We start from the raw sequence: 70,041 nt of genomic DNA on the forward strand, positions 1-70,041 counted from the left end.
TCTCTCTCTGTCTCTCTCTCTCTCTGTCTTTCATGAATAAATAAATAAAATCTTTCTAAAAATACTTAAGTATTCTCTAATACCTTGAGATCTCAAAACATTTTTTATATTGTTTCATTTGCTTTCTGTTCTTTTTCCTTCTGCTTGTCTGTTTGGTGTTGCCAAATGATCTCTGTTCCTTCAAGATATCATCTGGTTACTTCCTGGGTGAAGCTTTCACAATAGCCAGAACCTAATATGCCATAATTTTCACAACCAGGTCACATCTGGTCCCACCTTTATTTTTGATATCCTCTCATGAATCCTTTCTCCTATTCTTCTGCCCTAGAATGGGCACCTGTGCTGCCCTCTCTTCATTCATAACCAACCTGTGAGTTCTCTTCCCTTCCTTTGCTCAAAGCCACTACACTTTACAGTGTTTAGGGAATTGCACATTGTTACTGATGACATTTTTCATATCTAGGTACCACTTCTAGCAACACACAAGTGGAACATGATGACTCATTTGCTGTCCTGAAATGATAATTTCAGATACAGATTTGACTCTTTGCTCAAAATATTTTTACCTAATTTTTATATGAGCTTTGGACAAGTGATGAGAAGTAGCATGACACTTTCAACTTCTGTTAAGAATGACTTAAATTTTTCCTGCTCCTGTGGCTTTAGAGAGTTTAGTCCATGGGAAAGAATCCTCATGGGAACAGTCAATTTATATAAATTATACCAGATTTGTTTGCTTTTCTTATTTTTTTATTATGTTCTTTTGAATGCATGTCCTATTTCCTTGAGACTGAAAGAAGAGATTGGCTATTCATTGTTTTCATTTTCAAGAATTGGGTGAACAGCAACTTCCTGTAGCTATGGTGGATGCTCTGACGGTGATAAGAGGAAACCAGAAGAGTCAGAAGATGCTCTAGAAGTAGAATAATAATGCATGGAGACTAGTGAACTTTGCTCACTTGTTCTATATGGCAAATACATACTGAGCCCAAGTGCCAAATCCTACATCCCATTCAGACTTCACTACTCTCTACAATTTGTTGGTGGTTACAGAATGAAAATTCTGGACTCCACAGTTTCCAAGACAGAATTTAAATATTCTCTTGAGGCCCCACTGGGAGTGATTTTCCAGAGGAACTTTTACATAGACCAATTCTTCACATTAGCATTTCTCTACAGAAGGCCACACGGTCAACTCCTGAACTCAGAACCCTAACTTCCTAGCTGACATCAAGGTTCATGATTTTCTCTGTCATTTAACTTCTAAACAACACACAGCATGCTCTGTTAAGCTGTCTTCAACATTGCTGGTGACAATACTCTCCAAAATTACAGAAAGAAAGGGAGAAGGTTTCTAACACAGGATATTCTGTTTAAGTGGATGTGCCATGAAGCCCAAATAGAGATGTTTTCCATGGCAAATAGTTTAACTGCTTTCCTGGACAGTGTAGCTAATCTGTCCTGATCATTTGTCAGAAAATACATCAGTATAAGATGTGAAGAACAAGAGAAGATCCTTCTTAAGGTAAAATGAAGATATTGCCTATGTGGAGAAGATCATGCCTACTTAGAAAACAACCGCTTAGAAGCTATGGGTGCTACTGGATTTTAAGCTCTGGGAGGTGGGGCGGGGGGGGGGGGACCATGTATGGCTCTGGGCCATTGTGGGCTGCCATGGTGAAGACTAGACTGGGCCAGAGCAGAATGCCCATAAACATTTGTCAAATCAGTGAACAGCATTATGGTAACTTTCTGAAATGTATCCTAAACTCTAATGACATTCTTTTGCCCCTGCAGTGGCCAGCAAGCTCCCCCAGAAGTCTAAATAAAGCCTGGCAATGCAACTGTAAGTGGCCAGCCATTTCACTTCTGAAAGTTTCCATGGCAGCATGTATATATTATTTCTCATTTTCCCCAACTTCAATAGAAGGACAATCATGGCTATCTCTTAATATCAATTGAATAAATGATGTGTGATGGAAAGTTTACATGAAACAACATGCAAATCACCTCGCACAAAGTAGGCCCACAAATGGTTAATTTCTTTATTGAAAGCAGGCTGTTACCATATATATTTTAAAGGAACAAGTTTCAAGGATGAGGAAAGCAGTTTTGACACAGAAATCTGGAAACATTTGGTTGGGTTGTACAAAGTTGCAACAGCGTGTCTCTCTCAACCTACTAATGAAAGCAAGCCCACAAACTTGGAAATATCAGGTTTCTGAACCCATCAGGGAGTGGAGGATACAAAAGAATGTAAGGATTGTCCTTCTCCGCGGGAGAATTTAAAAAATAGTGAAAGGGATTATAGGGGAAAGAGAAAATGAGTGAGAAAAATTAGAGAGGGTGACAAAAAATTAGAGACTCCTAACTCTGGGAAACAAACAAGGGGTAATGGAAGAGAAAGTGGGCAGGGGGATGGGGTAACTGGATGACAGGCACTAAGGGGGGGCAATTGACAGGATGAGCACTGGGTGTTACACTATATGTTGGCAAACCGAAACTCCAATTAAAAAAACAAAAACAAAATCAACAACAACAACAACAAAAAAAAACCCCAAACCAAACCAAAACAAGAATGTAAGGAAACTGAATTCCACAAAGAGGCCTTCGGAGAAGAAAAGAGGCCTCTGATTGCCTTTATCCCTGGCAGATGGACAGAGGGGCAAAGGAAGACAAACCTATGAAGACCCAAAGACCCGATTAGGAAACACTAGAAGAAACTCTAAGGGATCTTTAAGGTTTGTCAGTAGGCCTGCCTGACCCAAGCTGAGAATTCCATGCAGCCCAAACCACTACCGATCGTCTCTGCTGGGGAGAGTAAGCAAAAAGGGGCTGAGAGAAAAGGCCAGAAAGTGGAAATACCCTTGGAGGCACCCCCAAAGGCAAAGGGCAAAGCCTTTTAAAGTCAGGGAGCCTGCAGGACAGCTCAGGGCAAACCAATCCAAGGCTCTCTATAGTATACTTCCAGGAACCAGGCCTGAGAGCCGAGAGAAATCTCTCTAAGGCTCTCTGGAAGGAGAGAGATCTCCCAGACAAGAAAAGTAGCCGAGGGAAGCCTGGAGAGCAAAGAGGATGCCCAGGAGCCCAACAGCTGACACTCCGGCCCTTCAGAAGGGTTTGGAAAACCAAGGAGAGGCAGTAAAGCACAAAGAGAAAAGGGACGCCAGAGAGAGAGAGAGAGAAAAAAAAATCTGGTTTTCAATTCACCTTCCGCTGAATCTTTCCTAGAGGACAAAGCAAATGCAGATAAGCGCTAGTTCCTACAGAGGACGCTGGCTCAGAGAAATGTGCTCAAGATAAGAAATATGATCCTTTAGCTCTTATTTTTAAATTCAAAACCGAATTTATAAATTGCATAATGCAAAACAAATACATAAATAGTTGATCAGCCTCGTCGATAGAGCTCTTTTTTCTCCAACAGAAAAAAAGAAGAGAAAACGTGTCTTTCCAGTGTGACTCAGATACACGTTTGTATAAAGTGCAGCTGGGGGGTGGTCAGTCAGAACAGACCCGAGAGGGCTGCAGCGTCCCACCGAGACAAGACACGGCCCCCACGCCGAACGCGCCCTGGTCCCGCCTCTCCGGTGGCGGATGTGGGGAGTCTCAGTGCCCCGGGGCGGGACGGCTCCGACGCTCCCACGGTCCCCGCCCCCGCCGACGCCGGCCCCGCACTCGGGCTCTACCTCGCGTCCCGCCAGCCGCACTTTGGCTCCAGACCCGGATGCCAAGGATTGCGGGTGCGGGAGCGCGGGACCTACCGCGGCCGCGCGGCGAGGGGGTGCGGATCCCCAGGGTCTGGGCGGCGCTGAGGTCCCCGAACGGTCCCCGGGAGCGGGGGCTCTGCGCGGCGGCCTCTCCGGGCGGGGGACGCTCCAGTTCGGCGGCTAGCTCTCGGTTTCTGTCGTCGGTGTGGGAAGGACTGAGTTTGTCCAGGAAGGAGCCAGGTTCAGCTGTGTCGGCCGCAGGAAGGCTCTTTTCCCTTTCCCTAACCTTCCGCGCAGTAAGACGCCGGCGGAACTCGGCTGGGTGTGACTTTAAAAGACTTAAGTCAAGGAGCTGCGCCCGAGTGGCCGGTTAGCTCAGTTGGTTAGAGCGTGGTGCTAATAACGCCAAGGTCGCGGGTTCGATCCCCGTACGGGCCACGTGTTTGTTTTTCCTTTCCTGTCCGGTACGTCCTACAGTCTGCCTTACCCCCAGGGACTGGGCATCTGCCGAGCAGGGGTGTTTGGGAGCTTCGGATATTTGAACAAAGGAGTGGCGTCCGCGAGCGCAGAGGGGGAGGTACTGCCTCTCGGGAGGGGCCGGAGGGGCGCTCGGAGCGTGCTTGGGGCGACGTGCTGACGCCGTGCAGGATACCGGGAGCGGGCGGCCCTCGCCTTCGTCCCCGCGTCGGGGGAACCGTCCCCACTAGCCCCGGGTATCCGTGCGGCGCCCTGCTCGAGCTCTGCAGTCTTGTGGACGCGGCGCGGGGGTGGGGGTGGGGGAGAGTGGGCGGAGCCTCGGGCCGCCCCGGGTCCTAGCGCACGTCCCGCCCTCCTCGGGACCCTCCCCGCCCTCTGCCACCTGCTGCCCCATGGCCCTCGCACTGCCCCGCGGGCTGCCAACCTGCTCTGCTCTCCCTCTTGTTCCAGAGCCACGAGAGTGACATTAAGCACACGGGTGGAATAATAATGTAATAAGAAGTGTATCAGGCGTGCTGGGGACGTAGGCGATGCTCAGGGAATCCAAGACAGTGGGGCTGCGTCTGGGGGAGTCGGTGCTGCATCGTTCACGTCAAGAACAGTGAGTGACAAGATCGAAGTTAACGTCTGAAAAACCTGTTTAAAATATTAATAAAGGATACCTACTTCTCAATGGTAAATACCATGACTACAGGTTCGAAGTACAAGGACTGGCCAAGGCCTTTGCTGACTTGGAGGATGAAGGGGCAGCGGCCACGGGACGCGGACCGCCTGGACACTGAGCTCACCATGCGCTGGCAGCCTGCCAGGACACGGCCATCTCCGCCCCGCACCAGCCCCATGAGCCCACCCCCACCCCCGGTTTTGTTTTTTCTTGGATAAGGTAAAACCTCAATAACTAAATGGGTGCTCCCCCCACCTGTCCGCTTTTCAGCACTAGTCCCTTATGTCACTTCTCACCACGGTCTCCCCTATGTTACTCCTATTCCTAATTCACCTGTATGCTCCTGGATTTTCTTTAGGCATGGACACGTACATATGAAAATAAATGTTCTCTTCCTAGTTAAGTGAAATGTCACATTTACACACTATTCTGCAGCCTGCTTTTTTCAATTCATGTACCTTGGAGATGTCTCTCCATCAGCATATACCGAGCTGTCGAACAGCATACTTACTATTATATACTGTACAGAAACAGCCTATTTTCGATTGGGTTGGTCCAATCAGAAGTTGCATCTGAACTTTTAAATTCCTCTTACTCCTGACTCAGGAAGTCTACAAGTAGGGCTGGAGAGAGGGTAGAAAGAGGACACCTGTAATTATATGTTGTAATTAAAACACTTTCTGTGTGAAACCATTTGATCTTTCAGGTGATACTAAAGTAGGAGCTCCAAAGCATACTGTCAATCAAAGGAAATTCTATATAGATATGTTCAAAGATGATTTTCAGAAAAAGGTAAAGCTATGATTCAGATATACAAATGAGCATGTTGTGAGGCAATAAGATATTTCCAATCATTTTAGTTCACAAAAGCAAAGTCCGGTAAATGGTTATGGCTCGGGGCACAGATTAAGAGGAGAGAGAGAGAGCTTTTTTGTAGATCTAGACGAGAGAGCTGAACAGCATCAGCAGTATTCCAGATATACACCACGGTCATTCCTCACCAGGCCTCTGTAATTACTTGCTCCACCAGATCTTGAGCTAACAGTTGTAAGGGTATGGAAATTATTTTGTTTATATAGGGAAAAGTGCCCTTCTCCTATCTCCCTGTTCTTTGCAGGTTTCCTTGGATATCTAGAGACTTTGAGTCCTTCCTGGAATCTTCAGAATGGAGATGCATATCTCTGTGGATTAAGTTCAGTCTTAAGTTTTTAAGGTGGGCCAAATAACCTCTAGCTATGTAAACACGTACCTCCAGAATTAGGCCAGGAGTCTCCCAGGAGATTTATGGGATACTCACAGGGTGCAGCCCCTTGCAGATTTAGAGAAGTCAATATTCTTTCTTCAGCTTTGCTATATAAACAATGAGTGAGAGTTCCTCATAGTTTTGTCGTCACTTTTGTGTTACCTTATATACATGTAAATATGCTAGTTCTTCATAAAGTGTGTTCTCTCTCTTCTATTGATAAGGTAGCATCTTTCTTCTGGCAGAGGTGTTTTATTTCCCCAACACAGTTTCATGAACCCATGCGCTTCTTGAGCAGAATTCTGGAAATACAGACTCAGTAGAATGGTTATGGTCTTAAAGTTGTTGAAGTTATGCCATTTGGAGTCTGCGACCAAGTGTATCCAGTGCTGTAGTCTCTTCCTGTAAAGCTTTGAGACAGTCTTTCTTTGTGGAAGATGAAGCTGATTGCAGGTGCTTTCCCAACAAAATGAAAAAAAAAAATATATATATATATACACATATGTATGTATGTATATATATATGACAAGATTTTAAATGGTTGTAATTGATTTATTACTTATAATTTCCAAAGGTGAAAGGGCTGCTGAGAATTCATAACAAGAATCCCACCACTAACAAGGAATTTTGGTTGTTTCTGTGGCATGCAAAAGAAGCTAACAAAGCCAATCCAAAATAAGTTTTAGGCAAAATAGCCACAGACATAATGACCTATCATATTTTTGAAGAAGATAGAAAACACTGCATCTAATTTAGAGAAGTGGATGAATATAATTTCAACAGAGAAAAAATCTCAAAATGAACATATGATAATCCTGAGACATCAAATACCATAAATATACAAGACACCTAGTAAGAATATGCCAAGAGTATGTCAACAATATGAAGCAAAGAGACTTGGCAAGTCTGGAGTAAGTCCTACATATTTATATATTAATAAGGCTTATCAATAATCAATAAATGATGCAAATCCTCTACTAAAATTCAGTAGCCCAGAAGATGCTAGATTCAAATTAAAAAAGTAAAGTTGCGACCAAGTTAACATTAAAAAAAAATAGCTGGAATTATGACTAATTATACTCTACCCTGTTGTCTACTATCAGGCAAAACAACACTGGACTTTATACATTGAGAGAAACATGTCATGGACAGTAAAAGCATTGATAAATCTCCAGGAATGTACCATCCAGTGTACAATTTCTGAAATACTTATGTTAACATTTTAGCCATGCATAATTTGACTCAGAGAAGACTAAATCTTTCTCCTCCTCTTCCTCTTCTTCCTCTACCTCCTTCTTCTCCTTTTGGCATCCCTTCTGATTTTCAAGTCTTTCTGTACAACTTGCCAACAGTAACATATCAAATAGCCCTGGTTTTTGCAGGGCGAGAGAACAAATCTTTAAGATTTTCCAGGTGCCTTCTGCCAAGTCTCGAAGACAATCATAGGTGAAAAAGGTACCTTGAAAGTTTTATTGTACATTTAGGATTTGCTTTGGGGAAGGCAAAAATTAAAAGCTGTTAGGACACTTGAACACAAGAGAGGAATCAGATCATGGCTGCTGGAGAAAATACTTGACTACTTGTTCCAAAGTTACAATAAAACATTTAAAAATAAGCATAGAAGGTAATGTGATCATAAAGAACTGTAGCTCAGTGAAAAGCCTTTGTTTTCTTCAAAAATTAAAGACAGCACAGTCAGCATAAACTATAAAAGGTCATTCTGCTAAAATACAGAATATTTGATGTCCAAGAAGATTACACAAGGGGAAACCAAAAGGAAACCTATCCTATTACAGGTGAAAGCAATAAGCAGTAAATCAAACAAGCAAACACATCAAAATTAAGCAAACTTCCTACATTTTAATATACTTCATGGCTTTTGAAACTCAGGTATTATAAATGAAGATAAATAAACTTAATTTTCAAATTTGGCCTTCATTATGCTCTTCCACGTTGCAGAAAAATTTGACACTGACTGGCTCCAGGAGTCAGCAATAAGTCATCACTATAGTCTCCAGTAGGAACTAATTTCCTACTAGTGCCAGGCTGTTATCAACATAGATTGTGTTTAACTTTGTTATCTTCAAATGAATGAACAAGAATTGTAAAAATCTGTGTTGGAATTGTTTGTAATGGAACAAACATTTGATTTTGTAACTGAGGTACCTAAACCTCTGAGACACAGTTTAGCGAGTTGTTTACCGGGTTTCTCAACAGCAGCTTTCCATTATAGAGGCTCAGAGGTACCAGACGTCTGACTGTTCTCCCAGGTGAACCAACTGGCCCATTGAAGCACCAAAGCAAGGAACAGGAGGCTCTTGATGTACTCATCAGTTTGAGAAATATTCCGCCAGTTCCAGAATATAAGTAAATGGATAAGCAAACAACCCATTGAAAAATATATTTCAGGATTTGACATCTAAATCTGTTTAAAACCCAAGGCAACTTCTTACAAACTACCAGATATCGTTATTTTCAAAAATTGTTTTCCTTTTATTTGAAGCCTTTTCATTTATTTTGATCTGCCTGTCTTGTTTTCTTGGGTTTGTTTTAATCATTATCTTTCTAAGAAGATTTTATGTCAGCCTACTATTAAAAAAAATCTTCATTAAATCTACTATCTCGCAAACCTTAAAATGTTGGCATCATATGTTCTGTCTCGTGTTCTGTGGTTTCTCCCAACTCTCTCCCTCCTTCTCTTCCTAATTTGGCAGAAGAAATAGGAGAGAGGGTTCAGCCTCCCTATCCATCAACCAGGCTGTGAGGGTGGCCTGGGGAAGGGAATAACAGGGAAGCCTCCCTCTGATCTTTGTGAGTTTGGAGCTACCAACAGTGTTATGCTGGCGGGTCTGGCTCCTGATCTGTGTGCTCCACTTCAGACAAGGGATTGGCAGGTACCTGAGAGCATATCTGTTCCTCCCTGACGTTTTGGTAAGTAGAGGGCAGGAGTAACACTTTAATATATGATCTATGAGTCTAAAGGCATTATCAACTTCCCTGGATTTAGTTTTTGCAAAGAGAGAACACTGCAGTATTTAAGTTACGTGAGGCTTGTACCTGAGGGAAGAGGAAAGATGATTTCCCGTCTGCTTTTCTGAGATCTTAACTGAGACTCCCGTAATGAAAGATTAAGAAGAGAAAAACAAACCGAGATTTGGCAACATGCTTACCTTGGGTATAGGTGGGAGCCCCCGGGGAAAGATGAATAATTGTCCAGGTGGCTCAAAATTCCAGCTCATATACCACCTTTCACAAAGGACAATAAATCTGTAGTGAAATGATGGAACCAAGAAAGGCAGAGTCAGGCCAAGGGAGGAGATAAAAACTAAAGTTTGTTATTTCCTTTCCAGGCTGATAGGGCCTAAAGTTGTCTCTGGAGATTAGCCTTTGTCTTTCTCAGGAGAGAGGGAAGAAGGGACCTCTTTGTAAACTTCTATCCTGCTTCCAGGCAGGTAGGGGGAGGACAGAGAGCTTTTGGGGAAATCTCTTTTCTCACTTGGTTTCAGCTCACAATAATCCTTAAGCCAAAGCGGCACATTTTGGGGTGGTATCACCTGTTACCCTTCACCACCATCTTCGTTCACATTCCTTTGGAAGTTGGGAGTCACAGAACTGCTATGAATCCAAGGAAAATGAAATCAGGTTTACTGTGGAGTGTCAATGGGATTTCAGGCATGGTGCAGGACAGTTTAAAGACAGGGACTCTCAAGGAACTCCAGTCGTGACCTCTGGAATCTCTTTCCATAAAACCAAAAGGCCCATTGTGTAGGCCAGTGCTATACGTACGTTTTAGCTTCTGAACTACAGTATCACTTCAGATTCAGAAAGGTGGTTGTCCGTTTGTGATTTATTTTTTCCAAATGTTACTGAGCTTCAATCTTGCCCCTTGCACTCAGTGGCTTGTCTGATGCACAGAGGTGACAGTTCTTAGGGTTGACCTAAACCAGAATGGTGAGAGTGTAAGTCTTTCCCCCACCCCATGCTCTCTTACTTGTTCTCATAAAATATGAGTCTGACTCAAACCAGATGCCATGGCTTGTGAATTCGTCTTACACTGACAACCAAACTCCCTCATTTAGCTGAAAATGTTGGCTGTCACACTTTCAGAGATCACACACTGAACTTCCAAGACAAAATGTGAGATGCTGCTTCCTATCACCTACTGCAAGATAACTGTCACTGTGTTCCTAACCTCCTCTTACCTATCATCAGCAAACCCATTGCTGTGATCAACTATGGAAATGTTACTCATTTTCCCTTCATCCCAGTCTCTCATCATGTGATGCAATCATTTAGCAAGAGACTTCTCAGTTGGAATAACAACTGAACACAGTATTTACTTGCCATATAAACTCTTCAAGGCATCTCCAACATATTCCATGGTAACCACACTGTTGAAAATGAAAAGGAAACAAAGAAGGCCCCGCTGGGATTCGAACCCAGGATCTCCTGTTTACTAGACAGGCGCTTTGACCAGCTAAGCCACAGAGCCCTTTTTTGTGTGTATGTTCAGTTATATCATATTTATACCATTTTCTGTGAAATGTAGCAATTCGTCAGCAATTTACTCAATTTTTTGACAAAGAAAAGATATCTCTGTTTCTGAGCTTTTACTAAAACGGTTACTTCAACATTTAAAACATGCATTCTTCAATATAAAGTTTTAAAAATTTCAAATTAAAAAAATTAAATACCTATTTCATGGAGAATGTCACCATCTAGAGGAAATATTGGATATTGCAACACCATTTATTTATTTATTTATTTATTTATTTATTTATTTATTTCTCCTTTAATTCATTTATTTTGTCCTCAAATGTTGAGTCACTAATTTATGTTAGGTACTTTTCGAAGATAGAACAGTGCTTTGTGAGTGGTGAGGGCATATGCATTCATTGGGCATCCACAAAGGGCAGGGTTCTGGTGGGGTGACACTTCCTTGGACAGATCTTCTGTGTACCTCCTTTCCTCTGGACATCTTGGGACTCTTGCCGGCCAGTCTAGCCTGTGTATAACCTCTTTGTCCTTTCGTACAACACCTTATAGTTTATGCATTCCCTTTGTCCTCAGGTCCTGCTGCCATTCTTCTCCTTATATAAGCTAATTTGTTTATCATACATCATTTCGATATGCATCTTTTTGTAAAGTTGACATTCTGTGCACAAATATAAATTTACATAAATGGTATATTATATATTTTTTATGTCTTTTGAAAACATTATGACTTTAAGATCCATCAAAATTGTCCTGTGTATACCTAAATCACTGCTTCTAACTGCTCTATAAAATCCCATGGTGGGCACTCATGATACATTTCCTTTCTTCTGTCCCAATGACGGATTCACAAATTCCAAATAACACCACCTTTTCATCTACCCCTGCTATGTACTTGTTTGAGAATTTCATTGGGGTATAGGAACAGAAAGGCTAACTGATCCCACTTTATTCTCCAGTCCACACCCCACCAGCTGTATGTGCCCCTTTACCCTTGTCCATGCTCAACATTATTGATTTAGCTTTCTAATTTGTAATCTAACCTTTTACTGTAGAGTAATGAATCTCATGTTTTTATTTGCATTTATGTTTTCTAAAGATTTTGAGCATCTGTTTATATGTCTGTTAGCCATTGGCATTGCATCTTACGGCATTGACTCTTTTCTTATAATTTGCCTATGTTGTTATTGAGGTTGATATGTCTTCCATGTTGATACACAGGGGGCTATGTTGTGTATTGTGGTTATTGGGCTACTGTGAATTTTAGATCTTGCAATATCATCTCCCATTGTGTTACCTGTCTGTTGACTTGTCAGTGGAGGAACTTAATGACAGATCTTTGATTTTGTTAAGGATTTATCTTCCCTCCCACCTCATGGTTTGTACTTTTGAGGTTGTTTAAAGGGTCTTTCTCTGTTACTAAGTTAAAAAATGTCCTCTGTAAAAAAACAAAAGATGTGTAGATTTTCTTTTTCACATTTGAGATGTTGATCATCTAGTACACTAGGTAAGTGTATTGGTTTTTTATATGACAGTCTGTTGGAAATATGTTTTTTGGTTCTCAAAGCGTTGGTTTGGTGAGGGTCTCCAAGATGTGTGGTTGGTCATGTAATGTCCTACCCTTCCTTTATCTTAACTTCTTCACATTTTCAGGCAATTATGTATTTAATAAAATCATGCATTTTTTCCTGTTAGAATATCTATCTGTAAGGTCAGGGAGAATCCAGTTATTTCCTAATACCCAGTACAAGTCATAGCATGGAAAGAATGTATTTTAATTTAAAAATTACTTGAATTATATTTTATGAATTTCCCATTGGATAACCTTCCAAGGATTTGTTTTTTGTTTTTGTAAGCCTGAGCTGATGTTTCATGGACCTATAAAGTCAATTCTAGGCTTCCCAAACTGTGAACAAGTATTTTGGTTCTTACAAGAAAATGATATGAGAATACAAATTCTAAGTTGCTGTGATAGATGAGTGGGCAAGGTTCTGAACTTAAAGTTTGCATGAGTCCAGTCATTGCTTGTGGCAAATAATCTTATCTTCTAATATGTCCTTTTCAATATAAACTGGAAACCTCTGTTGTTGGTTCCAGAAAATCTATGAATTTCTATTTTGTCTTCAGGCAATTTGATAATCTTTCTGTCTCCTGTAATCCTGCACTTTACCACCAGAACTTGGGGGAAAAAATCCTATTAGGTAGTGTTTACTAGGTGCACAATTAGATGTTTCTACCCTGGTCTTAGCCCACCATGGATTTGGCATAACCGCCCAAGTCCATCAGTTTCTAAGGCTACTGTAATGTTATCCTAAGCAAAGATGTAAACCGAAAAGGTCTCAGGTAACACAAAGGAACATGTGGCCCATGAACAACCTCCTGAGCTTTGTGGCTCTCAGCAGTGACTTGACTTTCAAAAGTCTCCCAGCTCTTCTCCAAAGCTCTAGAGACCAGATCACAGAGTTCGAAGGAGACCCAGACCCATGTTGTGTCACAGTCAGGAAGAAACAGAGAGAAATTGTGTAAGGGAGATAAAATTTCTCTCCTACATGTTTAGGGTTTCTGGCCAGGCCTAAGAATTAAACTGACATAAAATAGATCAATATGAGAAAAACACACACATTTCATTAAGTGATTTTTACATGGACATGGAGGCCCTCAGGAGAAAAACAAAGGCTCAGACCAGCAGTTAGAGCCCATTACTTACATAGTAGGCTGTGCCAAAATCCTGAAAAGGTGACAAGACAAAGGGATTGGGTTAGGACAGTGAATTGTGGTCAAGGGTCCAGGAAGATAAGGGTTAGTTTCAGCAGGGTTTCTGTACAGATTTCTCCTGGCCTGGAAGCCCTGGCTCTGGTGATAAGAAGGCTTCCTTCCTCCTGGGACCGGGAGGGGGCACCTTTGCCACGGGTATTGTACCTCCTGCTTCGGGGAAGAAAAAGGAAGATGAAGAGTGCTCTTCTTTCTACCTATTGTTTTTCAAGTGCCTTTAACTCAATATAAGCAGTATGCCAGAGCTGCGCATTTTGGGATGGCATGCTCTGAACCCCGATCGTTGAAAACATGTATTCGTGTCCCTCCTTAATGCATACATATCCTAAGCTTAACTAGTGAGCAATCCCAACGGGCCAGCTCTGACCCCGTTGCAAATGAGGGGAGGTTACGACGGTGCAGCTAAGTTGGTTTGCAGCTCCCTCGACCTGCAGATGCATCTCCCCAGCACCCGGGACTCGCTGGGAAACGCAGGGAAGGCGCGCGCGCGCGCGGACGTTCTAGCTGCTGCTCTGCTCTACCCGCCTCGGGGCTCGGGTCTTTGAAAGTAGGGATGAACAGGAAGCCGTCTGGAAGGGTTCGAAGGGGCGCAAACCAAGGATGCGGTTTTACGGAAGTGTTTCGTAGTTTACGTGTTCGCAGATGACTTTACTGGAGGTTGTTTCAAGCTCATGTGCAAGGGAGGCGCGCCGGGAACTCGGTTTCAAATGCCCTGCGTTTGAACACAGTCACCTACCTCACAATTGGAAAAGTATAAACATTTTTCAACGTATTTGTCTAGAAACTTTTGTACTCGGAGACAGGGACCCTCTTGCCGGCTTGCGGTTCCATAGTGTAGTGGTTATCACGTCTGCTTTACACGCAGAAGGTCCTGGGTTCGATCCCCAGTGGAACCAGGTGCAGCTCCGCTTCATTTTCCACCCAGGTTCGGAGGCAAACAGAGCGGGGTTTTGTTTTGGGCTTATTTTCAGGGCTTTTCCTCTTCATTTCTTTTTGTAAAATTTAAGGTTTTTTTTTCTTTTTCCTTTTCCTTTTTCTTTTTTTCTTTTTCTTTTTTTTTTTTTTTTAAGTTAAGGCTTCCGAGATTGCTGATAGAAAAACAGACTTGCGGATTGTTTGGGAGATGCATCTGCCTGCACCGCTCAGATGCAGGCGGGGTGTAGCATCAGGTGGTCACGGAAAATTAGTCTTGCTCCTGCCAACGTCCAGCCACTCTAAACAGTCACAAAGAACCGCGCGTCCAGGAATTCTGAGTGCTCGAGACGCGGAGGCCACAGCACAGGTCCCTGGCCTGGGGGCACGGCACACGGCCGGTGGCTGCGGCTGTGCACTAACCAGACCCCTGCAGAGACCTCGCCCCCATACCGTGAGCCTTGTTGGATCCTCTTCAATTCCACTTCCACTCCCAGGGAGCCGGTGCCCTCAAAGGGTCCAAGCTGCCAGTCACCCTTCCAATATCCCGCTCCCAGCCAGGAATAGGAAAGTCAGGATTCTTACCTGTTTGAAGATCATCTTACAGAAAGGTATTTAAAAACAGAAACAAAAAGTGACTTGAGGGCTAAGGGCTACGTGGATGGGACCATGCTGAGAATAACCTGATGTACTCAGGGAGGTGGAGGCAGCACCAAATAACCGAACCGACAGATGTATCTAGCTGCATGAGGAAAGAGGCTCCTGTAAAGTAAAAATATACTATCAGAAATGAAAAATTCACTAAGTAGATCAGAAAGTGTGGCGATATTCTGGAATATCGAGCAAAAACAGTGCTGAAGGGGAGGGGAAAATTACAGTAGAGGAAAAGACTAGGATGTGTAATATCTAAATAATATTACTTCTAAAAATAAATAATAGGGAAAATGCAAGAAAGATAAACCTCAAAAAATCAGGTTCATATCACAACCCTAAAAAAAAATTCTAGGCAGTCAGGGATGACTGACTATTTGGTCAAAAGGATAAAAATATCTGATCCTTGACTACTGAGGAAATTGAAAAGAATCTAAAACCTTCTAGAGAGGGGGTAAAAATACAAGTCACATAAAGGATCAGTTAATAATAGAATAGTTGACTTTTCAAGGTTGACACTGGAAGCTGGAAGACAATGAAGCAGTGGTTTCCAATCTTAAAGCAGATGAAATCCACCCTAGATTCTATAAGAAATTCGAATTTCCATCAAGTATGAGCATAAAAGAGACACTTTCAAATGTACATTGCCTTGTCAAATTTACCTTTAGCACTCCCTTCCCCAGGATCTGTGTAAAAGTGAAATGAGACTTGAGACACAGAACATATGAAATATAAATACAGCATAAGCTGAGTGGAGGTACAGGCCAAGGTAACATGAGCATCATGTGTTTGCTGAGGGTGCCAGACTGCAAGAGTTCAGAAATGTTTGGGGAAGAATTCTTTAAGGAGATAAAAAGTTGAGAGCAATTCAGATGTGCATAGAAATCCTCAAAAGAGACTTCAATAACTGGGGGATGAATCTGGGGTTCAAATGATAAGATCTATTGACACCTGTGCAAATAAAAATAACATTATTCCACGTGGAGGTGCAATCATAGTCTGTTAGAACGATTTAAAATTGGAAAAGACTAGATAAGGAATGAAAAGGAAGAAATAAAGAATCATTACTTGCAGATGATATGATATCTATAGAGAAAACAGAATCAATAAGTGTTTCAAATCAGTAAATGAGTGTACCACATTTGCTAGATACTGCTGATAATTTTAATTCAGAAGCATACAGAAAAAAAGACTTGAAAAATTATACCTAAGAATTAATCTGATAAATTATGTATAATATTTACACAGGAAGAGTTATACAATATTATGGAATTATACAATTATTATGGAATACCATAATATTATACAATTATTATGGAATACCAAAAACTGCTCAAGTAAATATAGAGCAGCATGGCATTAATGAGAGCAGGAGCTTTATAAAATAAAAATGAAAAGTTTCTTTAAAATTATAGATGAAATGAGTTCAATCAGAATTCCAACAAATTCTAATACTTGGAAGGACTAGAGAGTTTTGGCTAACTGAATCATTTTTAAAAAGAAGAAAGAGATGGTAGAACCGCTTTCTCTCTTTTTAAAAAAGATTTTATTATTTATTTATTTATTTGGGTGGGAGAGAACAAATATGAGCAGGGGGAGAGGGAAAAGCAGACTCCCACCTGAGCATGGAGCCTGATGCCAAGATGAGGCCCAGGACCCTGGAATCATGACCTGAGCCAAAGGCAGACGCTTAAGAGACTGAGCCACCCAGGCACCCCTGAACTGCTTCCTCTTGTAAATACTACATGTACTGCCAAGGATAACAATGAATATATATGGTATTTCTGCAGAGGTATGTAAATAAACCCATGGAACAGAATGGATGGCACAATAGAGACTGAAGCAAATAATGAAGCCATCATATCTGACAGGTGGCAGGAGGTAATATCAACTAGTCATTAAGTCTGTAGACTCAATTATACATATTAGGAGGGGAAATCCATACTTTCAAATGTACATAAAAACGAATTACAGGCAGATCACAGGCTGAAACGTGAAAAGCAAAGATTGTAGATATTTTAGCTAAGGTGGTGGAGGACAAGTTCTAAAGTTTTTCTCAGTCACAGGTCTACCAAGAGCCGCGAGGTAGAAACCACAGAGTCATCATTTCTCTCTCTTCTCGTTGAGACTGCTTTCATCTGTTCTGCTCAGATTTGAGTTTGCTCTGGTCCCTCTGCCTGGAGGAGTCTGTCGTGCCCGCAGCCTCACCCTTGGAGTAAAGACTGAGAAGGCTGGAGGACATGCAGTAAGAAGGCCTTTCAAGGCCTGTGCAGGTTAAGATCAAAGTTTTATTCCTTAACCAAGTGTAAGGCTGCTTCTGATTAATGTCACCCTGAGCCGGGAGCTTTTCCTAGCTCTCCAGCTCATCCCTAGACCACCCATACATTTTCCAGCTTTCTTGACTGAGGTTCTCTGTGGGATTTAGTTATTCCCTGACTTCTGCTCCTTACTAACCAGGGAGTGCTTTTTCTTGTTTCTCCTGTTGTAAGCGTTCTAAAATTCGAGCAGCCATGGTAGTCTAACAGATGCTAGGGTGGCCTGGGTACAGACGGATTGCTGCACACTCGGGAGAAATTAATATTCAAAGCCCCTGCTTAGTGTGCTCCCTCTGGATTTCTACTCATGTTAAAAGAAAGTTTGTTGGACCTAAATTTTCCTTGTCCTGATTCCCCGACTTGTAGCGGTTCTTCCAATGATCTACCTTTCTCCAGACCTCTCCCTGCGCCTTCCCCAAATTTATGGCCTATTATGGCAAACATCCAGGCCATGATGAGCTTTATAAATAGACTAGCTGAAATCTTGAAATAAACCTTAATCCTGAGGATAGACAAAACTCTTCCTGCCATGGTCAGAATTAGCTTATCACTATCAAAATACCACAAGATTGCAGTCATTTAAAAAAGATGTTGAGTTTTGCACCAGTGTTTGCAACATCACTACTATACAAAGGCCTTCTTCTATATAAGTAGCAATGTGATTTTTTATTTAACAATAACAGCAATGGCTTATTTGACCATGTTTTTGACTTGTACCTCACTAAGGTAGTGCCATCATGTATATTAGGCCCTTAACTCTTTAGAACAATTGTAAAAAGTGGTAATTCTCATTAACATCCACTGGAAGACAAAAAGGATAATAAGATGCAGAGAACTGTAAAACCAGGTCATGAGTGCCATAGAGGATGGCAGTCTTCTCTCTGCAAATGTGGTCGGCAGTGTGTAGGATGCTCCCAGACCAATATTCATACATTCATAAAAGGATACCTGAAAAATGCAAAGCTTTTGTCCCATAATTCCCATGCTCAGTGTACACCACATTTGCTATTGATTCTTATTCAAAGCTACACAATATGATCGTGAGCCAGAGAACCTGATACATCTCATGTAAACGTGTGCTTGGTGCCAAGTACCATTTGGCACATGCCAAGCAAGCTCTATACTTTTTGAGTAGATCTATTGTGTAGGTCTTCCTTACCCCTTCATGCACCTGTCACTACAGATTAATTCAGTGCCGGATTCAGGATGCTAACCCTCTTACCAAGAAGTAGCTTCTAGGCCATAGTCCATGACTGCCTGCTACTCAGGACAGTAAGAGGTGAAGAAAATATGTTCTAGAGAACTACAAGATTCAGGTGTTTGTCTCTGTTCTAAATCACACTTTCCTCATTCCCTGGTGGCAAAAGGCACTGGTCCTTCTGGGTCCATACATACTTGATTCCTATCCTCACCCATGTAAAACCAAGTAGAAAGAACACACATAAAAGAGTAGATGTGGCCCCTCCCATCCTCTTTCCACCATCTCTCCGAGCTGAGCTGCCACAATGGTGCGCATGAAGGTCCTGGTGGATACTCTCAAGAGAATTAACAATGCTGAAAAGAGAGGCAAACGCCAGATTCTTATTAGGCCATGCTCCAAAGTCCTAGTCTGATTTCTCACTGTGATGATGAAGCATGGTTACATTGGCAAATTTGAAATCACTGATGATCACAGAGCTGGGAAAATTGTTGTGAACCTCACAGGCAGGTTAAACAAGTGTGGAGTGATCAGCCCCAGATTTGATGTACAACTGAAAGATCTAGAAAAATGGCAGAATAACCTGCTCCCATCCCATCAGTTTGGTTTAATTGTACTGACAACCTCAGCTGGCATCATGGACCATGAAGAAGCAAGGCGAAAACACACAGGAGGGAAAATCCTGGGATTCTTTTGCTAAGGATGTAATTCATATATGCAAATAAAATGCCTCAATGGAAAAAAAAAAGTAGATGTGATATAGGTGACCATGGTCAATAACTAGGAGTGGAATTAAACCACTGGGGCTGCCAGAGGGAGGACATCCAAAGTATGACACTTCAGCTCAGTTACAATATCTCTGAAGGTTTGTGGGTGCTAGTTTCAGAATCTATGTCAGACCACTGGGGAAGGAATGGGGCAAGTTAAGCCTCAAGAAATGAAGATCTTCATGCTGATATTTCCAATAAACTGCTGAAAATATGAGAGAGAAAACAGAAGACAGTGTTTGTTGAGCATTTAAAATCTGCAAGACCCAGGGGATTTGAGATGCCACTTGTGTGTTGTCAGGGCGCTGTGCCATGGGAGAAGTAGGCTTCTGGAATTCTTTGGGGGTCTGCTTGTCTCCTTCCCACCACCTTCCATCTCAGGTCGGCTCTCCCCTACACGCACCTTACCTGGTCCCCTTGCCCCTTTCTAAATTGCTCTGGATGCTCAAAAGGATAGATATTTTTCTGAGCCATAATAATCTTCCCCCAAAATCTTTTCCAGTTTTCCCCAGAAGTTCACAATTCTTCAGCACTGGCCCAGCCACCACGATTTGTGGCATGTGTGATTCATAATCAGGCCTCTGTGTGCTAGAAGATTCCCACAATCAACCTGGCTGGGCATTGGGACGGTCATTCCCTCGCTCTTAAAAGGAAAAGACTTCTAGGTTTATTTTTATGACTTCGGTTTCCTCTTGGGACTTCGAGCCAGTGCCAACAGGACCGTGGGACTTGGGAATGGCTGGGGAGAGAAGCACTAAAAAGAGAGAGAAAGCTTTCTGCCCCTGGACGCCGCCGAGTAAGCATCGTGAAAGTCTCCCCTCCCACCGCCGTCATGTCTAAGTCAGAGTCTCCCAAAGAGCCCGAGCAGCTGCGGAAGCTCTTCATCGGAGGTTTGAGCTTCGAAACGACCGATGAGAGTCTGAGGAGCCATTTTGAGCAATGGGGGACGCTTACGGACTGTGTGGTAATGAGAGACCCCAACACCAAGCGCTCCAGAGGCTTTGGGTTCGTCGCGTAGGCCACCGTGGAGGAGGTGGACGGGGCCTCGAACGCCCGGCCGCACGAGGTGGACGGAAGAGTCGTGGAACCAAAGAGGGCCGTCTCCCGAGAAGATTCTCAAAGACCCGGTGCCCACTTAACTGTGAAAAAGATTTTTGTCGGTGGCATTAAAGAAGACCCTGAAGAACATCATCTAAGAGATTATTTTGAACAGTATGGGAAAATTGAAGTGATTGAGATCATGACTGACCGAGGCAGTGGCAAAAAGAGAGGTTTTGCTTTTGTGACCTTTGACGACCACGACTCTGTAGACAAGATTGTCATTCAAAAATACCATCCTGTGAATGGCCACAACTGTGAAGTGAGGAAAGCCCTATCGAAGCAAGAGATGGCTAGAGCTTCGTCCAGCCCAAGAGGCCGAAGTGGTTCTGGAAACTTTGGTGGTGGTCGTGGAGGTGGTTTTGGTGGGAATGACAACTTTGGTCGTGGAGGGAACTTCAGTGGTCGAGGTGGCTTCGGTGGCAGTCGAGGTGGTGGTGGATACGGTGGCAGTGGGGATGGCTATAACGGATTTGGTAATGACGGAAGCAACTTTGGAGGTGGCGGAAGCTATAACGATTTTGGCAATTACAACAATCAATCCTCAAATTTTGGACCCATGAAAGGAGGAAATTTTGGAGGCAGAAGCTCTGGCCCCTATGGTGGTGGAGGCCAATACTTTGCCAAACCACGAAACCAAGGTGGCTATGGCGGTTCCAGCAGCAGCAGCAGCAGCTATGGCAGTGGCAGAAGGTTTTAATTACTGCCAGGAAACAAAGCTTAGCAGGAGAGGAGAGCCAGAGAAGTGACAGGGAAGCTACAGGTTACAACAGATTTGTGAACTCAGCCAAGCACAGTGGTGGCAGGGCCTAGCTGCTACAAAGAAGACATGTTTTAGACAATACTCATGTGTATGGGCAAAAAACTCGAGGACTGTATTTGTGACTAATTGTATAACAGGTTATTTTAGTTTCTGTTCTGTGGAAAGTGTAAAGCATTCCAACAAAGGGTTTTAATGTAGATTTTTTTTTTTGCACCCATGCTGTTGATTGCTAAATGTAATAGTCTGATCATGACGCTGAATAAATGTGTCTTTAAAAAAAAAAAAAAAAAAGAGAGAGAGAGAGACAAACCCAGAGCTTGGACTGGTGGCAGTGAAGGCATCCGGGTCCTCGGGTTCAGGTGACATTGGCATGGCAGGAAAAAAAAGATATGGGGAAGCTTAAGACTCCTGCCGTGACTCGGATTCGAACCGAGGTTGCTGCGGCCACAACGCAGAGTACTAACCACTATACGATCACGGCGCGCCACCAGGAGCCTCCCGCCTCGAGCCCTGCCTGATTCCTCTCTGAGCAATATCAGCTTTTGTCGCCGAGAGAAACCTGCGCTTTGTCTTCCTTCTCTTAGAACCGCCTACCTTGCTGACTGCCTCCCCCTTCCCATTCCTCCTCCTCCCCTTGTCCTCCTCCCTCATCTCTTCCCTCCTCCTCTTACCCCCCCCCCCTCCTTCTCCTCCTCCTCAGCTTCCCCCGTCCCCTCCTCGTCTCCCTCTTCCCCGCCTCCTTCTCTCCCCGATATTTTGCTTCTGGCACACAAACCTAAGGGGAGGTCACTGCACGGATTTGACTGCCCCTGGCGGTGCCTCCCTGGGGGTGCAGTCAATTTTACAAACTCTGGGTCCTCTGACCTCTGGCCACAGGCTGGAGAGGTGCTGCAAACTTAAACTCAGCATTTTCCGCTGAAATGTTTTTGTGATTGGATTGATCTGCCTGTGCTTCTCTTCGAGGAGAGATGAAAACTCATCCTTGGGCCCAGCCTCAGAGAACAGCCTCTTTTCTTGTGCCTTTTTTTTTTTTTTTTTTTTTTTTTTTTTTTTTTACAGTTAAAGGCCTTTCTGAGGATCTTGTCTGACACATTGGCCCTACTGGCTCTGAGACTGGACAGGATGGCCTAGTCCAACCTCCTAGCTCTGCATTGACCAGCACCAGGGACCTCCCTACTTCTGACATTCTTGCATTTTCTATAAGAAATCAATTTTAGGGGATTCCTGGGTGGCTCAGCAGTTTAGTGCCTGCCTTTGGCCCAGGGTGCGATCCTGGAGACCTGGGATTGAGTCCTGCGTTGGGCTCCCTGCATGGAGCCTGCTTCTCCCTCCTCCTGTGTCTCTGTCTCTCTCTCTCTCTATGTCTATCATAAATAAATAAATAAATCTTAAAAAAAAAAAGAAATCAATTTTAAAACCTCTCTCCTATGCAAGGCGGTAGTTCTAGCAACTCTTACCTCTCTCCTGTATTATTAAAAAAAGAATCTCTATAGGATCTTTCCTATCAGCATTCAAAGATGCTTTTCTTTCTTTCATCTGGATGACATGCTCCCTTGCTCCCGCTTACCCTTTGAGTGACTGACCACTATCCTGATTACAGCCAGAGTTTTTGAAAGTATCAGCACACTGTCTTTCTTTCACATCATTGCTTTTTCTTTTCATTTCATTTTCTTTTCATTTTCTTTTCATTTTTCTTTTCATTTCACTTTCTTTCACATCATTGCTTTTACCAAATGGATTTCAGGCCGCCTTTCCACAAACACTCCACTTCCACGTTCAGATGTCACTAATTGAAAGGCTACATCTAGTAGTTGACTGGTAGCCCTCACCACACTTGACCTCCAGAAATGTTTCTTCCTGTGGACTCTGCTCTCTGGACCTCCATCCTGTTTCCTTGCCCCCCAGGCCTCAGTTTTATGTATTGGTTCATGCTTCCTTCCTCAAGTCCTCAAGGCTCAGTCTTGTTCTCTAACTCCTCTCATTTCCTTGGTGATTATATCTGTGATTTTAGCCAAGACCTTTACCCCAAACTCCAAACATGATGTTTAGCCTCCTGGTTGGTACTTCCCCTGGATGTCTAACAGGTGTTTTATATCACTTAATATGTCTGAAGCTGAATTCTTGATCTTTTCTGCAAACTTAAACTTTCTACTTCTCTCCATTTGGTGCAAACATTGGATAGGTAACAGACAAAGAGGAGATTACTGCAAACTTAATCGGACACTGAAATCAAGTGCCACTGTACTGCCATACATGATTCACTGGGGGAAGAGAGGCAGCTCACCATGATTTCTAGTTGCTTCTGGGTTAGTTCTTGAGGGTGGAATGGGGAGAAATAATCACTGTGGCACAGTACTCCTTGCCCCCAGAAGAGGGATGGAAGAATTCTAATATTATCTTTTTATGTAAACTGATTTACTCAAAGGACATTTTGGAGACCAACTCACATGTTCAGTAAGGCTTCTGATTTATTTAGCAGTTGTACCAGACCAAAACTGACAGGCCAATCCCTGACAATGCTTTCTAATTCTGATCTGAAAGTTTTATTCATTCATAAGGTTTTTAAGCAAAGTATGAGATGCAATGATTTCTCCACAAAAATATCAATGAGTTTAGCAATTCTACCATGAACATAATGACCTAGTTTTTGACAGGTCAAAAAATTTTGATTTGCACAAGCAATTTTACACTCAGGGTTCTTGTGATACTTTCCTTTATATCATTCCAAGGAAGATGTGGGATCTTAAATTCGTATACTGACATCCAGTTGTGAGTCTACATATTATATCAGTCATTCTTGTAAACAATCAAAACTCGTCTCAGGTGTTTTAAAATAGCACACATAGGATTTAGATTCCTGGTAAGCAAAGCCAAGTCAATGAAGTCAGCCTGGTATAAAGTTATAGTCTTTTGTCCTTACTCAAGCATCCTCATTATCCATAACCATGTGTATTTCTGAGATCTTGTCATTACTAATTATCTGAATCATGCAGTTACTTTGAAGTATAAATATTTTATTTGATATTAAATATTAGATTTGACCTTACAATTGTTCCCTATTCTGAATGCATTACAACAACTCCTTCAAGTAATAGATGGGGAAGATGAAGGGGAAAAGAGTGGAACATGGGGAAAGTATGTATTAACTGTGACTCCCCTGGGGATCCCTGGGTGGCTCAGTGGTTTTGTGCCTGCCTTTGGCCCAGGGTGTGATCTTGGAGTCCTGGGATCAAGTTCCCACATCAGGTTCCGTGCATGGACCCTGCTTTTCCCTCTGCCTGTGTCTCTGCCTTTTCTCTCTGTGTCTCTCATGAATAAATAAAATCTTTAAAAACAAAAAAACTGTGATCCCCATTTTCAGGAATCTGCTACTGTAAATATTATCTGAATAATTAAATCTAGTTTTGGTCTTTCTCATTGGGTATTTGTTAGTACAAATCTGATCATGATACTACTCTGCTAAAATCTTTCAGCATCTTCTTTTGAACATGCTCACCCGAGTTTTGCACAATCTAGACCAAGGTATACAGACCAGGTAGTTAAGAGAAGGCAGCGATGTGTGGGCTGTGTGTTGGGGTAGATAATATCCTGATTTACGGGTTATCTCTTACAAATTGAGAACCTGATTGAAGAAATAAGTGTACTTTCTTGTCTTATTCAGTTGGAGATGTTATGATAAACACCATAGGCTGGGTGGCTTAAATAACAGATGTTAGTGAGGCTCTAACAGAATGCCTGGAGGCCAGCAAGGAGGAGGCCATGGCCAGCCATGGGGAAGGTCCAGGCCTGTCCTGGCAGTACTCTATGAGGAGCCAGATCACACCAGACAGACCCCAGACGGTAGTGCCATGACAGGAAACCCTGGTCAAATAAGGAAGAAAAAGCCCAAAATCCTGCTTCCCTTTTCTTTCTTTTAAGATTTTATTTGTTCATGAGAGACAGAGGCAGGCAGAGGGAGAAGCAGGCTTCATGCAGGGAGCCCAACGTGGGACTCGACCCCAGGTCTCCAGGATCAGGCCCTGGACTGAAGGTGGCATTAAACCGTTGATCCACCCGAGGTGCCCCCTGCTTCTTTTTTCAATTGCCCCAGAGGTAACAATTGTCAAAAAAAGATAGAAACCCAACCCCTGGGGCACACAGCTCTCTCTCCCTTGAGCTGCCTGCTCTTATATCTTGAGATTGTACTTTTTGCTTTGATAAATTTTCCAGCTTGGGTCACTTGTCAGCTGTGCTGCAAGTCTGGGTGTGGCTGGGACGAGGCCCCAGGGCCCAGGATTTCCTCTCCCTTTCCCACTGCTTACCCAGCAACAGTTATTTCTCACAGCTCTGGAGCCTAAGAAGTAGAAGACCAATGTGCCAGCAGACAGTCTGCTCAGGACCTGTTTCCTAGCTTGCAGGTATCATCAACTCATTGTGTGTCATATGATTTTTTTGGTGGGCTGGGGGCAGGGAGGTGTTCTGGTCTCTTCCTCTTATAAGAGCACTAATCTCAAATCTCCTCCTGGGGATTCCACCCTTATAAACTCTTGTTAAAACTGGATTCTTTCCCAGTAGTGGCTAAGTGAACTGAGTTGCTGGCTCTGGAGGAAGGAAAGTAGGCCAGTGGAAGATCCTCCTTAAAATTTTTTTATATCACCTTCCATTTGCAATGATGGCAGCATCTAAGACTCTTACAGGAGTATATAAAGTTAGTAAAGATTTTCAGAAAGTCTGTCGGTTGTCTCATTTCTCTAAAAAGAAAACACATCCCTTTTGAATTCCCCAGTGAAAGTAAAGAAGTTAGTACTAGCGATATATGCTAAAAAGTTTTACAAATACTGTCAGACATAATTTTGATATTTCTATTCATGTTAATGTATGTCAGAGATAAAAATGCGGTGCCCAGAGCCCCGCACTTGCCCCCTGCAGCCCTCCAGGAAAGACCTGCATCCCAGCTGCAGAGTGGGTGTGGTCAGAATCTGGGCACTGCTGAGCTCCCTGGGCCTTGCCTGAGTGGCAGAGCTTTATCTAACTCAAGGTCATGCCCTTCTCCTGGGCAGCCCACAGCCCAGACAGAGCAAAGTGGGGACACAAAGACTGGTCCAGGGGAAATTTTGCTCAGTGTGGGGCATTGCTGACAGGCACCCCCGGCATCAGAGCTCCCACATTTGTCTGCCTCCGAGCCCCCATTAGACATTGCTCCCAGAGAACCCAACCTGCGTGGCTGTCACCGTAAGCTGTATGTCCTGGGTCTCTTGCATTTTATTCTTTTATTCAATAGAGCTTCTTTAAGCAAAGACTAGGAGTAGTGTAGGGGCCCACAGTGTACCACGAGGGCATAGAGATTATTTTGAATGGAAGCTACTCAGGAAACAGCAAGTGCAAGGACATCACACCCTCGCCTCCTCTGTCCCCCTGAAAGCAGGAAACCAATCTCCCCTATGAAAGGTGCCCTCCCTGTACTAAGAAGTAAAAGATATCCTTATCACCAGACATAGGAAATTTACAGCCAAAAAAGCTGTAGAAACAAACCTTGTGACCTCTTTACTAATCTACTAACCTCAGCCCAACTTTTACTTAAAATTCCTTACTAAATCAGGCTGCCAGACATTGGTTTTCTTTATCCTCTCAAATCCCCACAAAGTTTTTTGTCTCTTTGTCTAAAATGTATAAAAACTGCCCACCTTGATCATTCATTCAGGTCTCAATTTCATTAGGAGATCTCCCTATGCACATAATAAAGCTGTTTTTCTCCTGTTAATCTGTCTCATGTCAATTTAATTCTTAGTACTGCTAGAAGAAACTTGGACAGGAATTTCTTCCCTCCATTCAGTAGCAAATAAATCTGTATGTATTTGAATTAAAAACTGTGTGCTCCTAAATCTTTGTGAACCGCGTGCTCAAGTTAATACTACTTTTATAGTGGTTTTCTTTCTATATATATTTAAAAAGTTGGAGTCCATAGATTTTCACATCTAGCTGATTTGTAGTAACAAAACTCTTATCTCAGAGATTAGGACTGCTATTACTTTTGATTACTCATACACATTATTTACACACCCTACAAAGTCCTATATTGTGCTCCCCACCTCCTGCTTTTACATCAGAGCCTTATGGTGCTGCTGGCTGTTCCCAGCAAAGGCCACGCATGTTTCCTGTCTTAAGGCTTTTACATTTTCAGTTCCCTCTACTTGGGATTCTCCTCCTTTAATATCTACCTGGCTCAGTTTTTTGGTTTATGTGGGTCTCTGATCAGGTAAAATCTCTAAAACTATCTACACTCAATCTTTATCTAAAAGAGTCTCTATATTATGCTCTATAGCTTCTCTACTTTCTTTATAGGTTTATCACCTAACCTATTGTACCTTTGTGTTTGTCTCTCTCACCTTAGTTTTCCACGCAGGCAGATTTTCTAGGTTGCAACCATTGCTTTAAGAATGAATTAAGCAAATACATGTGCTCCAAAGAAACGGGATCAAGAATTTACTGGTAATGGGATTCAGTAAGTTCTGCTTATCTTTAATCAATATATCAGACAGTAACTCCCTTCAGAATGAAATCCTAAATAAAATAGCAGTGACCACTAAGAATTCCAACATCCAGTGAAAATTATTTAACCATAACTTTTCTAGTATACTCAAATCGTTGTTCTTGGGAGTAGTCACTGCATTCTGTACTTTTGGCCGCTTAAAACTAGTGGATAGCATTGTAATTAAAATGGGTTCAGGGATTTGCCGGTCTGCTTCCATTTGGAACTTCTGAATAAGCCCTCCAGAACCTTTTAACTTAGCCCCTGCCAGTCTTCAAACTGTCCCTTTCTTTAGGTCAGACTACGTTTTTCTGTCTCCCAAGACAGAAGCACTTAACAATAAATAGTATCACCAAAAAGCGAAAATGCAGACCAGCGCACCAGCTTTCTCTTTGTGAAGTTATAGGTGGCTCTGAAAAGAGCCTTTGATTTGGAACGTCTCTAGTCGCTCATTTGGCCTTGTGGTGGCTCTCGGTCTTCTTGGGCAGCAGCACGGCCTGGATGTTGGGCAGGACGCCGCCCTGCGCGATGGTCACGCGGCCCAGCAGCTTGTTGAGCTCCTCGTCGTTGCGGATGGCCAGCTGCAGGTGGCGCGGGATGATGCGCGTCTTCTTGTTGTCGCGGGCCGCGTTGCCCGCCAGCTCCAGGATCTCGGCCGTCAGGTACTCCAGCACGGCCGCCAGGTACACCGGCGCGCCCGCCCCGACCCGCTCCGCGTAGTTGCCCTTGCGGAGCAGGCGGTGGACGCGGCCCACCGGGAACTGGAGCCCGGCGCGCGACGAGCGCGTCTTGGCCTTGGCGCGAGCCTTGCCGCCCTGCTTCCCGCGTCCCGACATCAGAAACTTAAACACGCTGCAAATAGTTACAAAAGCAAAAGCCGAATCCAGCACCTTTTTATAGCCCCTGTTGGGCGCGAAAAAGAAGGTTTTGCATTGGTTACGGTTGCGGCTTTATCTTAACCAATGGAAATGCAACTTTCGGATTCTCGCGTTTTGATTGGGCAGAACTGATTTCTGACGTTAGTTTGAATAGTCACCAATCAGACACAGGACTTTAACTTACACCTAATTTGCATGAGAGGTTCTATATGAAAGGGACCAGCGGCACTTTGCTCACGCTTCACTTTCTTTTCTCTTGAGGAAGGTCTGTTTTCTCTCCATCATGCCCGAGCCCGCCAAGTCCGCGCCGGCCCCGAAGAAGGGCTCCAAGAAGGCGGTGACCAAGGCGCAGAAGAAGGACGGCAAGAAGCGCAAGCGCAGCCGCAAGGAGAGCTACTCGGTGTACGTGTACAAGGTGCTGAAGCAGGTGCACCCCGACACGGGCATCTCGTCCAAGGCCATGGGCATCATGAACTCGTTCGTCAACGACATCTTCGAGCGCATCGCGGGCGAGGCGTCGCGCCTGGCGCATTACAACAAGCGCTCGACCATCACGTCCAGGGAGATCCAGACGGCCGTGCGCCTGCTGCTGCCCGGGGAGCTGGCCAAGCACGCCGTGTCCGAGGGCACCAAGGCCGTCACCAAGTACACCAGCGCCAAGTAAACGTGCCCAGTAAGCGTCTTGTTGCCCAAGCCCCAAAGGCTCTTTTCAGAGCCACTACGTTGTCCCTAATCGAGCTGGAATTTCACGATCGGGATCTAGGCCTCAGTTCAGGCAGTTGCTTTGCGGCGGTTGTGAGGATTCCACTGCCCTGAGTAATGCGCACTGTGCTGGTAAGTCCCTCTGGCTAGGAGGCCAGGCTTGCGCGGTGTATGCTGTGTGCATGTAGTACCACGGCCGTAACGACGTGAATATAACTCGGCTCAAAAAGATTTCTGGCTCTGGCGCTAAAGTGGATCCCTTGGTCGCGAGCGAGAGCAGCTGTGGCTTCCTGCTTAAATCCTAGCAGCCCACTACTTGTCGCCTCTCTCCGTTGCAATTCTAATATTTGTTCACATGACTAAAATTGGATCCCAGTGACCACCTAAAGTCAGCCTTTTAGCTCAGCAGTTAGGTCCTACAGGATTTGATGTGATTAGCATTAAGTTGGCAGAGTAATGCTTTTATCCAGCTTTAAAAAGTTGACCTCTGTAGGCCACATGGGGTCGGGAGCATGCCAGACCATCCGGAAGAAGGGCTCATAAGCTATGTGGCTAGCTTAACTAGTTTGTCATGCATAGCGCTAGAGATAACGTGATAGGTGGTACACAAGTGCCTGCAACAATTTGAGCAAACTAATGTTTGTGCATCTGTTTGCCTATTTGTACAAGAACATTGATCGGAATTTTGTGATTTCAAGCTGCTAACTTTGTGCTGTCCAGAAAGCTAGTATGAGATCTGTTAATAGAGTGCGAGAATACAAGTTAACTTCAGGCCCTCAGACCTATTGTAGAAAGGATTGGAATAATAGGATCTGGTTGGGATAGTCAGAAGCACATCTGGTGCCTGTCCTGACATTTCCCTCAGGTCTCCCGTATAGGACTAGGGTGGCAACCCATTCTTTGTGATGACTTCTTTATCCAGAGAGAGTAGTTAAATTATTACAGGTTTAGATTATAGAATATAACATTTGTAACTTGGTTATTTGACTTGGCTGTCAGTGACTTTGCCATTTTAAGACCAAAATAATCTCTCGTTAGTGCATGAGAATCCACAGAAAGGATTTAGCACAAATTTGAATCAACTATTCGGCATGATTTCTTTAACTGCCATTGTCTTTTATAATGCCATGCAAATTTTAGACATTCGCTTGTTAATTATTAAAATAGGAAGATCAGCCTGTAAATATAGTAATTTCAGAAAAGCATTAATCTGCAAACCAACTAAGGAGATAAGCAGCCTAACATTTGTGTGCTTAGGCCTGACAGGCAACATTCGTAAAAACTAAATACAAATCCAACATTAAGACAGGACTCCAAAATAGCCATAAAGCTTGTAAGAAAATTAGCAACTTTATATTATAATCAGAAATGCAATTCAATGGGATGCCTGGGTGGCTCAGTGGTTGCGTCGGCCTTTAGCTCAGGGCATTACCCCCAAGCCTCGGGATCCAGTCCCACATCCGGCTCCTTGCATGTAGCCTACTTCTGTCTGGGTCTTTGCCTCTTTCTCATAACAAAATCTTTAAAAAATAATGCAGTTAAAATGGATTGTTTAGCAAATGACTGGCAATAAAATTTGCTCTGCCGCTAGTGAAATGTTGAAGATAGGGACCAGAGTACTTGTGCAATACGGGTGTGAGAGATACAATCCTAGGTTTTCTAGGGTTTTTATTGGATGGATCCTGTCCCTTTGCTTATTCTGCAAACATATTTAAATAGCAGTTAAGAGTGGCGCCTGGTCATTCTAGTTTGACCAGAAAGGAGCCAGAGCCAAAGCCAACAGGATTGCACACAATCCCACTCCGCGGCGAAAAGCGGCTGGTCCGCACTAACCCTGTGAGATGCGTCAGGAACTGAGCGCCTCCACCGAGACCCGTTTGTAGACGAACACTAAAGCTCCTTCAGTGAAAACTTGGGGGCCCTAAAAAGGGCCTTTTTGGTACAGGATGGGAGTCCACTTTGGTTTTCAACCCCCGAAGCCGTAGAGGGTGCGGCCCTGGCGCTTGAGCGCGTAGACCACGTCCATGGCCGTGACCGTCTTGCGCTTGGCGTGCTCTGTGTAGGTGACGGCGTCCCGGATCACGTTCTCCAGGAACACCTTGAGCACCCCGCGGGTCTCCTCGTAGATGAGGCCCGAGATGCGCTTGACGCCGCCGCGCCGGGCCAGCCGCCGGATGGCGGGCTTGGTGATGCCCTGGATGTTGTCGCGCAGCACCTTGCGGTGGCGCTTGGCGCCGCCCTTGCCCAGCCCCTTCCCGCCCTTACCACGACCTGACATCTCTCCGAAAACCCGAGCGAGAGTGCAGCCAGGGCGGCGCAGCTCCCTCTTATAGGGTTCCCTCTGCGGACCGGAGTGAAAACCGAGAGCGCGGTGGCTTGAAGTCTCCCTTGGTGGGAGGAGGGGCCTAGAAGAAACAGGCCTGTTCCGCGCGTTCCTTTTGTTCTCCGAGTGCTGTGGATCCTCAAGACCTAAGGCTATTTTTTCTCCTTTTTTCGTTTATGTGTTTCCCGTCTCATCCTCATGAAACAAAACTTTATTTAGCTTTGTAGAGAATACATTTTAAAAAGCACAGAAAAAAAAAAGCACTGAATATTCTATTATCTCTAGATACATGCATGCATTTTCTTTTTCTACCAATATTGACATAAGACTACCCCATTTTGTAAAGGTTTTCTCCTTGTTATACCCGGGGGGGGGTACGCTCCAAATCTTTACTATCTAGAAGCAGAACAAGACGAGCTAATAAAATAGATTATTTTAAGACCTGGGTATATGGCTACATATTATCTTCCACCAAAGGGTTCCCAATTTTCTTTTTTTTTTTTTTTTAAGGTTTTATTTATTCATGAGAAAGAGAGAGAGAGGCAGAGACACAGGCAGAGGGAGAAGCAGGCTCCATGCACCGGGAGCCCGACGTGGGATTCGATCCCGGGTCTCTGGGATCGCGCCCTAGGCCAAAGGCAGGCGCCAAACCGCTGCGCCACCCAGGGATCCCAGATTTCAGATTTTTTTAAATACAGATCTAATACTGTACTAACAAATATTAAGAAAATATTAGCATTAAGTATTGAAAGGAAGCAGAATAGGCTACCCAGGAAACATTCATTCCACTCTGGCATAAGTTTTATTTTGAGCTGAAAGTGTCTGAGGTGAAGCAGATGTAAGAAAAGCTCCATTACCTCCCTGCTTACTTCCCTAAAAGCAGGAAGTAGATTTACAAAGCTGCCCCTCCTTTCCTCTCTACTAGGAAAGACAAAGGTTAATCCCAGTGTTGGAGCAGGCAGTTAGTGAGGCTCTAACAGGATGCTGGAGGCCAGCAAGGAGAAGGCAGTGGCCAGCCCTGGGGAGGGTCCAGGCCTGTCCTGGCAGCACTCCAGGAGGAGCCGGATGGGCCCCAGGTGGAGAGCCACCACAGGATACCCCTGGTCATATAATGAAGAAAAGCAGGAAACCCTGCTTCCAGCCCCAGGTAATAAATATCCTGCCCCTTTTTAACAACCATCAATAAAAGATAGAAACTCGAACCCTAGTTCACACAGCTTGCTTTCTTGAGCTCACCATGCTCTCACTTCTTGATAGTATACTTCTGTTTTAATAAACTTTCCTGCTTGCACCCCTCATACACTGTGGGGTGTCTGCCCTCGGATTCTTTCTTGAGAGGAGACCTGGAGTCTTCTACAACATCTTTGATAGGGGTTGGGTCCAGACTTCAGGGCCCAGGGCCTCCCAGTTCACCCACCAACACCAGTTGAAAGCCTTAAACCCATAGCAATGGAGAAGGCACCACCTTAAATCTTCCTAACATACTTGATTCTTGTTTTCCTGGTAACTTTCCCGTAACTGACTTCCACTCACCTTTTGTCTTTGCCTTAAAGGGGCCAAGGTCAGGATGCCGCAGGACCTGCCGCTTTGATGAGATCATTCCTGGAGAAGGCAATTAAGACCCTGAGGGCTCAGAGAAACTGTCTCTCCCTTAACTACGTAGAAGAATCTTAAAAAACAAAAAACAAAAAAAATCTAAATTAGTCTTTGACAGAAAACTGTTATTAACAGAGATCAATTTTATCTGAGTGACTCACCTGTACGGCAGGGCAAACATCTAATTACCAAACATCTGCTCTTCTTATCTTCTTATCTGCCTGTGAAGTGCATTCCTTCCCTTGGAAATCCTAGACCCCTTCTCCTTAGTTCAGAATGAGATATATGCCTTGTTTTGCCTTCACTGTCTGGAATTTCCAGGTCTGTGTGGATTCCCTGTACAAATGCTATTAAGTTAGATTTTTCTCTTGTTAAAAAATCTTCCTTTTCTGCCACCTTTCCACCTTTAAAAGCCTTCCTTTTCTGGAACTCAGCAGAACTCCTTTATATTGCTGAATGGGACGCTGCCTGATCCCTGAATCATCGAATAAAGCCAACTTGACCTTTACATGTATTCAGTTCAATTTTTGTTGTTTAACAATGCGAATAAACTTCTGTGTGCCTTTCTCTTGCGAAAACTGTCTTTTATTTATAGGGATCTCAGCCAAACACTCAGAAGAGTAGAGGAAAAATTATTTTTCTTTCCCTTTAATTGGAAGACATATTTAAAGACAGAACAATTGAATAATGAGTAAAATTATTTGGGTTACACAGCTTCTAAAAAGCCCATCAAAAAGTCAAATATTTTACTATGAGGGTGCGTTTGAGTGCCTATCATTGTTAGATATTGTTGTCACCATTTATTTTATTCCAAGAAGTCATAGTTATACTAGGATTAGACGTTATATTTTACCTTAAAAAAGTTATATTTTAAGTACAAGAATATGAATATTAATACGACTTATTACTAGACTTTAAGTGTTAAAGAAATCCCAGGTAGAAAGAGACACTTTCAGGGAAAAAATTATAATTAGGTTGCAAATCAATGGGCACAAACTATAGAGCAAGGGTTTTTAACCTGGAGCTCATATACACAATACCTCTGAGGATGAAAATCGGCAATGCATGGTTGGGGGGGGGGGTGAGGAGGAGGAGGAACACCATGAGCTGAGATAGGGAAAAATATAATTTATCTCTGACTGAATTTCAGTATTTCCCTTTGCAATGAATTTAAGCCACAAACCTCAGTACCTGTGACTTTGTCACCCAATGGAATTCACAGATATCTCATTTCTCATAACTGCCAAATTATCTTGAACCATTATTTATTCATCTAATAATTGATGGCAATTATTAGGCTCATCAAGATTGCATGTGTTAATAATTAAGCACATATGTCACTCCTATCAAATTTATTTTTAAAAACACAGATGAGTAATGGGATACATTTTTTTTTGCAATTTTTGCATTTTATACACTTCAAATATTATTCTGCGGGTTTCCATAAACGTCAACAGTAAGGCAAAGATGTCCATGACATTCAAGAAAAAACTAAGATCACTTTTTTTTTCTTTTTGAGATGACAGTTAAAGGAGTTCATTGAATAGTCAGAGGCAAGAGTCTGTGCTCTGGGCAACAAAAACCTTTAGCAGGGTTTTTCCTTGTTTAATTACAACAACGACAAAAGATGTAATGCACATCAACTGACCTTCCTCCATTAGCTAATCCTGCCACCTTGGCCCAGGGCCCAAGGTTTGTCAGGAGCCCACAGCACACTACCCTTCATTCTTAAGCAGTCCTTGGTCAAACCATACGAGAATCCTCCATTTTTTAGTATTTTCTTTACTCCGCACGCACATACCTTTAAATCTGTCAGGCAGACCACCCTGTGTGACTAGCAACACCTTACATTTCAATGGCAATAGTTATGGTAAACATTCCTTAAGTGTTTTGACTTCCTTAAGGAGGGATAGAAATTACATTGAGGCCACAACCCTGACGTTTTTAGGCTCATCCTAAATGTGAGGGCAGGGCCTCCAAGCATCGGTACTGTTGGGAAAAATGGGTGTGACTCTTGACAGCCTTCGGGAGGGGGAAGACAATCCTGTAAGGAAGCTCTCCAGTGACCTGTAGGGGACCTGGATGTCCTTGGGCATGATGGTGACGCGCTTGGCGTGGATGGCGCAGAGGTTGGTGTCCTCGAAGAGCCCCACCAGGTAGGCCTCGCACGCCTCCTGCAGCGCCATGACGGCCGAGCTCTGGAAGCGCAGGTCGGTCTTGAAGTCCTGCGCGATCTCGCGCACCAGGCGCTGGAACGGCAGCTTGCGGATCAGCAGCTCCGTGGACTTCTGGTAGCGCCGGATCTCGCGCAGGGCCACCGTGCCGGGCCGGTAGCGGTGCGGCTTCTTGACGCCGCCGGTGGCCGGCGCAACTTTTCTGCACCAAAAAATTTCACTAATGGACAAAATCTAATAACTTCCTGTAGACGCACAGGGGCTAGGTGAACAATTGAGCAACATACGTTTGAAGCCCGTTTCCAATTACCGCGGGTTACTTGCTTTAAATCTATGGCGGTCTTCCAACCTAGAATAGTAAAAGTATCAACCATGTCAAGCTCTTTCCAGAAAACATAGGTGGCCCTGAAAAGAGCCTTTTGTTTGGATTCGACTTGCTCCAACTACTGTGAAAGGTTTTATGTAGGCCACTACTTGCTCTTGGCCTTGTGGTGGCTCTCGGTCTTCTTGGGCAGCAGCACGGCCTGGATGTTGGGCAGGACGCCGCCCTGCGCGATGGTCACGCGGCCCAGCAGCTTGTTGAGCTCCTCGTCGTTGCGGATGGCCAGCTGCAGGTGGCGCGGGATGATGCGCGTCTTCTTGTTGTCGCGGGCCGCGTTGCCCGCCAGCTCCAGGATCTCGGCCGTCAGGTACTCCAGCACGGCCGCCAGGTACACCGGCGCGCCCGCCCCGACCCGCTCCGAGTAGTTGCCCTTGCGGAGCAGGCGGTGGACGCGGCCCACCGGGAACTGGAGCCCGGCGCGCGACGAGCGCGTCTTGGCCTTGGCGCGAGCCTTGCCGCCCTGCTTCCCGCGTCCCGACATCGTAGTATTAAGGTTCTTCTGCAATATAACGCGAAGGTTCAGAGGTAGGAATAAAGGGGAGCGGGGGGTGGATGGGGGTGGGGTAGCACTTTTTATAACCCTTATTGGGCTTGAAAAAGGAAATCTTTCATTGGCTAAGATTGCAGCCTCATTTTAACCAATAGCAACGCAACGTTGTGGGGACATTGCAGTATGGTTGGTCAGAACTAACGTCTGACGGTGCCCTGAATGGCGACCAATCAGATCCAGGACTGTCATTGACACCTTATTTGCATAAGAGGTTCTATATAAAAAGGACCCATGACATTTTTTTTTTCACTTGCTAGTTTTTTTTAGGAGGCGTTTGAGCTTTTGCGAATTATGCCCGAGCCCGCCAAGTCCGCGCCGGCCCCGAAGAAGGGCTCCAAGAAGGCGGTGACCAAGGCGCAGAAGAAGGACGGCAAGAAGCGCAAGCGCAGCCGCAAGGAGAGCTACTCCATTTACGTGTATAAGGTGCTGAAGCAGGTGCACCCCGACACGGGCATCTCGTCCAAGGCCATGGGTATCATGAACTCGTTCGTCAACGACATCTTCGAGCGCATCGCGGGCGAGGCGTCGCGCCTGGCGCATTACAACAAGCGCTCGACCATCACGTCCAGGGAGATCCAGACGGCCGTGCGCCTGCTGCTGCCCGGGGAGCTGGCCAAGCACGCCGTGTCCGAGGGCACCAAGGCCGTCACCAAGTACACCAGTGCCAAGTAAACAATAAGTTGGCTGCAGATTCAAACACAACGGCTCTTTTAAGAGCCACCCATATTCTCAAGGAGAGCTGTTCCTTTTTATTTCGTGCTGCGCTCTTGTAACTCGTTGCAGTAATTAGTCTGCCAAGTATGACAATTATTGAACAATGTCAGACTTCTGTCGCCTTAACTAAATGACCAAAGTAACACTACCAAATCCTGGCAAAGCTTTGGAACTCTTGTGCAAACTAGCAAAGCTACGAGCTTGTCACTGTCCTTTGGGAACTCTTGAAAAATGCTCTACCACTAGTTCTGATAACTTAGGCTTAAGTCGCCATGGAAGAGAAAGCTAAACTCGAAAGAAATTCCGAGAACTCCGCAGTTCAGTTATCTGGAGAAGAAAGCTGGACGTGGCGCCCGCCTGCAGGGATTGCGCGGGCAGTTTGAATTTGCCGCCATCCCTCCCCGCGCTCTGATCACTGACAGCTGAGGGAGAGGGGAGGCGGGCAGCCGCCTCCCGCCCGGGAGCCAAGCGCACGCGAGCACCCGGGAGTGCATATTCTCGCGTGGTCTATCCTGCTTTTCGTTTTCCTGATCTAGCTTTTTGCCCTTGTCTGGAGTGACGTTTGTTATTTCCCCTTGGAACTTTCGTTGGAGAGAAAGGAATCTGGAGGATGTGATTTTCATCCTGAGAAGCAGCAATGCCTTATTTCTAATTAGGGCGCTACTTTCCCTTTGCCATACATCCGTATAAATGGAAAATGCTACAGGACGAGACAGGACTATGGGGGGGGGGGTCCAATGAAGGCAAAGAAGCTTGATGGCATCTATCCTAGACTTTCTCAAAACAAAAATCGGTATATTTTAAAGTTCTTTCGTTGGTATTTTAAGTCCTGTTTGCCAGAAACCAGTGAGGGAGAACAAACTCCGTGTGAGTCTGGTTGTCATAAATAAAAGCCAGTCTCCCAACAATAATATGTCTCTCTATATTCAATATTCTGTATCTCTGAGCTAAAAAGTCATGATCCAAAGCATTTGGAAGTTTCCACTATGGCTGGTTTTGGGTTTAGACAATTATTTTAAGTGGATTTAATTTAAATACATTACCTAATTTATCTAAAACGAATCTAAATTTAGTACATTGGTGACACCTAAGACCATATTTTGTTAAATCCGGTATCAAATATATACTTCTTTGTTGACTCAAATCCTACTCATGTTTCAATTCCCACTTCAATCTTGCATATAGTTAGTTCCATATATATATATCAGTATGAACTGCTACTGTTTTGTTGTATGTTTCCACATAGAAAATGTACAGTCAGAAAAAAAAAGTTCTTTCCTTCATCTCCATCCCACACTAATGATAACTGAGTATCTGTAAATAAGAATGTAAATAATTTTTGTCACTTCCTCTGTCATATGTCACATGAGCCCCCATCCTCCATTAATCCAAATAATCAGATGATAATTTGCAAGCTAAATACTTTTTTGTTGTTATTTGTCTTTTAGGCTATAGAAATCAGAATAAAAATTGAGAATTTGTGGGAAAAGGACAGAGATTGAGACAGAGGATGAGTCATATGCAATAGTCCATTATTAGAAAATCCTTAAAGACTAAATTTTTGAAAGCTACAAAGTTGAAAAGATCCCAGCCAATTCTCCTTTACTCAGAAAATTAAACTACCTAAACCATAAACAAATCAGGTAAATAAATCAAATTTTCATCATTGGGGTTATTTGCACCTTGATAGAGCTGTTATCACTTTAACCCATTGCTAATCAGCTTCAGAAGAACTGGTTCAAAGCTAAACTAACATAGTATGTCGTTTACAAAAGTGTACATTGTGAAATAGCATATCACAAAATAAATAGGTATTTGTTGATGAAAGTACTCATGACTATTTGACAGGGCTTCCTTGGAAATCACAAGCCAGAATGATGCTTTGAACACTGTGTTGGTAGAACTAGTTGTTTTTTTAAGAAATCCTTTTTCCAGCCATGTCAAATGATTATATTTTCTTTTTCTACTGCGTGCATTATTTTTTATATTTGTTAAAATTATCATTATTTTCAAAAATATTTTATTATTCATTCATTAGAGAGACAGAGACATAGACAGAGGGAGAAGCAGGGTTCCTGCGAGGAGCCTGATATGGGACTTGATCCAAGGATCCCAGGATCAGGACCTGAGCCAAAGGCAGAGGTTCAACCACTGAGCCACCCAGGTGCCCCATTATTTCTTTTAAACTAATCTCCAATAGTTGTTGAAATCAAGGCACCCATTCCCCAGTGAATTAATAGAGACCCACTGACAAAGCCTATGGAAAGATCAATGGCCATATCTAGAGACCACGCAGATATACATCATTATACCTTTGGTATGTTAAACTTAATCGCGTTGTAATATAGTTTTGGCTAATATTACTTTCAATTTTTGATAATAAATGGTAAATATCCAATTAGTAGTAACTATATTTACAAACTATCCATGGACCTGAATGATTTATTCTTAGCTTTAATTTTGAACTGTCACTTTCCTTGAAACTTCCCCCAAACGTTGGATATGCCATTCCATTTTGAGTCTGCATAGCATGAAGGCATATTTTCATTCTGCACTTAACTGTAGACTGAAGTTTTTCAATTTTAATTTAAAAAAAGGATTCCTGAAGAACTTGTTTTGCATGTTATTAATATTTTTTCTAGTCTTTGTAAATGGATCTGTTCTCATTTACTATGGAAACTATACTATATACTTGATGTTGGGAAACCAAATGCACGTGTTGTGTTCCTACTGCTTGCACACCATCAGATCTGCAAACTGTGAAGCATACAACAGCATTTGATTGTCATGTGGAAGTCATATATACAAGGCCCACCACATAGGCCCTGTACTGAAGAAAAAAAATTGTTAGAGCAGGCAGCTCACACTCCATTTATTCCTACTTGTGAAATATAGTTATACGTATTATTATTAAAAACATGAGGAGTTTCCTATAAATTGTTGATTGAGAAAGACTATCTTGTTTTGAAACTAGGCCATGCCACTTAAAATTTGCATTTACACATTAGTTTCTCTAGATTTTTTTCTTCGTTTAAAAGGGGGATATAGTGGTGGTTCTCATGAATTAATATTCTTAACATGCCTGGAACAATGCCTTGCATATAGTAAGTATTCAACATATGTGAGCTAATACCACTGCTGACACCAATCCTAACAGCAGTATTAGAAACAGTAATAACAATGTACTACTCAGGAGTATCCATGAAAGACAAGAGGGAAGAGAGAATTGCTGCCACTGCGAAGAATCGAAGAATCGGGAGCATTGCATCTCATTGTTTACTTTTGCTGGAAAGAGAAATGATCTAAGATATTGATCTAAACTGATTCATGTGTGTGGGTAATGACTTGTCTGGCTAGGCAGAGATTGAAGGGGACAAAATGGAGGTTTGTTGACTAGTTTGGGGGAAGAGTGAACCACTCAGAATGGTTCCAAGGTATAAGAATATGAGAATAATGTTGGTCCGTGTTAATACCAACTAAAAGGTTCACACTTCCAAGGAGGCTATCAGTCATCAGGCATGCAACACCAACCATGTGTATGTGATTAAATGTCTTTTCTCAACACCCTTCTTACTGACCAAGCAATTTATAAGTAGGGTGGCCAAGGTGGTGCTGGTAGAGTTTTCACACAAGCTATTCAATATAGACTTAGCTCACCAGAGCTGACCTGGATACTGATGCTGCTAAGTATTCTTGGATCCATTTTGTCATGGATGAGGCAGATATGGGACTTCACGGAGATAGATACTTATTCTAGATTTGGTATACTTCATTCTCATGCCACTGCTAGCAAGCTTATTTATGAACTCAGTGAATTCTTTATACCTACGACGTGGTTTTTACCCATTTTAGTACCTTACATAGAAAGATAAGGTGATGCAAAGATGACCATGGGACTCACTAGTCTTCATATGTACCACAGCCTTCATGAGTGGCAACCTTATCAGTTAGTTACTGGAAGACTCAGTTAAAGCGGCATGTAGGAGTCTGGCAAGTTATTGGAGTCCCGTTCAGCTGGATAATGTGTATATACTGAATGGTGACAAAGACCTGTAACCCCTGCCATTGCCAAAAAACATTGATTAAAGAACAGAGAGGCAGAAATTGAATGGTCCCTCTGCTATGAGGGCTTAATCACCAGCTCCAAAAAAGCTCACTTTCCATCCTTGCAACTCAGGGCTCATTCTGTTGAGTTCATTGGATTTTGGGGTTTTTGTTTTTAAAAGTTTTGTTTTAAAAGTATTCAAGGGAAGAATGCCTCTGCTGGTGGACACTGAGATGACTCTATTAAATTTTATTGATTTTCCAAAAATGGTTCATTTTTTTTATATAAAGTTAAAACAATTTTAATTAGATTCACTAGCTGGCTTAAGAGATATGTGGAAAGTCTTGACCTGAGGGATTTAGGCCTTTGCATTCCTCTGTTTCTCAATGTTCTCTAAGTTTTTGTTTTCCTACTTCCTTCCTGCACATTCTCTTTTTAGGAGGATGGGCAGGCAACAGGAACAGAGACAGTTTGAATGTTCTTTAAAAGGCTGTCATAAAAAATACACAATGAAAGTCCGTTGACTTAATCTCAGAAATTTGCAAATACAAGTTAAACTGTGCTAATGTAAGTTACTATAAAATTGATAAATACACAAAGTTTCAACAATTCTTAAGAATTGATCACTTGGTGAAATGATTTTTAGATAACTGAGTTGAGAAAAATTGTCCTGTTTACCTTTGTCTCCTCCTGTGATATTTCACGTGTTTCCTATTTAATCTAATCACTACTTTTCCTTTCTCCCAGTATTTTATTTAGGGTGTCTTGGTGCCACATAACTTTACAAGTCACACAGTATATAGATGGCCTCACAATAGAACCAGAAAAGCAGTGGATTCTGGGTTATGAGCTATTTTCCATAACTAAAAAGATTTTGCATGCCCTTAAAATATAACTGAGACATGGAAAACAGGCAAATCATCATCGTCATGGAGAAGCTATATGTGGAAAAGAGTGTATTTTGATTTTAGGCCATTGTTTATTTCTCAATTTACAAAAATTAATTGAATTTTTGTATAACAACAAATTTTTTCAAAAATTATTAAACCTATATATAGAACGACATAATAGCTGCATTATACGATTAAGAAGAGGTCCAATGCTATCAGACTCTTATTTAAAGACATTGAATGAAAAGATAGAATATGTTCATGGACAAGAAATATGAAATAGCATGAAGGTGTCAGTTCTCCTAAAATTGGCATAATTGTTCAAGGTATTTCCAGTCAAAATCCTAATGTTAGTTTTGGAATTTGGAAGTTAATTCTAACATTTATTTGAAGAGCTAAGTGATTTAAAAAAATCCAAGGAAATCCCAATAAAAGGTAGAATATGATTTAGTGATAAAAGACTTATAAAATACTATGTGGTACTGCACAGAGATGGACACATTTACCAACTGAATGAGATAGAAAGCCAAGGATCGCATCTAACTTTTTGTTGAAACTTCAGAAAAGAAAGAGGTGAGATTTCAGATTAGTGAGGAAGAGATAGACTAGACTGCACAAAAAAATTGATCAGGGCAACCGGTTATGGGGCAGTTGTGGGAGGAGGATCCCTAAATGTAAATAGAAAACCACTAAGGCCTTCGGAAAGATAAAATAGGAAAATATGACTCTAGAGAAAGACTTTTAAAACAAGAAACCGAAGTACTAGCCATGAAAAAGTGTGCTAAGTTATACCTCATTAGAGGAGGCATTTTTTCTTAAACTGTTTCACAACATCAAGACTTCTAGAGATTCTTTGTTCTTTAATTTGGGAAGGAGAAAATATTAGTGAATGTGTCAACTGAAAATGAAGAAGAGATGGAAAAGTGTTTCCACTGAAATCTGACCTTGATCTGAACTGAGGTCAGATTTTTTGGTTCAAACCTTCTTTTCTTCTCTCTTTCCTTTTGATTTCTAGTTCAAAACAATAAAAGTGTTAAGATATCTTTCCTATCTTGTCTATAGATATCAAAAACAAGTTTGTTTGCTTCTTGTGTAAAAAGCTAAGCTTTTCAAAAGAAAAGTGTTTCAGTTATAAAGTTAAAGATGCTAACTTTCATTGTGAATGGGATATGAGCAGAAAATATCAGTATGATATTACTTCTGTTTTTTAAAAAACAGCTTCTCCTCAGCACTTTTCACAGAAAGGGTCTACAAGGAATGACAATCCGTGAACAATGAGAATTGCCATCACCCAGATTATAGTTTCTCCATCCTTTTCCAAATAGCAAACTTGACTATTTGGAGATGTGGTTAAGCGCTATGAATTAAAACAGATTTGGAAGACATAGCAATACCAATGGAATCCTAATTCAGATAAAATCATCGTAAAAAAGTATTTGAGGCAGTTGAGGATTTTTGGGTTTCTTTTTTTGGATGATGTTACAAATGATCCCTTCCAAGTGTTTTTAGGTGTGAGGATCCTGTATTTTGTTGACCTCTGTATCTGTTGGGACGTTTGTGACAATATTCATGAATGAAATGACGTGCTGCTGATTTCCTCACACTGTCCCCCTCCTGCCGGATGAAGCCTGAAGAGTGAAACAGCGTGGACAGGATGTTGGTCATTCCCGGAGATTTGAGGTAGGCTTCAATATGGTCACAGTCCTTTGCTTGCCTGCCTCCCCTGCACCCTCGCCCTCAAAAAAGTTCTTTAAAAAGTCGGCCCACTTAACGAATCTATTTCTCTTTTGGTCAACAGAGGGTGCCACGGAGGAATCGAGACACAGAAATTCGCGCCACTGAGCTGAGGAACAGGAAGAGGGGTGGGCCTGAGGCGGGGGCTCCTAGCCTGGTCTCCTCCTTCCACCCCCTTCCCCACCGGCGGGAGGGAGCTACACGCTGTCGTCACCTGCTGGCCGTTTGGGATAATGCAGCTAAAACGGCTTGCATGGTTTCCATTAGGCGGCCTGTTGCGAGGGACTCACAATTGCGTGTATAAAGAACACAAAAAACAGTCCTGCTGCCAACATAGTCCTCAACCGCCCAGCTCTCCCATTCAGCAACAGGGAACCACGTTCATTAGTTTTGTGTGTAGCCGTCTGGAACGTCTTTATACAAACAAGTACATAAACGTGAACTCCCCCGCCACAACACACACACTTTCACTCAAATGACCCATGGTGATGTTCTCAGAGTTTTACTCACTGTTTTTCTCATTACCTAGCTTGGAACACTTTCCTTAGTTAACTAGAGCAGCTGAAACTTGTGGGCAGTTGCGCCCTAGCTAGTAACCTGAGGAAGGTAACCCGAGGCCAAACCTGTTCCTACACTGGGAACCCTTGAAAGTGAGCCTGAGGTTCATCTTTGAGAGGGCAAGCGCAGAGGATGGAAGCAAGTCAAGACAGCTGTGGGGTGGGTGAGTGCCTGCTGGACTCAATCCCCGGTCTCCAGGATCGCTCCCTGGGCCAAAGGTAGGCACCAAACCGCTGAGCCACCCAGGGATCCCCAATAAAGATGTTTTTTAAAAAAATAAGTAAAAATATAATTCTTCAGTCATATTAAAAATATAATAGGATAGAACCAATTTATAATATACCTTTTTATTTTTTATTTATCTTTAAAGACTTTATTTACTCATGAGAGACACAGAGACATAGGCAGAGGGAGAAATCCTAATGCAGGTCTCAATCCTAGGACCCCAGGATCACAACCTGAGCCAAGGCAGATGCTCAACCACTGAGTCACCCAGGTGCCCCTATAATATACCTTTTTAAATTAAATATGAGAAGCCCACAAATAAGGGACAAGGACTCTAATTCACATATGGAAATGATGACCACAAAGTCCTCCCAGGAAAATTCGCCTGGTGTCTGCTCTGTGGCTTATGAGACCCCAACTTTTTGCATAGTCAAAGATGTCACTTCCTAGTAGGCTGAGAACATTAACAAATGTGAGTCCTCAGAGCACGAGGATACCCTTTCAGTGAGGCATACTTTAGCAGCAATGTGGTAGAGTGAAGAGCATGTAGGTAGTGCCCATTGCCATGAAGAACACAATTTTAATCTCAGGACAGGGTAAAGTATTTCTTTATTGCTTCCTTATGGTTCAACTTTCAATTCATATAAAGTCAGGCCCTGATGGAGTCCTACACACCCTCCTCCCAGACTTTCCCTCCATCTCTCCTACCAAATAGGAGATGCTCTGGAGGTCCCCAGGGAATATGAGACTGTAATTGGCTGTAGCCGAATCCAGACTCATTCACAGTAAAAAGATACCAGTATGAGATATACACTCAAGCAAAGTATGAAATAGTTTGATAATGACACTAAAAGTAAGAGTAAAGAATCATTAAAAAATTTATCATTGGTTCTAGTCCCCTGTATGAAGAATTTTAAAGATAATAACACATCTAATTTTGAAAAGGTCTTTTCTACTTATCTCCATTTACAGAGGATGAACTTGTAGGATAAAGATTGTGGCAAAGAGTGCAAGGTCCTACAGCAGTGACTTGCAAAGATTGTTAAGAAGCCAGCTAAAATAGCTCCAAAGTCTTTCTTTTAACCCTATTTCATGTTAAATCCTGTTCAGTTTTATGGTCACCAAAAACCAAGGGTTTTAAGACCCGACTTCAATTAAATATTTATTATATGTTGAAGAGTCTTTACAAGGAGCCATATCAGACATTCAGGCAAAACATTTCTGGTTGAATTAATACTATTTGTAGAAACATTTTCCAATCCTGCCAAATTGACCAGATTCTAAAACAGCAGACACTAAAACTATGAACCAAATCTGCCAACATTAAGAGCTAAAACACTGGGATACCTGGGTGACTCAGTGGTTGAGCGTCTGCCTTCGGCTCAGGTGGTGGTCCCAGGGTGCTGGGATTGAGTCCTGTATCGGGTTCCTTGAAGGGAGTCTGCTTCTCCCTCTCCCTGTGTCTCTGCCTCTCTCTCTTAGTCTCTCATGAATAAATAAAGATAAAATCTTTTTTAAAAGTCAATCAAAATAAGACAGGAAATTCACCTGCCCATGTAAGACTCCAGGATTTGTGGGTGGTGATTTGAAGATGCAGTCCACCATTCAAAATTTTACTTGCTACCTATTTTGTGCAATAAGTATGCAGGGAGAATCCTTTTTTTTTTTTTAAGATTTATTTATTCAGAGAGAGAGAGAAAGGCAGAGACACAGGCAGAAGAAGAAGCAGGCTCCATGCAGGAAGCCCGACGTGGGACTCGGTCCCAGGTCTCCAGGATCACACCCTGGGCTGCAGGCGGTGCTAAACCGCTGAGCCACCGGAGCTGCCCTGCAAGGAGAAACTTAATGGTGAATGGGAAAGACTTGATATCTGCAATAGTATAATGTCTTCCAGATGAAAATTTAGAAAATTATTTCTTTTCATTTGTGTTTATGAATTTCATCCTAAATCTAATAAAAGACGCAAAAATAAATACTATTATGTACACATGTAAAACATTTTGACAGATACCAACAAACAACAAACAAGGACAGAAAACAAATGACAAACTAGAAAATATTTGCATTATGTAAAACTGAAAAAGTCAATATTATTAATTTATAACAAGTCTTTTAAAAAATATGTCAATATTATGTAGTTATAAGAACCTCTGGGCCTCTCCCAGTCTATATATCACTGAGTGGAAAAAATTAAATCACAATTCTGCAACCCCTCATAAAATGAAGGTGTCAGAATAGGAAAGGTTCAGAAACCCTCCTTCCAAGAAATCCCTGTCCCAAGTAATGAATATTAATTCCATCCCCTACTCAACAACTGTCAGTAAGGGACACCTGGGTGGCTTAGTGGTTGAGTGTCTGTCTTTGGCTCAGGGCATGATCCCAGACTCCCCCGACTGAGTCCTGCATTGGGCTCCTTGCATGGAGCCTGCTTCTCCTCCCTCTCCCTGTGTCTCTGCCTCTCTGTGTGTCTCTCATGAATAAATAAATAAAATCTTAAAAAAAAAAAAGCAAAAAACACCCAACCCCCAGGGTGCACAGCTCTCTCTCTCTTTCTTTCTCGTTCTCCTATCTCAAGATAGGAGAATGGTTCTCATTTTAATAAACTTTCCTGCTTGTGTCACTTGTCTTTTGTGTTGGGTGTCTGTCCTTGAATTCCTTCTTGTGACCAAGAACCTTCTGTGACTCTTTTGGGTATGGCTGGGTAGAGGTCTCCAGGCCTGGAGACCCACCACCCTCTCCCAGTTTACCAGCCAACAAAGGTTCTCAAGAGTAGGGAGTTAATCATTATCAGTCAGATAACAATCAAATTATGTTAAATACTCACATCCCCTGTGTGGCTCTCTCCTTCAGTTCATGGCTTTTAGGCAGCCTATTCTGGGACTTTTTTCCTGACCCTTAGTTTAGAATCCTTTGTTTCTGCACTTGTCTCATCTGGTTTTTCAAGGCACACATGAACATTGTATTAAATAATTCAGTTACTTATTTAATATTTGTTTTCCAGGAGAATATGTCACTGCCCTGACGGCATGGATCTTATTCCTGGCTCTGCATCAGGCCCCGGTTTCAAGGAAAGCTGACGCTTGGGCTTATTATTCATTCCATACACAACCCCATAACACTTAGGAAACAAACACAGGGATCTGAAGAGCCTGTTTCCCACCCATTTCTCCTCTATCATCACCTAGTCTGCTGCCTACAGAGATATGCTTAGTACCTTGGCAGCTAAGTTTCAAAACCTATTAGTCCTGATAATACCTCAAAACAAAACTCTGTTCAGTGCTTGATGCCTTCTTGAGTGTCCATTTGTCAGTGTGAGACTCACATATTAAAGAATATAAATTTTTGGCATTTCTCTTGTCTTTGAGAGCCTACAAATGATTTCACATTCATTATTTTACTTATTGCCTCAAAAATCTGAGAGGCATATGATATTTGGAATATAAGAAAAATGAAGAACCAGAAGCCTTGGAAAGAAAAGAGAAAGACACACAAGTAGTGAGTCCATAAAGAACATCCACATCTTCAGACTTTTTCCAGAAACACATTGTCACTCTATGCCATCCTATAGTGAGAAAGGAGTTAGGAGGTTTGTGGAAGAATAGCTAGGGAATCAACAAGTCTTAGAAGATTCTAAGGAAAAACCTTTTATATAACAGAGACACACAATGGCACCGACGTGCAACAACATGTGAAGTGATCGGCTATAAACTAGTAATCGCTTGGGGAGAGACCAACAGTAAAAAAAAAAAAAAAAAAAAAAAAATCACTGATCTTGTAATTGTTCATCTAAAAATATCTTTGGATATTCTCCCTGCAAATCTGCAAATAGATCAATTCCCGTACCCAACTCAGAAACTCAGAGAGTTACATAGATTTCCTGAGCCACGACCATAGAAATAAAACTCCTTTTATTTCTACATTGAATGTACATTTAGTAACAATTATATTCCAAGACTCCATAGGCTACAGGGCTGCCTGAAGGAAGTAGGGTTGCCAGGTAAAATATAGGACACTTGATTAAATTTGTATTTCAAATGAACTGATAATTTTTAAATATAAGCATGTCCCTAATATTGCATGAGATGTACCACAAAATTATCTGAAGTTCCAATTTACTTGGGCATTTTGTATTTTCATTTGCTATATCTGGAAGTCATAGATGGACCAGATCCTCCCCAAGTCCTGTGGGGGAAGCCACTATATACACTAGGAAAAGATACAGAGTAATTTCAAATATTCATGGGTTCCTGGAGATGACAACGCAAGGCAATGTTGGATTTTTAAAATATGGGGTCTTGGAAGGCCTCTTAGACCTGATACTTCAAGGAGGAGGAAGAACCACCCTCAAAAGACCCTCAGGGAAAAGGACAGTTGAGAATAATGGATAAGGCAGATACTAGATTTTGGACCAGACAGGTAAAAATCCTAAATCCCCAACCCAATTTATGAGCTAGTGACCTTGGGAAGGTTTCAGTTCTTTGTGTCTTGGATTTATCAAAGTTTAAATGGAGATCATAATGGTATCTGTGATCCACATTTTATTAGGAAGTGCTTAGCACAGTGTCTGGCACATTTTAGCCCTTAATGCCTTATTTAATGTGTGTGGGTGTGATTATGTCTGTTTGATCATGATCTGTTTCTCACATGGTGTGTCTGTGGACATTAATCTGTCTCTCTACCACTCAAGGTCTGTGTGGGCACTTCTGTCTTTCAGTAGTATTGTGTATGGTTCAAGTTGTGTCTCAATAGCATGGCCTGTGGGGTCGTGGTCTGTATCACCTACCACAATGGACTTCCTTAAGAATCAGGACGGGTTTTTCTGAGCCACTGCACCAGAATCACCCAGCACAGAATCATGTATAGAGAGGACTTAGTGATTGTGCAGTAGATTAATACATGAATGGATGAGATTTGCTGTTTTGTTTTTGTCTGTTGCTGTGTGTCAGGTCGTTGCATGTCCCTACCATTTTATCAGTAACAATCATTGTAGAGGACCTTGATTAGATGAATGTCTGATGTGTATCTGGGTGTCACTGTGGAGCAGTATCAATGTTTTGTCCTTTTATGAATGCGTGGCTTTTCAGAATCAGTGTGTTTTGGAAGTCATTAACCCTGGCTCTAGATTTGCCATCATGTGAGCCTCACAAACCTCAAAAGTGGCGCTAACTCCCGAATTTCTGGGTTTTGCTCTTCAAGGCCTATATACAAGGGCTGCTTCTGCTCTCTGAACTTGACAAGACCCCAAGCCTAGACCCATGGACATATGTACCTAGACTCAATATATAAAAACTATTCTGGAAGTAACTTTTTCATTTAATATTTCTTTAGAAGTCTTGATACCACGGACACACTACAGAATAGCCCAGGCCCTTATGGAGAAAGGGAAACAGATATGATGGGAGACAGATATTAAACAAATAGTTGGGAATACTTAACTGTAATTCTTATATGTGCATAAAGAATTACAAAGGGCTCTGAGAACTTAACATGAGACATCTTAATCTTGGAGACCGGGAAAGGCCTCCCAAGGTAGTGGTTGGCATTAGAGCTGTGTAGCAGAGAATGTGCAGAAGAACAAGATCTCAGACAGTGCAAGGTGCAAGCATATAACTAATTTTAACTGACATAGTTGCTATTTGAAGGAAGAAATCTCTTGAGGAGTCCTCATGTTATCAGAAGATATTACATTGAGAACAGATCACTATTATTCTTCACTGGTCTAATATGCTAGAAAGAGTTCTACACATTTCTGTATATATTTGATAGAAGTAGATTAACTCTACCCAAGTGAATGGAGAATGGTGTTGGTTAAGAAATATCACCCAAAAAGCAGGTATGTTTGGGCATATTTCTAATTAGCTGGGTATATGATGAAGCACCACGTGTTACAGACCGCAGAACCAAACTCAAAGTTGAAAAGCAAATAATCAGTCCCTTTCTCTATAGTCGTTCTACAAAAGGTAAATATGGAAATTCTCTTTGAAAAAATATAAATTAGTCAAAGAAAACGAAGGAGTACAGATTGCACAAGCATCCTAAGAAATGGGTTAAGCAGGAATTCATATGACAAAGGTGAGAGAGATCAAAGCTTCACCTGAGGAGTCTTAAGAGCATGGATGGTCTTGAATGTTTACTTAAAGAGTTGCATATTGATCAAGTTGTGGCCATTTGATGTATTTTTCTCTATTTTACATATATATGTACACAGGCTCCATGCAGTGAACCTGATGTGGGATTTGATTCCAGGTCTCCAGGATCAAGCCCTGGACTGAAGGCGGCGCTAAACCACTCAGCCACCTGGGCTGCCCAATTTAGATAATATTTAGATAAAAATATCTAAAATATATCTAGTAAAATAATGGGCAATATATTTCTATGTAGAAAAAATGTAAGACACTATTGAGATAAATTAGAGAAGATATAAATAATTGAAAAGTATAATATGCATTGCAAGATTCAATACCTTACAGATGTCAATTATATTCATATTGACTTACAGATTCAAACAATATTATCCAAAATTACATCAGCCTTCTCTTTTTGGGAGACAGAAATTTACAAAATGATTCTAAAATGTTTATGAAAATACAAAAAGGCAATTTAGAACAGGCAAATCTTGAATAGGAACAAGGTGTGAAGACTTACTACAAAGTGATACATATAGATATAGATATAGATATAGATATATATCTTTAAAGATTTTGTTTATTCATGAAAGACAGAAAGAGGCAGAAGACACCGGCAGAGGGAGAAGTAGGCTCCATACAGGGAGTCCCATGCAGTACTTGATTCCAGGACCCCAGGATCATGCCCAGAGCCGAAGGCAGACACTTAACCGCTAAGCCACCCAGACGTCCCTACAAGGCTATGTTACATAAGACAGAGGGTTATTGTAAAATAGGCAGGTGAAGAAGATAGATATCTGAAAAACACTACACACACATGGACATTTGATGTGTATAGTAAAGGTGATTTTGTAGTGCAAAGGAGGAAAAGATAATATTCTCGACAAATAGTGTTTATTTAAATACCAAAATGAATGTATTTATCTATAGATGGGTGACAGATCAATAGATATTTCGATGGATTTTTCCTCCCACTATAAATAAATATTAGTTCTAGGTGAATTGTAGATCTAAATCTAAGAGGTAGAATAATATAGTCTGTGCGTGCTAATAAAGGGCAAAACCTTTGTGGTTTCCAGATGGCAGATTTCTTTCAAGCATCTTTCACTTCCTCTCATCCTTTCGCGCTCCAGGCAGGCACCAGGCAGGAGAGGTGCACCAAGGAGGTACTTCACTGCTCTCATAAAGTTCCCACCAAATGAACGATAAAGTGGAAAACCCGCAAAGTCAACTTTTTGGACAAATTGGCTTTAATTTTTTCCCCTCTCCTAACTAAAATGTCCCAACCGACGAGGGTAGGATTCGAACCCACGCGTGCAGAGCACAATGGATTAGCAATCCATCGCCTTAACCACTCGGCCACCTCGTCGCGACGCGCCAGGGCTCCTAAGTACTTTATTTCAGAGTTTACACCCGGGAACTCTTGCTGTCCTGGATGGAAGGACAGTCAGGAGTCGGCTCGGAGACGTCCAGGAGACGTGGGGCTGGCTGGCTCCGCACAGAGGGGCCACGGAGCGGGGGGGGGGGGGGGGACCTCGCGATGGGGAAGGGGCGGGGGCAGCTCTCGCCGGAGTCGCGACAGCGGGCCAGCAGCGCCAGAGGCACCGGCGGGGTCCGGGCTGCAGGGCCGCGTGCGCGCAGGCGGTGGGCGTGGCCCCGGCGGCCCGCGAACCTGGCGGCGGTCCCCACCTGCGCGGGGAGGAAGCCCTCTGAGCCCGCCGCGGGCAGGGGCTCCCAGAGTCGGGCCGCCAGAGCCCACCCCAGGGCCCCTGGCGAATCCGGACCCCGAATTCCTGGCGGATGAGACAGCCTGGGCGATTGAAGCACGGGTCCGAGTGAGGCGGTGCTCCCTCTCTCACCGCCTAACGCTGCGGGGTGGGGTCGCAGAGGTGACCCTGTACCGGGGTGGGGCGGGGCCCCTTTCCCGCGCATCCGCCGGGGGAACCCTGAGTTCTCAGCACCCCCCCCCATATCCGTGCCTCTTGGGTGATTTTCTAGGGGACGGGTTCTCAGCTTCTGTCCGATTTTACCAGGCATGTGGTGCTAGGGATGTCAAAAGACTCACTTCTAGCGAGGAAATTATTTGGGGAAGGGGTGAAAAAAGGCTATTTCAACCTTTTTTTTTTTTTTTTAGATTTTTGATTAGTTTCACTGAATGAATAAAATGCACATAAATGAACATGGGTAGGGCTTAATTCTGACTAATCATAATGAATCATAAATGCCTGGTCAAAGAAGGTCATATTAAAGGTGAGTCTTGCAGAGGAAGTTTTCTAGAGGTGGCTGAGAAAGGGTGTCCCGGGCTGAGGAAGGGGCCTGAGCAAAGGCAGGGAGCTCGAAGGATCTACACAAGTATGGGGAAATCACTGGCTGGAGCACTGATGCACGTGAGTGATCAGGGAGCATCCATAAATCTGAGAAGGAAGGTGATCATGAAGATTTTTTTTTTTCCCTGAAGCCTAAGCAAATCAATCATAGGAGGAACCTAATCTTGCAGGAATGGATCTCCACTGATTCTTATACTCTTAGTGTGAGGGCACTTTACCTTGGGTTGCACTAATATCTTGAGTGAAGACCACTCTTTGCTTGTGATGAACCATTCTCTCTTCTTACTTGAAAAAAAAAAAAAACCTTTTATTTTAGTGTTTGCCTTATTGACCTGCGCGGATCTTCATGCTCAGCTTCACCCACTTTTCTCTGCCTTGTTTTCCTCTCTAGTCCAATTCCTGATTTTGTATCAAGAAGGATCTATTTCCCCTCTTTCCAACAAGACCTTTTCCCTCATGGAGTGCTCTTGCCCTTCCTCATTTGAACCTGGATAAATTTTTTATCCATACCTTAGTTCTCACCTTAAAGCTTTTTTTTTCATTAATATTTTTTAACAATAACCATGTTTTAAAATCTTAAACACTTCAAAAACATGTATACATAAAAAAGCGATCTTTTTCCTCTTTTCTTCTTCCCCCTTGGGAGAGACAAAGATTTTTAGACATTTGATTTTTTTGTTTGTGTTGTTTTTGTTTTTACCAGCAGCACATCTCCAAATCTCATACTATAGCAGACATGGCTAGTTCTCCATCAATATTTGTTCCTTTCTTAGAAATGGGCATTTAGAAGGGCTTATAGCCAGCCAGAGAAGACTACCATGCACAACTTTTCTTGATGGCTAAGCATGGCCATGTGACCAATTTCTAAACTAGTGCATTAGAGAGTCACTGTATGTAAAGCTTGCAGGCTATGCCCAAAAGAGGAAAGAAGTACCACCCACTTCTCTCTTCCTACTCTCTCCGCTTGCTGGAAAAGGCAACACCATAAGAAGGAGGGAGCAATGAGGTAGAATACCGGAGGGAAACACCCTGGAGTGAAAGCATCACCCTAGGATTGATTATACTTTCAGACAATTATGTGAGATGTGAGTCCCATCTGCTTCCTTTAAGCTACAGTAGGTTACAAAGACAAAATTATATTCCAGGGGATCCCTTGGTGGCTCAGCAGTTTGGCACCTGCCTTTGGCCCAGGGTGTGATACTTGAGTCCCAGGATCGAGTCCTGCATTAGTCTCCCTGCATAGAGCCTGCTTCTCTCTCAGCCTGTGTCTCTGCCTCTCTCCATCTCTCTCATGAATGAATAAATAAAATCTTAAAAAAGTTATATTCTAAATAATACACATTATTTCTACTTACTGATTTTTTTAATTTACTGTTTTTTACTGATTATCCATTATACAAAAAGATCCACCTCTTTTTCCTGAACATTAGAAGTTTTTTTTTCCAAGTTACCGCAAATAACCATACACGTTTGTCTTAAAAAGGGGTTAAGATGGAAATCCATGGGTGGCTCAGAGGTTTAGTGCCTGCCTTCAGTCCAGGGTGTGGTCCTGGAGGCCCAGGATTGAGTCCCACGTTGGGCTTCCTGTGTGTGTCTCTGTGTCTCTCATGAATGAATAAATAAAATCTTTAAAAGGGGGAGAGGGATAGAATTGGATGATTTCTGTAGTTGCTATACAGTTTTCGTCAGGATGTCTTCACCATAATCATGTACTTTTTCTTTCCCTACCACTGGGGGTGGATATCCTAAGGCTTTTTCTATCTTAATTTGCCTTCTACATTGTAGAGTAGCTTCCTGAAAAAAAAAGTTCATTGGAAATAAGATTTTTGAGTATTTGGGCATTGGAAAATATCTTTTATGTTTCTCCAACGGTTGATTGAAGGTTGGTTGGGTATGGGAATGCTAGGTTGGGGAATATTTTCTTTCAGGATTCTGAAAGTTCTCCATTGTCTTCTGGCTTTCAGTATTACTTTACGAGAATTAAGAAGTCATTCTAATTACTGATACTTCATTTCTAATTAGCTTTTCTCTCTTTCAGGACAATTTCCCTGTCCCCAGTGTTCCCAAAACTCTGAAAAGTATGCCATCATGTGTTTCTATTTTCATTCATTGTTCTGAGAGCTCTATTACTTCATTAAATTTGGAAAATCATGTATTTCCTTTTGGAAAATTAGCTTGACTTTTTTGTTGTTGATTTTCTCACTTACATGTTCTCTATTTTCTTTTTTTTTTTTCCTGGAACTTCTTTTACCTCAGATTTTACAGCTCCAAGATATTTCCTCTCCTTTTTTCTTTCCTCCCTGCCCCCCACCTTTTTTTTTACTATTTGCACTCTGCTTATGTTTTAATAGACTTATTTTTTTATTGGAGTACAATTTGCCAACATATAGCATAACACCCAGTGCTCATCCTGTCAAGTGCCCTACTCAGTGCCCATCACCCAGTCACCCCAACCCCCCGCCCACCTCCCTTTCCACCACACCTTGTTCATTTCCCAGAATTAGGAGTCTCTCATGTTCTGTCACCCTCACTGATATTTCCCACTCATTTTCTTTCCTTTCCCCTTTATTCCCTTTCACTATTTTTTATATTCCCCAAATGAATGAGACCATATAATGTTTGTCCTTCTCCGATTGACTTATTTTACTCAGCATAATACCCTCCAGTTCCATCCACGTTAAAGCAAGTATTGGCTGAGTATTATTTCGGATGGCTGAGTAATATTCCATTGTATACATAGACCACATCTTCTTTATCCATTCATCCTTTGAAGGACACCGAGGCTCCTTCCAGAGTTTGGCTATTGTGGACATTGCTGCTATAAACATTGGGGTGCAGGTGTCCCAGCATTTCACTGCATCTGTACCTTTGGGGTAAATCTCCAGCAGTGCAATTGCTGGGTCATAGGGCAGGTCTATTTTTAACTCTTTGAAGAACCTCCACACAGTTTTCCAGAGTGGCTGCACCAGTTCACATTCCCACCAACAGTGCAAGAGGGTTCCCCTTCTCCACATCCCCTCCAACATTTGTTGTTTCCTGTCTTGTTAATTTTCCCCATTCTCACTGGTGTGAGGTGGTATCTCATTGTGGTTTTGATTTGTATTTCCCTGATGGGAAGTGATGCAGAGCATTTTCTCATGTGCTTGTTGGCCATGTCTATGTCTTCCTCTGTGAGATTTCTCTTCATGTCTTTTGCCCATTTCATGATTGGATTGTTTGTTTCTTTGGTGATGAGTTTAATAAGTTCTTTATAGATCTTGGAAACTAGCCCTTTATCTGATATATCATTTGCAAATATCTTCTCCCTTCTGTAGGTTGTCTTTTAGTTTTGTTGACTGTTTCTTTTGCTGTGCGAAGCTTTTTATCTTGATTAAATCCCAATAATTCATTTTTGCTTTTGTTTCCCTTGCCTTCATAGTTGTATCTTGCAAGAAGTTGCTGTGGCCAAGTTCAAAAAGGGTGTTGCCTGTGTTCTCCTGTAGGATTTTGATGGAATCTTATATCACATTTAGATCTTTCATCCATTTTGAATTTATCTTTGTGTATGGTGTAGAGAATGGTCTAGTTTCATTCTTCTGCATGTGGCTGTCCAATTTTCCCAGCACTATTTATTGAAGAGACTGTCCTTTTTCCAGTGGATAGTCTTTCCTGCTATGTCGAATATTAGTTGACCATAGAGTTGAGGGCCCACTTCTGGATTCTCTATTCTGTTCCATTGATCTGTATGTCTGTTTCTGTGCCAGTACCACACTGTATTGATGATCACAGCTTTGTGGTACAACCTGAAATCCAGCATTGTGTTGCCCCCAGCTCTGGTTTTCTTTTTTGATATTCCCCTGGCTATTTGGGGTCTTTTCTGATTCCACACAAATCTTAAGATTATTTGTTCCAACTCTCTGAAGAAAGTCCATGGTATCTTGATAGGAATTGCATTAAATGTGTAGGTAGCCCTGGGTAGCATTGACATTTTCACAATATTAATTCTTCTAATCCATGAGCATGGAGTATTTTTCCATCTCTTTGTGTCTTCCTCAATTTCTTTCAGAAATGTTCTGTAGTTTTTAGGGTATAGATCCTTTACCTCTTTGGTTAGGTTTATTCCTAGGTATCTAGTGCTTTTGGGTGCAATTGTAAATGGAATTCACTCCTTAATTTCTCTTTCTTCAGTCTCATTGTGAGTGGATAGAAATGCCACTGATTTCTGGGCAATGATTTTGTATCCTGCCACACTGCCGAATTGCTGTGTGAGTTCTAGCAATCTTGGGGTGGAGTCTTTTGGGTTTTCAATGTACAGTATCATGTCATCTGCAAAGAGGGAGAGTTTGACTTCTTCTTTTCCAATTTGAATGCCTTTAATGTCTTTTTGTTATCTGATTGCTGAGGCTAGGACTTCTAATACTATGTTGATAGCAGTAGTGACAGTGGACATCCCTGTCCTGTTCCTGATCTTAGGGGAAAGGCTCCCAGTGTTTCCCCACTGAGAATGATATTTGCTGTGGGCTTTTCATAGATGGCTTTTAAGATGTTGAGGAATGTTCCCTCTATCCCTACACTCTGAAGAGTTTTGATCAGAATGGATGGATTTTGTCAAATGCTTTCTCTGCATCTATTGAGAGGATCATATGGTTCTTGGTTTTTCTCTTGCTGATATGATCTATCACATTGAGTGTTTTACGAGTGTTGAACCAGCCTTGTGTCCCGGGGATAAATCCTACTTGGTCATGGTGAATAATATTCTTAATGTATTATTGGATCCTATTGGCTAGGCTAGTACCTTGTTGAGAATTTTTGCATCTGTGTTCATCAGGAATATTGATCTTTAATTCTCCTTTTTGGTGGGGTCTTTGTCTGGTTTTGGAATTAAGGTGATGCTGGCCTCATAGAAGTTTGGAAGTATTCCATCCCTTTCTATCTTTTGGAACAGCTTTAGTAGAATAGGTATTGTTTCTTTAAACGTTTGATAGAATTCCCCTGGGAAGCTATCTGTCTTGGGAGGTTTTTGATGACCGCTTCAATTTCCTCCCTGGTTATCGGCCTGTTCAGTTTTCTATTTCTTCCTGTTCCAGTTTTGGTAGTTTGTGGCTTTCCAGAAATGCGTCCATTTCTTCTAGATTGCCTAATTTATTGGTGTATAGCTGCTCATAATATGTTTTTAAAATCGTTTGTATTTCCTTGGTATTGGTTGTGATATCTCATTTTTCATTCGTGATTTTATTAATTAGAGTCTTTTCTCTTTTGTTTTTAATAAAGCTGGCTAATGGTTTATCTATCTTATTAATTCTTTCAAAGAACTAACTCCTTGGTTTTGTTGATCAGTTCTACAGTTCTGGTCTCTATTTCATTGGTTTCTGCTCGGATCTTTATTAACTCTCTTCTGTTGGGTGTAGGTTTTATTTGCTGTTCTTTCTCCAGTTCCTTTAGGTGCAAGGTCAGCTTGTGTATTTGAGTTTTTCCAGTTTTTTGAGAGATGCTTATATTGCGATGTATTTCCCTCTCAGGACTGCTTTTGCTATATCCCAAAGATTTTGGGATTTTGGATAATGGTTGTATCTTCATTCTCATTAGTTTCCATGAATCTTTTAAATTCTTCTCTAATTTCCTGGTTGACCCTTTCATCTTTTAGCAGGATGGTCTTTAAACTCCACGTGTTTGAATTTCTTCCAAACTTCTTCTTGTGATTGAGTTCAAGTTTCAAAGCATTATGGTCTGAAAATATGCAGGGAACACTCCCCATCTTTTTGTATTGGTTAAGACCTGATTTGTGACCCAGTATGTAGTCTATTCTGGAGAAAGTTCCATGTGCACTTGAGAATAATGTGTATTCAGTTGCATTTGGATGTAAAGTTATGTAAATATCTGTGAAATCCATCTGGTACAGTGTATCATTTAACGTTCTTGTTTCTTTGGAGATGTGCTTAGAAAATATGTCATTTGCAGAAAGCACTGTGTTGAAGTCTCCCAGTATAAGTGTATTATTATCTAAGTATGTCTTAGCTTTGGTTATTAATTGATTGATATACTTGGCAGGTCCCACATTAGGGGTATAAATATTTATGATTGTTAGGTCCTCTTGTTGGATGGATCCTTTAAGTATGATATAGTGTCCCTCTTCATCTCTTACTACAGTCTTTGGGATAAACTTTAGTTTATCTGATATAAAGATGGCTACCCCTGCTTTCTTTTGAGGACCATTTGAATGGTAAATAGTTCTCCAATCTTTTCTTTTCAGGCTGTAGATGTCCTTAGGTCTAAAATGAGTCTCTCATAGACAGCAAATAGATGGGTCTTGCTTTTTTATCCGGTCTGAAACCCTGCGTCTTTTGATGGGATCATTAATCCCATTCACGTTCAGAGTTACTATTGAAGGATATGAATTTAGTGTCATCATAATACCTATTCAGTCCCTGTTTTGTGGATTATTTCTTTGGACTTCCTCTTTCTTTTACAGAGTCTCCCTTAATATTTTTTGCAGAGCTGGTTTGGTGGTCACATATTCTTTCAGTTTGTGCCTATCTTGGAAGCTCTTTATCTCTCCTTGTATTCTGAATGAGAGCCTTGCTGGATAAAGGATTCTTGGCTGCATGTTCTTCTCATTTAGGACCCTGAATATATTCAGCCCTTTCTGGCCTGCCAGGTCTCTGTGGAGAGGTCTGCTGTTAATCTAATATTTCTCCCCATATAAATTAGGGATCTCTTGTCTCTCGCTGCTCTAAGGATTTTCTCTTTATCTTTGGAATTTGCAAGTTTCACTATTAAATGTCAAGGTGTTGAGATCCCTGGGTGGCTCAGTGGTTTGGCGCCTGCCTTCAGCCCAGCGCATGATCCTGGAGACCTGGGCTCGAGTCCCACGTTGGGCTTCCTGCATGGAGCCTGCTTCTCCCTCTGCCTGTGTCTCTGCCTCTCTCTATATATCTCTCTTATGAAGAAATAAATAAAAATCTTTATAAATAAATGTCGAGGTGTTGAACAGTTTTTATTGATTTGGGGGGTGGGGGGCGGGGATCTCTTTATATCCTAGATCTGAATGCCTGTTTCCCTCCCCAAGTTAGGGAAGTTCTCAGCTATGATTTGTTCAAATACATTTTCTGGTCTTCTCCTTTTGGCGCCCTCTGGAACCCCAATTATACATAGATTTTTCCTTCTGAGGCTGTCATTTATTTTCCTTAACCTTTCCTCATGGTATTTTGTTTTTCTCTTTTTTTCCTCAGCTTCCTTCCTTGCCATCAACTTGTCTTCTATGTCACTCACTCTTTCTTCTGCCTCATTAACCCTCATCATTAGGACCTCCAGTTTGGATTGCATCTCACTTAATTGATTTTTAATTTCGGCCTGATTAGATCTAAATTCTGCAGCCATGCAGTCTCTTGAATCCTTTATGCTTTTTTCCAGAGCCACCAGTAGCTTTATAATTGTGCTTCTGAATTGGCTTTCTGACATCAAATTGTAATCCAAATTCTGTAACTCTGCGGGAGAGAGTACTATTTCTGATTCTTTCTTTTGTGGTGAGTTCTTTCTAGTCATTTTGCTCAGTGCAGAGTGGCTAAAAAAGAGTTGTACTTGTTAGAAGTGCAAACTCTTCTCTCTGTAGCATTCCAGCTGTTCTCTCTTTAAATCTCAGGCTGATAGGTTTTCAGGATTATTTGTAAGTTGATGGGGACAGGTGACTTGAGGACCCTACTCTTCCACCATCTAGACATTTTTTTTAATTTTTATAGTCACAGAGAGATAGAGAGAGGCAGAGACACAGGCAGAGGGAGAAGCAGGCTCCATGCACCGGGAGCCTGACGTGGGATTCGATCCTGGGTCTCCAGGATGGCGCCCTGGGCCAAAGGCAAGCGCCAAACCGCTGCGCCACCCAGGGATCCCCATCTAGACATTTTTTAAAGAGACCCTACTCTTCCGCCGTCTAGACATTTTTTAAAAGATTTTATTTATTCATAGAGGCAGAGAGAGAGAGAGAGAGAGAGAGAGAGAGAGAGAGAGAGAGAGAGAGAGGCAGAGACACAGGCAGGGAGCCCGACGTCGGACTCCATCCTGGGTCTCCAGGATCACACCCCGGGCTGCAGGTGGCGCTAAACCGCTGCGCCACCGGGGCTGCCCAGACATTTTTTTTAAGGCAGTTCTAGGTTTACAGAAAAATTGATAGGAAAGTACAGAGTTCCCACATACCCTGTCTTCTCTCCTACAGCTTCTCTTATTATTTACATCTCATAGTATTGTGCTATATTTGTTACAGCCGAGGGACCGATGTAACCAAAGTCCATAATTTACATTAAGGTTCACTCCTTGTGTTGCACATTCTATGGGTTTTGACAAATGTGTCATGACATGTGCCCATCATTACAGTATCATACAGAATAATTTCACTGGCCTGTGCTCTACCTCTTCATTCCTATATCCCTCCCTACCTGTTTCAGATTGGCTTCTTTCACTTAACAATATGCTTTTAAGGTTCTTTAATGTCTTTTTGTGGCCTGATTGCTCATTTCTTTTTCTTACTAAATAATATTCCATTGTATGGATGTACCACAGTTTATCCATTTATTAATTTTTAAAAAGATTTTATTTATTTGAGAGAGAGAGCATGTGTGTGCCCAAACATGGGGAAGGGCATAGTAGAGGGAGAAGATTCTCAAGCAGACTCTGCACTGAGCACAGAGCCCAACATGGGTTCGATGCCAAGACTCTGAGATGGTAACCTGAGCCAAAACCAAAAGTTGGATGCTTAACCAACTGAACCAATCAGACACCCCATCCATTCATTTACTGAAGGACGTTTTGGTTGCTTCTCAGTTTTTCCAGTTATGAATAAAGCTGCTATAAGCATTAGTGTGCAGGTTTTGTTGTAGTCATAAGTTTCAATTCATTTGGGTATCTACTAGGGAGCATAACTGCTGGTTCCCCTTTATATTTTTACTCCATATTCTGGAAGATATCCTTCACATTTTATTGCAGTTACTCCATTAAGTTTTTCATTTCTACTCTCATAATTTGAATTTTAAGAGGCTTTTGTAGTTGAGCTACTGTTTTGTATAGCATTCTTTCTCTCTGTAATAACTTTCCTGAGTTTTCTTCTTTCTGCATAATATTTTCCTCTATTTTTTTCTAGTTCACTTTTATCTCTATCATGTTAGGCACTTATTTTAGATGTCTAGTGATCCTTGGTTGCTGGTTATAGTTATAATTAAGCCCTTACAATAACTGGACACTGAGATTATGAGTCCAGTTTATTGACTGTGGGCATCACAGTAAAGTGATCTACTGTGCCATTTCCTATCAGACAGTATCTTTAAATTATCCTTTTTGGGATAATAAAATGTCTTGAAGGAGGATAATTCAATCTCTGGCTTAGGTGGCATAGAACTGACTTCCTGCATCCTAAGAAAATTCTTGAAGTACAAAGTTTGGAGGAGGTTTGAATTTCAAACTTCATGAATAACAACATCTACTTCAAATTATAAAATTGTTTTACAAATAAATTATACACTCATATTTCATGTATAAAAAGAGACAATATATTCTACACCACTTCTGAAAAAGGACCTGCATCTTCATGTTATTGGGCTTCCAAATTTGCCCTAAACAAAGGTAAAAAAAAAAAAGACCACTCTTCCAGAATACTTTCAAGATGAGCCTTCAAAGAAATTGCCGTGATGTGTGTGTGTGTGTGTGTGTGTGTGTCAGCATTCAGTGTTGGTCACAAAACAGCAGTTATTCCAAGGAAATATCTTAAGATAGCTGGCAAGAGCAAAATAACTGAATTAATACCTTCCTCCTCATCTTTTTTTTTGTCGTCTTTTATATTTATGCTAATTAATTCACCTGAGCGTTTTTGCACAGTTCCTAAGTGAGAGCATTTCCTGGAGGAAAAAGTACTGGTGTGCATGAGGTCTAGGGTAGGGATTGCTCCTTGGGGTTTTCCCTGGAGTGTACACGTCGACCCTGCTTCTGCATGCTCTTCTGGGAAGTCTGGATGCATGAAAACGCTATGTAGTTACTTGGAACTAGTAGAAACAAACCTTATTTTATTCCCTGCCCACCTCTGCGTCCCTAGCATCAGGCACAGGTGGACACACAGCAGCCACTGAATATTCACTGGCTGACAGAGCACCTGAATGAGCTCCGACCAGGGCAGTGCAGGACCAGAAAGAGGCCGGCGTCTGGCCGCAGTCATAGGCCGTAGAGCCAGGGGTCAGGGTGGTGGGAGCAGCAGAGGTTGAGGGTCGGAGAGCCCCCCACCCCTCCCCACACCACCAGAGGGCTGTAACAGCGGAAATTGCGGACTAGGACTGGGCGGCAGTAGGTAAGGTGCCGGAGCAGGGCTCTCGCTCCGCCCCCTGCGGCACGTGTGCGCATGCGCGTGCCCGCCAGCCACTCCCCTGCTTCCCTCCCTCCCTGCGCCCGAGGAAGGATGCACAGAAGAGCCGGCCTGTGGCTGGTGCAGCATCAGCACCGCAGGTGCGTAGGCGCGCGAGATGCGGGCATTGCCCGGCTCCTCCGAGAACACTGCCATTCCACACCAGTGTTTTTGGCAAGAATATTTGGGAAAACGCTTTTTCCCCCCTGATGCTATTAAGTCCAAGTGGTTGAAAAGGAAGCGGGCTCGTCCGGGATTTGAACCCGGGACCTCTCACACCCGAAGCGAGAATCATACCCCTAGACCAACGAGCCACCCACGTGCAAGGCTTGTCCATATTTTGGTGTAAGAAGAAGTAGAAGCAAATTCTGTTTTATTTTGTTTACAAAAAAATTGTTTCCCAATAAGGTATAATTCCCCACCAACCACTTACATAAAGGAAACGGTTTGGAAGAGCTGTTTGTGTGCACGGTATATTGAATCTAAACCACCATGATATCACTTGGTTGTAAGACTGGTCACCTGTAGGAAGTTTTAAGATTTTCTTTTTTCTTTGATCTACATTACTGATCTACTCTACGTAATTGAACTCACTTTCATTTAGCTTTTAATTAAATTCGGTTAGAAAAAGTGTCCTGGGGCTTTCCACTACTTACTATTATCCTTTTTGAAAGCTGGATGTTACTATTGCTGGGGAGCTCAGAAGCCATGCGCTCTAACCAGGAGTCTTTGCAGCCAGCAGAGGTTCCTCAGAATGAACACTCTGAACCTCCGCAAATTACGTTGATTCGATTCCATAACATTAATTTTTCAGGGGAGCCAAGAGGTTAGTATTAGGTGAGTTTCTTGACTTACCAAAATCTCTGGTTGAAGGCAAAGTTTTCACAATGGGCCATTAGCTGATATATGTAAACCACATTTTAAACCCACGTAAAGGATCACCTGGGTGGCTCAGTGGTTGAGCGTCTGCCTTTGGCTCAAGTTGTGATCCAGGGGTTGTGGGATGGGGTCCCATATCAGGCTCTCTGTGGAAAACCTGCTTTTCCCTCTACCTATGTCTCTGCCTCTCTCTTTGTGTCTCTCATGAATAAATAAATAAAATCTTTAAAAATAAATCCATATAAACATGTATTCATTGAACTAATACACATTTTTAATTTTATTTTGCTGTACTGAATTTGATACCTTCAAAATTAAAAGCAGTTCACCTCATTACATTCATTCTTTCAATTATTCTATTATTTATAAAATGCCTACTTTTTTTATTTTTTACCCCAAATGAAATTCTTTTACAAAGATGAATAAAAATAATGATTTTTTTGAATATGTGTGGAGAGAAATCAATCCTTTGTGAAAGAGAGAGTAGACTTAAACCAGCACTCAGTTTACATTTTTACTTGTATTTACAGGGTGGATTAAAGTAATTATGAGGTTAGGAGGTACTCTACTTTTGATCTTAATGTTGGAATAGCAAGATTCTTGTTACCATCCAACTGCTTGCTTTCTACCTTGCCAGTTTAAAAAACCTTGACTGATTATTCTGAAACATCTGCCTTTCAGTAGTAATAATTTCTAACTGCCCTCAAACTTAAGCCATGGTTCAGACTCAGCATTCCACATCCACGAAAACATGTTCTCTTCAAAAAATAGCATCTTATATTCATTTACAGATGGATCCCCTGACATAGGACTATAATAAGACTTTAAATCAAAGTTTAAATACTTCATTGTGGAAAAGACTTGTTCAACCTGAACCCAAAAACTTCCAAAGATTCAATTACTTGGTAAACAAGAGCCCTTCCTTTCTGGTGAAATCAACTGAATAAATTAGTTTACTAATTTCTGAACTCACTTAGTCTTGGGGTCACATGCTCCACAGAGCGGCCTACATTCTAGACCTCAAACTTCTATTCTCTCTTTATTTTCATAGTGGAATATACTTTATCCTGTCTCAAGCCAATTTCCCTGAGAATAATAATTTATTTACTTGTATACCAGTGAGAACTCAGACTCCAAACAAAGGTCACTATTTAAACATTGCTAAAAGGAGCATCATTTTACATAGTAGAGGACCCACATGAAATTTATATTCCAGTGATTTTACTGAGATATCTACTGTTCTTGTCAAAGTCATGTAGATCATATGTAATCAGATACTTAGGTTGGCAAACATGATTATATTCATACTTACACTCCCATTCCTTGGTAAACAGAAGGCTTATGATGAAGATACAGTTACAAAAGACACATTAGGACAAAGGGCATAAAATATCCTAACAAATGAAAACAAGACTTATTTGCCAAGTTTCTATTTAATAATTACTCGGTGTCAGATTTATATTAGGCCCTGGGTTACCAAAAGCAAACAAGAGTTTCAGTCCTTAGAGAGACTTGGCTAGCTGGCTGTCTGGGTAGCTATGTCACTTTTCTAGTTGTTCTCAGCTGAGATTTTCATTCCATTTTCTCTCATATCTCTCACCAAAAAGTCAGCTTCCTAGTACGGCTTTGACTATTCCTTTTGGACTACTGATGGTGGTAAAGTTTGGGTTCAGTTGCCACTTTATAATGTTATCTTTGGAAATATTATTGAATCACTAGGTTTATTATCATCTATAGGTAGGGTGGGAAAGGCAATCATGGCACCAAGTAAATAAGAGTTAGAGGGAATTTTTTTGTCTTCACACTTTTGGAATAAAAAATATGAGCCACAATCTTCTTGGCTATTTAATCAATGTAACTATATTTAAATGACAACTAACATATATTTTGGGGCCTTCTGATGACTTCTTAACTTAGGCTTATGTTACTAAATTTCTTATTCTTCCCATCTGTTATATGAGAACCACTCCCATATGAGTTCTATCTGTAGACTGTGACTCACTTACTACGATAAAGTTTACATTAGTTCAGAACTCTAGTTTTGATCCATATTTTTAACCTAAAGAATATATATGGAATCTATTCCACTTCCATAATATGCTCTGTGGTATGACAAATGATTTGAGTGACATTCGTATTAATTTTCTATAGTTGACTTTCACGGAAGTAATTGCCTGATATTTTTTCTGACAAGTCACCTAAAGATTTGCTGTCTTATATGTGAGACAGCGTGGAGACTGGACTGTTCCCCTTATCCCCAACCACAAAAATCCATCATTTATTGGCTGCCTTCACAAAAAGAAAAAAGCTAAAACTCTACACCCTTGTATAGCTCATTTTGCAGGAATGCAGAGGCAGGATGCTTACTGAAAGAAGGGGTGCGGGGTGGGTCTTGACTGTAAAGAGTGGTAAGGTAGGACCAAACCAGTAAGCCCCAAGAAGAACCACAGTGCTGACTTTTCACCCACATTTACCCCTCATTATAATACTAAAAAGATCATGCCCAAGGGTAGAGATGTAACATGCTAATTAGACATGTCACGTATGAAGAAGCATGATGTTTAAGTGCACAAGAGCCAAGAAATCCCCTCCTCTATAAGATCAGATGTTCTTTTCCCACTGAATCTTAATTAAAGCTCCCCTAGGCCCTCAGAGAGCCAGCCTAACAACTCTTTCTTTTGTGTTGTCTCCCTTAGGTTCTCACAGAAGCCCTGACAAAACTGCCTGGGCAGCTCAGTTGGTTATGTGTCTGCCTACAGCTCAGGTCATCATCTCAAGGTCCTGGGTTCGAGGCCGCATCTGGCTCCCTGCTCAGCTGGGAGTCTGCTTCTCCTTCTCCCTCTGCCTGTGGCTCCCCCTGCTTAAACTCTCTCTTTCTCTGTCAAATAAATAAATAAAATAATTAAAAACAACAACAAACCCTGCCTGGAACCCCTTCTGCCTCTTGTCAATTTCTTTTAGAGAGCCCAGGGCCCAGTTAGGTGACAGGAGTTAGCATTTTTACCAAGGTGTTTATTTCAATATGTGGTCCCCTAACACTGGATTGTACCCCAGGCACGGGTCGTTATTACTACATCTGGTTTATGACTTTGAAATCTCTATATTCTGCTATAACTAAGACATAAATTCAAAGATTTGACACTTCATTGCAAGCACATGTCTCCAAATTCTTTACAGACTGGTGTCCCTACTTGCTTAATTTCTCACAAGATTCTCCTCTGAAAAAGGCAGTGCTGGCAGATGAATGCTTCATTTGTCTTCTCCTGTATGCCCTTAACTTTTAGAAGGTTTGGGCTTTTTAGTGGGATTGAGAGAGAGGAATTTGAAATGGCATCTCCTTTGAAAGATAGCTCATCAACCCAATTAACTTTCTTATAAAGTTTTTTTTAATCAGTGTTTTTCTGATAATCTTTGTGCAATTGAAGACAAGACCCAGGAGATGTCTGATATTTCTGTCAACTCTAACTCCTTTATCTTAATCAGTTCTCCAGCCTTGTATCTTGTGAGGATGCCATCTGATTTGATCATCTCACACTTTACTTCTATTTGTCTCGTCTAGTTCTTTCAAAGATCACTAACAGAATAGCAGGGGCCGTTCCCCCCCTGGCCTGATGCCGACAAGGACTCCTCAGAACCAGAACAGTGGACTGAGTTTCCAAAAGTGACTGATAAAGGTGAAAGGGAACAGTGGAAAAATTCAAGCCTCCCGAATGCATATCTGGAGGAATATCTTTAGGATTTAAATATTTTGCAATATGGGATGCCTGGGTGGCTCAGCAATTGGGTGTCTGCTTTTGGCTCAGGGCATGATCTATCCCATAATGGGCTCCCCATGGGGAACCTGCTTCTCCCTCTGTCTAGCTCTCTACCTCTCTCTGTGTGTGTCTCTCATGAATAAATAAATAAAATCTTTAAAAAAATAAATAAATACTTTGCATTAATGAATTAAATATTCCCATTAACGAGCCTGGTGTCACAAAACTGTGTCCTTTCTCTTAATTACAAATCCCAGCCTCTTTATTCACACTGATTTCAGCTGTTTGAAGTTTCGTGTGCATTTTGCTCTCTGTCACAGTTTCATCTTCATTGTCCCGGGATGGCAAGGAATCAAGGGACAGGGCCAGTGTGTCCCTTAGTGAACCAGTGCTTGGTTTACTAAAGCAGTCAGGTATGTAGAACTCATCGTGCATGTTTCAAGGAAAACAGTAGTTTGTCTGGAAACAAACAAGAGTTCGGTGTTATTTTGCAACCTCCAGAGCTTCCTGGGTGTAATCTGAAACTGGCCCCTCTGAGGAGAGCAGGGAGAGACTGAATAAAGAGACAGAGGCAGCCCTCTCCAGGTTGGTAGATGGTAATTTTAATTAGCAAGATAATTTACATATTAGGCTTGTCTTTGGTGGCCCAAGACAAATAGATTCATGTACCTGCCTGCCAAATCTTAGAGGTTTATATAAAGGTCCTAACTGGGTTCAGTCCCATATAGCGTCTAGATGGTGTCAACACCATCTCACTATCTCAAGGCTGTGTCCTTGGGGCAGCTTCTGGAAACAGGGAAGGTTAACAGCCATATCCCAAAGACGGGGGAGAGAGGGAGGACCTCTTGTTGCCAGGGTCCTGCTCACAAGTCAGCCAGTGACCACCTCCTCTCAATCACCTGCCCAACATTTGGGAAGAATCCATCTAATTAGAGACATAAAGGTTCGCCCTTGATCTCGTCAGATTCAAGGTCTAGAGTTCTAATTAGTAAATCATGGAATGGTCTTTATTCATTTCTGTAAAACTAGTAAGTGATTCCAGGGCACTGGGCAGTGAACCACGTGTTTTGGTATATTTCTCTTGTTATCCTTTATAAAGGTCATGAGGTCGCTATTCCCATCCCCACTCTTCAGGTTTCTGAGATTTAGTGTTTTTACTGGCAGCTTGGCTATATTGTACCACTCAGGTCTTTGTAACAGCCTGTTACAAGTTATAATGCACTGAGGAAAAAGTAACATTAAAAAGAAGGCAGAATTTTGTTATTTTGACAAAAACACATTTACATGATCCATAGCATCTTCCATCAGCAGCAATAGTCTTCAGGCATTTAAACACTCCGAAAGAATTTCCACAGCCTAGGTATTTGAGCCCTTATTTTCACGGAGGTAAACCATACATAAAGAAACCCACATATACCTGACACGTACAGCTCAGTGAATCTCTGCAAACTATACATATAAAATCACGCTCCTGATGAAAGACTGAAACATTACCTGTGGTAAGTCAAGAGTATCTCCCATTTCTCCATCCTACTTACCGCGCCAGAGTACTGACTGTCCTGACTGAACAGCACAGATTAGCTTCTCCATCCACTGCCTAATCACTCTTGCTCTTCCTCTCTTCCAGCCAACCTCCCATCTAACTTCTTTCAGTGGGAAAATATACAAGCAGCACTGCTTTCAGATCTCTCATTCTTCCAACACTGCCACCAAAATACATTTTGAGAGTTAGATGACTAGATTTGAAAACAACTAGAGAAAGGGGTACTGTCATAAGGGATATAGGCAAAATTCTATGATGACCCCCATGATTCCGTCTTCTTTGGTGTGTAGACCTGTATAATCTTCCCTCCCTGAATATGAGGAGGACCTCTGAATATGGTGGAATTGCACTACAATGGGGAAGGAAAAATCCTTCCTCTACTTTTCAAGTTCTTCCAGCTGCTTTAAGAGTTAAATTGATGTGAGACAGATGAGTAAGAGGAAAAAAAACAACAACCAAAGTTTAAAAAAAATTATTTAAATTCAATTTGCCAACATAAAGTATAACACCCAGTGCTCATCTCATCATGTGCCCTCCAAAGTTTATTATATGTGCCTGGAGGACCAAATCAAGAACTAAAGAAATGACCAAGGCAGGCAGTTTTTATACTTTTTAGACAAAGAAACAATAACTTTTTGAGGAATTGACAGAATAAAGAAAACAGATGTTTGGGAGCTTTACTTAAAGGAATTCTATGTGGAATTTGGATTGAGAT

At 42.2% G+C, this 70,041-nt stretch overlaps 6 protein-coding genes, 6 non-coding genes and 2 pseudogenes across 12 annotated transcripts; 6 read left to right on the forward strand and 8 right to left on the reverse strand.

Moving 5' to 3' along the window:
- Positions 1 to 4,071: 4,071 nt before the first annotated feature.
- TRNAI-AAU (transfer RNA isoleucine (anticodon AAU)) lies at positions 4,072 to 4,145 on the forward strand. Its single transcript has one exon. It is a non-coding gene; the product is annotated as a tRNA-Ile (tRNA).
- A 6,364-nt stretch (positions 4,146 to 10,509) lies between these two features.
- Positions 10,510 to 10,583, reverse strand: TRNAT-AGU (transfer RNA threonine (anticodon AGU)). Its single transcript has one exon. It is a non-coding gene; the product is annotated as a tRNA-Thr (tRNA).
- A 3,597-nt stretch (positions 10,584 to 14,180) lies between these two features.
- On the forward strand, positions 14,181 to 14,253 carry TRNAV-UAC (transfer RNA valine (anticodon UAC)). The gene has a single exon. It is a non-coding gene; the product is annotated as a tRNA-Val (tRNA).
- A 4,484-nt stretch (positions 14,254 to 18,737) lies between these two features.
- Positions 18,738 to 19,133, forward strand: LOC129507851 (40S ribosomal protein S15a-like; annotated as a pseudogene).
- Positions 19,134 to 19,977: 844 nt separating this feature from the next.
- Positions 19,978 to 21,153, forward strand: LOC129507573 (heterogeneous nuclear ribonucleoprotein A1-like; annotated as a pseudogene).
- A 317-nt stretch (positions 21,154 to 21,470) lies between these two features.
- On the reverse strand, positions 21,471 to 21,542 carry TRNAH-GUG (transfer RNA histidin (anticodon GUG)). The gene has a single exon. It is a non-coding gene; the product is annotated as a tRNA-His (tRNA).
- Positions 21,543 to 28,018: 6,476 nt separating this feature from the next.
- LOC129507604 (histone H2A type 1-E) lies at positions 28,019 to 28,405 on the reverse strand. The gene has a single exon (XM_055322117.1). The coding sequence runs from the start codon at positions 28,403 to 28,405 to the stop codon at positions 28,019 to 28,021; it is 387 nt and encodes a 128-aa protein (XP_055178092.1).
- Positions 28,406 to 28,711: 306 nt separating this feature from the next.
- LOC129507612 (histone H2B type 1-K) lies at positions 28,712 to 29,196 on the forward strand. The gene has a single exon (XM_055322130.1). The coding sequence runs from the start codon at positions 28,731 to 28,733 to the stop codon at positions 29,109 to 29,111; it is 381 nt and encodes a 126-aa protein (XP_055178105.1). The 5' UTR covers positions 28,712 to 28,730; the 3' UTR covers positions 29,112 to 29,196.
- Positions 29,197 to 29,237: 41 nt separating this feature from the next.
- Positions 29,238 to 38,322, forward strand: LOC129507613 (histone H2B type 1-J). Its single transcript, XM_055322132.1, has 2 exons — positions 29,238 to 29,281; positions 36,432 to 38,322. Exon 2 carries the CDS (start codon positions 36,466 to 36,468, stop codon positions 36,844 to 36,846), a length of 381 nt encoding a protein of 126 aa, XP_055178107.1. The 5' UTR covers positions 29,238 to 29,281; positions 36,432 to 36,465; the 3' UTR covers positions 36,847 to 38,322.
- On the reverse strand, positions 30,122 to 31,645 carry LOC129507622 (histone H4). The gene has a single exon (XM_055322144.1). It carries the CDS (start codon positions 31,425 to 31,427, stop codon positions 31,116 to 31,118), a length of 312 nt encoding a protein of 103 aa, XP_055178119.1. The 5' UTR covers positions 31,428 to 31,645; the 3' UTR covers positions 30,122 to 31,115.
- LOC129507852 (histone H3-4-like) lies at positions 33,728 to 35,616 on the reverse strand. The gene is made up of 2 exons (XM_055322594.1): positions 35,530 to 35,616; positions 33,728 to 35,476 (listed from the first exon to the last, which is right to left on the reverse strand). Exons 1-2 carry the CDS (start codon positions 35,614 to 35,616, stop codon positions 35,024 to 35,026), a joined length of 540 nt encoding a protein of 179 aa, XP_055178569.1. The 3' UTR covers positions 33,728 to 35,023.
- Positions 35,475 to 36,155, reverse strand: LOC129507602 (histone H2A type 1-H). Its single transcript, XM_055322115.1, has one exon. It carries the CDS (start codon positions 36,103 to 36,105, stop codon positions 35,713 to 35,715), a length of 393 nt encoding a protein of 130 aa, XP_055178090.1. The 5' UTR covers positions 36,106 to 36,155; the 3' UTR covers positions 35,475 to 35,712.
- A 13,430-nt stretch (positions 38,323 to 51,752) lies between the features above and the next one.
- On the reverse strand, positions 51,753 to 51,834 carry TRNAS-GCU (transfer RNA serine (anticodon GCU)). The gene has a single exon. It is a non-coding gene; the product is annotated as a tRNA-Ser (tRNA).
- Positions 51,835 to 63,391: 11,557 nt separating this feature from the next.
- Positions 63,392 to 63,463, reverse strand: TRNAP-CGG (transfer RNA proline (anticodon CGG)). The gene has a single exon. It is a non-coding gene; the product is annotated as a tRNA-Pro (tRNA).
- Between the last annotated feature and the right edge of the window lie 6,578 nt (positions 63,464 to 70,041).

This window comes from Nyctereutes procyonoides, unplaced genomic scaffold (assembly GCF_905146905.1).
Source record: "Nyctereutes procyonoides isolate TBG_1078 unplaced genomic scaffold, NYPRO_anot_genome, whole genome shotgun sequence".
Taxonomy (NCBI): domain Eukaryota; kingdom Metazoa; phylum Chordata; class Mammalia; order Carnivora; family Canidae; genus Nyctereutes; species Nyctereutes procyonoides.

What these genes read in the sequence shown, in the direction of transcription:
- LOC129507604 (XM_055322117.1), bottom strand. Translation starts at nt 28,405, where the DNA reads ATGTCGGGACGCGGGAAGCAGGGCGGCAAGGCTCGCGCCAAGGCCAAG.
- LOC129507612 (XM_055322130.1), top strand. Translation starts at nt 28,731, where the DNA reads ATGCCCGAGCCCGCCAAGTCCGCGCCGGCCCCGAAGAAGGGCTCCAAG.
- LOC129507622 (XM_055322144.1), bottom strand. Translation starts at nt 31,427, where the DNA reads ATGTCAGGTCGTGGTAAGGGCGGGAAGGGGCTGGGCAAGGGCGGCGCC.
- LOC129507852 (XM_055322594.1), bottom strand. Translation starts at nt 35,616, where the DNA reads ATGGTTGATACTTTTACTATTCTAGGTTGGAAGACCGCCATAGATTTA. An exon ending in ATTGGAAACGGGCTTCAAAC is followed by an intron (nt 35,477 to 35,529) that starts GTATGTTGCTCA and finishes GGAAGTTATTAG; the next exon opens with ATTTTGTCCATTAGTGAAAT.
- LOC129507602 (XM_055322115.1), bottom strand. Translation starts at nt 36,105, where the DNA reads ATGTCGGGACGCGGGAAGCAGGGCGGCAAGGCTCGCGCCAAGGCCAAG.
- LOC129507613 (XM_055322132.1), top strand. Translation starts at nt 36,466, where the DNA reads ATGCCCGAGCCCGCCAAGTCCGCGCCGGCCCCGAAGAAGGGCTCCAAG.